This window comes from Lycium barbarum, chromosome 6, assembly GCF_019175385.1.
Source record: "Lycium barbarum isolate Lr01 chromosome 6, ASM1917538v2, whole genome shotgun sequence".
In the NCBI taxonomy this organism is placed as follows: domain Eukaryota; kingdom Viridiplantae; phylum Streptophyta; class Magnoliopsida; order Solanales; family Solanaceae; genus Lycium; species Lycium barbarum.
Window position 1 is genome coordinate 9,385,703 of NC_083342.1, and position 72,089 is coordinate 9,457,791.

A 72,089-nucleotide genomic window follows, 5' to 3' on the forward strand; every position below is an offset into this window, starting at 1 on the left:
TCTTGATAACACACAGTTACTTGATATATTCCGCCAATCACCCTTACCATATTTCTCCAACCCTTGGAGAAACAACCTAATAAAGGAAAGAAGATTAAAAGAAGTTACTAGGCTTGGAATTTAATCTGGGAAGTTAATTGCAAGACAATATCTGCTTAAAACTCACACATTCTCTCAATCAACACACTTTTTATGCATCTATGAAATGGTACTCACAGTCGTTATGATTATATAGATACTCACAGTCGTTATGATTATATAGACATTTTTTACTTCAATCTACATCCAACAAATACATCTAAAAGTTTGAATTACCAACTTTAGTGTTATTTTAGCAAACATTTATCACTAATGACGACCTGCAACCCAGCCAAAACAATAGAATATACACAAGGTACAACTCATTGGATGTTACTTTGAGAAATGTATAGGATCATCCCACTTATCAAGTAAGAAATTTCTATAGAATCTCTTCACTCAGCACACCATTTCCTTGTTACGATAGTCCATCTCCATTCAACCACAGATCCATATTTCTCTTACCTTGAGAAAAAAGGAATAGAAGAACAATTAACCCCGAATATATTTATTTAAAGAAGAAAAAGATATGAAAAATCACACACTTAAATTGAACAATATTTTCTACACAAAAGCAGAGCTCCGCCGAAATCAGTAGGAATGCTTTGTTGAAGCAAAGTAGAGTCTAATGACTTTTTCTCTTTCTTTTAATTATTTATTTATTTGTTTGTTTTTGGGTGATTCAAGCAGATGCTCTACCAAGAAAAGGAGAGATTTAAATATCGTATACTGGAAAAAAACTTCAATACATGAGTATGCTCTAGTCTATTTGACCTAATCATTTATTGCCATCATCTAACTGCCTTTTCGGTCTTCGCATGGGATTCAAAATTCACAAGGTGCTAAAGAGAAGAAACTAGAGGTTTTTAGTTATAAATGAACTAAGCTTGGTGGCGATATACCTATATTGTTCACATCACCATTTGTCAACAACAAATTCACAAGTGTTTCCAGCATGAGTTAGATTAAACCAATGTCTTTATATTTCTGATGTCTATAGTACCTTGTCCGTATATAGTACATCGCTCATCAGTTTGCGAGAAAAACAATTATACTGATGACGCAATCTCTTACGTTACATTACTGTTACCAAGCTGTACTACTCTTGTATGAAAAAAGACAAACTAACACGGGAAAAAAAAGGCACCGCCTTTAATTATTCTTGAGAAAAGAAAAGCAAGAGAAAATTGAAGAAATTGCTAACCAAAGCAGAGTGACTTTCTTCCATATTTTCCGACACCAAATTTTCTGAGCAGCAGGTTCTTATTCAAAAGTTTCACACCAGATCAACTTAGATTCTACTATACATTTACACATACTATACAATTAGAAATGATTTTAGTTACAGATTAAAGAACAACACCGCTTCTGTCAATTTTTTGGACCAAATTGACAGAATTGTTGTCAATCTAAAAATAAGAGGAAAAAGGAATAATTTTGTTGCAAAGAACTTCTTAACGAAACAACTTTTAAATCCTTACTGTAAACATAGAAACACATTAATGCAGAGATTAAATAATCATCAATTTAGTCAGATGTTTCAAAGCAAACTAACATGGTCATTACAAAATATGCAGGAAAAGCTTCACCTGTGTTCTTCTGCAGTCCAAGGAATCCCTTTTCTCCGTTCTACCACTGCTCCCGATGATCTACTTCTACGGCTGGAAGAACTTTGCATTTTCCCATATTGAGGTAGGGGAACTTTACCTGACTCGATATCATTGACATCTTCGACAAGGTCATTATAATGCTGAGTAATTTCTTGAAGAGATTTCTGAGGAACTGCTGCTGCTATCTTCATCAGTAGATCGCTGTCTCCAAAATAGATGGCCAGGGCGGTCTCGAATGCTTTGTCTTCCTCCTTAGTCCAGGCGGAGCTACTGCATGTTCGGTTAGAGCTCATTTTGTTGGATCTGCAGTGAAAGGTTTGACACAAAAGGGTAAGTTTCTGAAGAGTTTCTCAAAGTAGAGAACTTCTATATTTGATTCTTTGTAACCCCTTACACTTGGTTAACAGAAAGAATGGAAGCAAGACTCCTACTTTTATAACTACAGTAGTGATAATTAATAAAGGGAAGGGGCAGGAAGCACAATAAAAAGAACAACCGACCAAAACGAATTTTGTTTGTAGATGTTAAGTTGCACGTCATCATGGAGGCATACAACCAAAAGTCCACAGATATTTAAGACTTCACTTTGGTCACTGTTGTTCCTGTATTTCGACACTTTCTATTTGTTTTGGAAGGTTCTCAACCATTTAAAGCAAAAGTAGATAGTAAATGTCCGATTAATGAACTAGCTCTCGAAGGTAAAAAAGAATGCGGAAAGGGATATTATGATGAGCTAAACAATAAGAATTTGACCAGATATTTTTGTATTAGAAATAAGAAGCTAACATATTATAAATCCTTTTTCAATCTTAAACCAACCACAGATGACAAATTTGAATATGATCAAATGCCAGGAAATTTTCTTAGTTTCCCAGCAATCTTGACCTTCGAAATAAAAAGGGTGATTTACAAGAATGACCTTAGAGGTGGTTGATCGTGAATAGGCAAAACTTCAAGTTCAACAAGTTTTCAATTTTGACTTGAAGGTATGGGCAAACGGGGTCAAAAGTTCCAGACCACCCATTTTGAAGGTCATTGGGTCTAATTTCCTGAAATAAAAAGTGCGAAAAGGATAAATTTAGAGGTCTAGAATAGTCTAGGTCTGACATACAAGTCCTTAGTGGTTAGAATGACTTACCTCAGTTAGAATCTACACTCATCCAGTCAATAATGTTGCGTATGAGCTGGAAGAGCTATTGACCTCGCAGCTGATTGGAGCCACTCAAGTAGGTCCTGTCGTTAACACTGCAAGTTTGCCATTATCAATTGCTGATCATATTGGAGTCCATGGTTGTACATCTTCTAGTAGTGGTGCTAAGAATAGTTTCGAGAGCTCCATAGGAGCTCCCAAGGAAGGTCGTTGTGTCGATTCCTTGCAATTGCCATCAATTCCTGGCTCTAGTGGCGGTGGAACTCATCCCAGCTCAAATCCTACCATGCAATTACCATCTATTCCCGGCCTAGTGGTGGTGGAACTTATCCCAGTTCAAACCCGGGCAGCGAGGAAGACAACATCTTTGATATGGAAGACCTATTTACAGATCACATGTTTGGTTTTGGCAAATGAGAATCTGTTGTTTATAGAGGTAAACCATAACCTCTCTCGGGTTTCACCAGAATGACCACTACTTTGTTACGGATGAGGAAATGCAGCAGGGGCCTTTTACTTCACGAACTCTCATGCCATTACATGTTCCTTGCCCGGTTGGTTCATTTGCAGCATCTTCTAGTGTATTGTTCTGCTGTCGCAACCTTCAAGAATGGCTATATTTGCATACCAAACTTTAGCAGTAGGTTATATACATAGAACTATTTAGAACAGGTGCCTTCCCCCCCCCCCCCCCCCCCCCCCCCACAAAACCTTTAATCACTGTACCAGCAGAGGGCACCTATGGAGCGTGGCGTGGGCCGACACTAGGACATCTCCATCACTTAGCTTGCAACATCTATTGCTGTGCACCGGATCCTAACTTTATGCTTCCTTTAAGGGGGAAAAAAAAAGAACATCTTCATCAGAAAACTGTACATAGATGGAACCAAAGATCTTTCCTTTTTAGTGCGACGGTTCAATTCAAAATTGAGGCCACACGAATATACAAACACAAGTAACTGCATTATTTTATGGATCAAAATATAGGATAATACAAGATTTTAAGGCAACTGGGCAAGACAAATAAATATTATCATTTCTTGATCTGAAAGATCGTCAAGCAACACACAGAGGTCAACATCTTTGGTCTAGTACTCAAAAGCCTCTAAAAAGAGAAAGGGCCAACTTTGGTATTTCATACTAATGAGAAATCAAATAGTTACCAGTTCCATAGATGTCAGCATCACAGCTAATCAAACACCTACCAGTTCCATTGATAATATCCTAGTATATGCTGGTGCATTTGGAGATTACATAGAATTCTTCTCGGAAAATATGTACTCTAGACTATTTTATCTATACTACTAATTTAGGGAGAGGAAATGATCTTTGTAGCATCTCTATGGCACGGCGCTGCACTGTAAACAAACTTTACTCATTTCATAGGTCCCACTTTTTCCTATAAAACGGTAGAATATCAATTACATTAATACGAGGTAGCCATTTAATCCTATCTCCGCTATTCCACTACAAAGTAAATATCATTCTAAGATTGTTCAACTTATAACAGTTGCATCTTCTACCACTAGTATACATATCGAGCTTAAAAGTTGGAGAATAATATCCAACAAAATAGAAAGGAAAAAAATCCTTGCCACTTTGAACAAACGATCGTACGAATGAGTAATTAATTCCTCATTTGAAATTAGAAATGCATCATAGAAGTCCTTACTTTTTCCTTTTTTCAGTTTTCTCTAGACTTTTTTTCGAAACTCTAAAAATACTAGCACACTTAGCAAAAAGGCATTATCATTAACCACAAAGTAGAGTCAATCAAACTTCTTTAGCCTCATTCGATACTCTAATTTAGCTTCTGAATGAATTCACTCCAGTATCAAACCTTCACTTACTGAAAACTTAAAGTAAGTACAGATGCACAGATATATTTGAGAAAACCTAAGAATCCCAAAAACCAAACAAACCTGATAAATAACTAGCATAGAAGTGTCACACTTGGATTTTTCAAAACTGAATTAAACTTGTAAAGTTCCTTTATTTTTTCCATAACTACAATGTGGCCACCTGCCGCGCACCCCGACTAATTCCACGGGATACATGCTACCTCCTGCCAGCACTAATACCAATGTAACTCTTGCTTGGACCAATTAGAAGAAATCACCTACTCCCTCCGTCTCAAATTATCTGTCGTGATGTCTAAAAATAGTTGTCTCAAATTATTTGTCGTTTTATAAGTTCAAAACAAAATTAATTATTCTTTTTCCCCTTTCACCCTTAGTAGTTACTCCCTCCGTCCCATAATAAGTGTCACCTTAGCAAAAAACACACATATTAAGAAACCAATGATGAAGCTTGAAGTTTACCAAATTACCCTTATGTAAAAAAATTACTTTTTCCTCTTGATGATTAGAGCATACACAAGTAGTCCATATTTTGACATTGAGAATCCAACCATCATCATCTAGAGTAGTACTAATTCTTTTGTCCAACGGCAAAGTTCGAAAAAACTAGTCAATATATGCATTTAGTTTCTAAGGTGACAAGTATTATGAGATTAAAAAAAAAAAAAAGGCTAAGATGACACTTATTATGGGACGGAGGGAGTATAAACACCTCAATTATGGGGTCATTTTATGATTATTCAAATACCATAGGGTAAAATAATTAAAAACCTCTCCTAATTAATTTTTCTTAAAGGGCGTGTAAAAGAAAATCACATCACGATAAATAATTTTAGTCAGAGGGAGTATTTTTTTCGCATCCACTAGGATTTGAACCTGAGACCTCAACTAAAGTTTCTATCTTTGCTTCTTTTTTCTTGTAATTAGAACTTCTAGAGGTTTTTTTTTTTCCTTCTATTTTCACCAGGATAGGAAATCTTGAAAACCCAATTCATCAGAACTGAAGAAGATGGGTATTTTCTGTAACTCCCAAAAAAAAAAAAAAATACTGCATGATCCAAATTGTAGTTAATACTCAAAATTCTGAAACAACAGAGAGAGAGAGAGAGAGACAAATCAAGAATGCAAAAATAACCTTCATATCTCATAAGAAATAGGAATCATTTGGAAGGCAATTTCATCTTCCATTTTGGTTTCTCCATCTCTGAATTGCACATTTTTCCTAGTGTTGTATTAGTATGTCGATGTATTCGAAGAAAGAATAAGGTGACATATACGATTACAAGTTTTGTTTTATTTACCAAAAATAAAACACATGATAAAAGAGTGAATAAATCAATCCATTACCCCATGTTTGGATGGTTGTTTGCCTGGTTCATTAATGTATGGTTTTCCAGGAAATCATGTTTATTTACATTGTTCTTAAAATTATGTGGTATGGTGTTATAAATCTGTGGTTCATTCTATGATTATATAACCATGAAAAGTCTCAATTTTTTAAACCACGAATTTGGTGATTTTTCCGTGGTTACGTATTTCATTTCTCCATTATACCCTCCACCCTCCACCATCCACCTCACCCCACCCCACCCCCACACTACCACTCACCCCACCCACCCCCGCCACTCACCCCAACCCCACCCCGCCCTACCACCCACCCCCACCCCCAACTACCCCACTTCTCTGCCACCTACCCCCACCACCCCAACCACCACCCACTACCCCTCACCACCGCCCAACCCCACCCCACAACAACTCACCCCCACCCTCATCCCACACTACCCACCCCTCCACCATCCCTACCCACTACCCCTCACCACCACCTAACCCCAACCCCACAACCACTCACCCCCACCCTACTACCCACTACCCCCACTCTCATATCACAATCACCCACCTCACACCACCCTCGCCTCCCCCACCCACTACGTACTTATTTTTTAAAGTTCCTATTTTATTCTTTACCTGAGTTTTATTAATATATATAAATTATTTCTAATTAAGAGTTAAGGTTATTTTAGTAAACTTACAAGTTATTATACAGTACCATACAGTCAAACCAAACAATACAAATGTTATTAAACCACAACAAACGATACAATCTATCTAAACATTGTATTCATTAATACAGTTCAATACAATACATCACCATACTATACCATATCATACTGTACATTAATGAACCACATGAAACAACCATCCAAACAGAGGGTTAGGGTGTATCCCACCTTTAACTAGGATTGATCTTTAGAAATTCGAGTATAATTGTTAGGAATGAGAAATTTTGATGGGGAAGTTCATCACTTTAATAATTTTACACGACATGAATTTAATTAGTCGGATCAGTAAATTAGCTTGAATTTAAATTAGTCTAGTTGATGTGGAGTGCATTAGGGCAGAAGTACAAATATACTTCTCAACTTTATGATTTAGAGCCCGTTTGGATTGACTTATAAGTTGCTTATAAGCTGTTTTCAGCTTTTTTGAGTGTTTGACTGGCCAGCTTAAAGTCATTTTGTGCTTAAAATAAGCTCAAAAAAAATAATTGGGCCCATTTGACTTAGCTTATTTAAAGCAGCTTATAAGCCCAAAAAAAAAAGTTAGACTACCCCAACTTATTTTTTTAACTTATAACCTGCAAACAGCTTATAGTCATAAGCCCATCCAAACAGGCTCTTAGATTAGATATATCTCTCGTTGATAAATGATGCATATATACCCCGTTACGCAAATGACGCAAATATATCTATTTCACTGACGATTTAAAAAAAAACATTTTGTTTGTTTTTTAATTATGAAAAGACATGTCGCTTTTAAGAAATAAGTCTGCCCATTTTTTTAGTAGGCTTATTTTTTTAAGCCAAGTGACAATTTTTTAGGCTTATTTTTTTAAGCCATGTGACAATTTTTTTTTTCTAGTGGATTGTCCGGTTCATTTAAAAAAATATTTCTGTGAAAATCTGCCCATTTTTTAAACAAACCAGACACGACCCACAGAACAAAAATACCACGTGACTTTATAAAAATAAGTCTACTAAAAAAATGGGTAGATTATTAATTTAATGCAACGTGGAATTTTTTTAATAAAAAATTAATTGACTTTTTTTTAAATCGTAAGCGAAAATAATATATTTATGTCATTTGTGTAAAGGCAGGTTATATATGCACCCTTTTTTAGTCCACTCAAGTATGTGCAATTAGGTTCCTCTTCTTTTACTAGTTCTGATTTAGTCTTGTATGTATGACAAATCTCAGCTCCTCGCTTTATCTTTTTGTGTTTTGTTTTCTTACTTGATGTTCGATACTTACTTTAGAGTCTGATTAATTTGAATTCATGCTGAAAGTAAAGCGCTTGTTATTAAAACCGACTTTATTCATATAGCTCGAATACGAAACCTCTAGTCACCAGAGGCGGATTCAGGATTTGGAGGCTCCGAGTGCCATTTTTTTTAATCCAAATAGAAAAACATTTTGGTCGATTACGTTGGTGTTCGGTTCGGGTTATAATTTTTTTCCATTCATATTAGACAAAACGATAGAACAAAAATACATGATAATTATAACAACTTGGCCTAAAGAGTAGACCTTTGGATTAGAAAATTTATGATAATTTAACTTTTTATATTTAAACAAATAGCAAATAAGAAAGGGAAAAAGTCAAGAATTAATAAATATTAATTACTAAAAGCAAGTCACGAGGAATTAAGAAAATGAAAAAAGGAAAACAAAAAGGAAAGAGGCAACTGATATAAATGGATGGGTTCCTAAATTTGTGGAGTCAATTTGTAGAATTTACTGCGTTTTGATGTGCTGTCTATAATGCAACAAGCCAAAAATGCAACTAAATGTGGTAAACAAGGTTCGAACCCTCGTCACCAGGGGGCAATTATCGCCCTTTGCCACTGGCACCATGAGGCCACTTGTTACTCCGGGTGGCAATCTATTTATTTATACGATTTCATATGTATAAATACATATATACATAGCGTTTTCACCGAAGCTTGCGGGTGGCGTAGCATCCCCTCGGGCCTTAGTAGATCCGCCCCTGCTAGTCACCTCGTCTTTTAAGAATAGGTAGTATTAATCAATTTCCAATGCTAACACTTTTCAATAATGCTTTGACAAGCGACATTACAACAAAAGGATTGCGTCAAATGGATCACTAGACAAATGGATTCAGGTGACATTTCTCTCCAGTCTCTTTTGTATTTGAGATTTCTGATCAACTGAAAATCCGAAGGAAATTATTATCTTTGGCTTCAAGATGTTTTCAACTTAAAATTAATTTGCTCCTCTTTGTCCATTAATGAAATTGAGCTTGAATCATGAGTGTCATGACCTATTTTGCCTAAGTCGTGCGGGCACCTACCTTCCCACCTTGGTAAGCGAACCCTCAACCCAACACAAGAATAAATACACAAGGAATGAAATTAAGCAACGAAATAGAATAAATACGTAAGTCTCACGATATATATGTAGGTAGTAGAAAAGTGCGGAATAATAACAACACCCCAGGGTCTAGTCTGAATAATACAAGAGCATCTAAAGGAAAATAATACAATCTGGAATACTAATACATAAAGTGTCTATGTCTCTGAATAAAATAGGACATAAGATAGGAAAGTCTTTAAGGCGGCGGACGGCCATGCTCACCCTGGAAACTCAAGAATAGAGCTGAAGCGACTATCAGCCACGCGTCACAGAAGTGGATCCAACCTGATACTCTGCATTCATAAAAGAATGCAACAAGTGCAGGTCAGTACAAACAACAGTACTAGTAGGCATCATCAACCGACTAAGCATAGCTAACACAATTTAGATAATAAAGCAGATAAGCAAATAAACCAACAAGTATAAGACAATGTAATCAATTTCAAGTATTTGTCACCGCCTATGTAAAGCATCTAATCCCCAAATATGTCAAGTCTGAATATATCTAATCCGATTCAACATCACAATACAATCTCCAAGCATCTCAATCAAGTCATAATGCAATGCAATAATGGTATGAATGCAGTGGCGGAGCCAGGATTTTACCGAAGGGTGTTCAAATTTCGAAGAGGTAAATATAAAAAAAAAATCGATAATGTGGAGCGAAAATTTAAGTCAAGCTACATAATATTTAGCAAGTCATAAAAGCACTGATTATAGTACTAACAATTGTATATATTAAAACTAAACGTAAAAGACGAAAAAAGAAATTCTTCTGTTGAAAGCATAATCCAAATGTATTATTGAATCCTACTCGAGAAGATCTATATCTTGAAATATTCTTGTATAGACTCATTAAAAATAGTACTAAATAGCTCTTTTTTAAATTAGGCACTACAAAATCACCTAAAATTTCATTATTTATTGTGGATCATTTTAACTATAAGACTTTCTTTTTGGGTACTTAAGATATTTCTCTATCTAAACTTCAAATGTATAAAGAGGTATTTTAATTACAAAAATAATTACAAGACTTAATAATCCAAACAAAAAAAATGCCAAACATAAAAAAGACACTAATGGAATTCTCACCAAAATATTTACGAATAATGAAAAAGGCGTCTACATTTTCTGCCTAGTTTTTTCCTACTAATTAATACTCTCTTTGTTTCAATTTATGTGACACTCTTTGGTTTTTGAGATTCAAGTTGACTAATTTTTAAAGTAAAATTGAATTAAATCAACTCAATACTTTAAAATTAAAATTTAAATATCTAAAAATTATATGAAAATACTTTACATTGTAATTCTTCTCATGTCAATATGATTAAAAAGTACATTTAATTAATGAAAGTTTTCAAAGTTATGAATTTCGAGAAGTAAAAAGCATCATATAAATTGAAAAAGAATTTTCTTTTTTTCTTATGTAGATAGCACTAGAATATTTCTCTTATTGCATTCTTGCAATAACAGCACAAGAAGACGTTGACAAGATGTTTTATAGCACGGAATATGCCCCTAACAAGAATACTTTTATACTAGTGGAAAAGCTCCACTATTTATTCAATTTTGCTTAGGAAAAAATCAAGGACAAAATATTGGAAGCCGCCAAGGTTCGGACCCGCGCGTCTGTGGAGTTCTGACCACTCTTGACCGCTGAGTTGTCACTATTGGATGTGTAAAGGTTGTTCATGATATATTACTTAGCCAATATAAACGATATTTGACCTATATACCCGATAGAATTTTCCGGCGAAGGGTGTTCATCTGAACAACCTTCGAAGGCTATAGCTCTGCCCCTGTATGAATGCAATGCAATGTCATGCAAATGCAGTGTACACATGTACTCCGGACGGAAATATCGACGTCTCGGTAGCACAACCCAGCGTGACTCGTGAAGTCTAAGTGCCACCCGTCCCGGATCTTTGCCCAACAGACAGATGGGACCCCGAATCTTTTCCCACGGGGGGTTCTCACCGACACCACCCTGAGGGACCAGCGGAATCCATGCACTAACAACGATTCCGGAACTAACATCGGATATTGGCCATGCAACAATGATTCCGGAATTGATCATCGGACATCGGCCATTTCACGTTACTCAAGTAAAAGAGTTTTATCAAGTATTAATTCACTCAATCAACAATTTCGGGATGAACATCGGACATTGGCCGTCTCACGTCACTTAACTAAAACTAAGTTTTCATCAAATATCATCAATATCTCAACAGTGTATCATGAAATGAGAGTGCGTGCAATGCATGAATCACATCAATCATCATGCTCTATATCACAAGTACCAACAATGGGTACGCCAACAATATATCCGAAACACAAATACCAACAGTGGGTATGCCAATAATATAACCAAATCACAAGTACCAACAGGGGGTACGCCAACAATATATCCGAATCACAAATACCAACAGTGGGTATGCCAATAATATAACCGAATCACAAGTACCAACAATGGGTACGCCAACAATATATCCAAATACAAATACCAACAATGGGTATGCTAACCATATCATACTCAAGACGATAAAACATAATCCAATATCTACCAACGACTCATGGCATCAAGCCGGCACAATAGAACAATTAAATCACACATAATGGGTTGGCTAGCCCCAACACACAACAGGGCCCAACCTAAGGCAATATTCAACCCGACTACATACCCGAAGGTTCACATCCTGTCTCCGACAATAAAATCTAAATATGTGTTTCGCTATACGAAGTCTCACCAAAGGTAAGTCATAACCTGCCTGGATGGCCGAACCGCAACACTAACAACTCACTCATTTGCCTTGCCTTTCCGTTGAACCTCAGAACCACAGTAATCTAAGCATAATCGAAATCTAGATTAGAAATCATGAAGAATGATACTAATATTGCTACTATTCAATTTAGGTCACTTTTAACCCTAGAAATTGGGGAAACGGGCCCACAAGGGCAAAACAGGAAATTCGGAAGCAAAACATCAAATTAGGCACTAGGTGATCATAACCCAACCACTAATTTCTAATTTAACTCAAAGATTAGCCTAATTTCTGACTTCAAGCAAAACCCCCAATTTGGGTATAAACGCTAATTCTTTGATTCCGAAATTCAACTCTAGAAATGGAAGATATATGATTAATAAGCTTAGATCCATCGAAATCTAACATAAACATCATCAATTTCCTCCTTAATGAGCCTAAGGAAAAATTCATCAAACCCCTCTTTCAACTTCCATCACTAAGGGATAATTAAAGGGAAGGGGGAAATCTAAGATGATTGTGATTAAGGAAGAGTAAAGGAATAGGTAAGATTTAGCTCCAAGAATGTCTCCAAAATATCTCCAAGACTGTTCTCCTAAGCTCTAATTTCGAAATGGGAAATAATAAGGGTCTAAGGGATTATTTAAATCACACTTAATGAAAATACCTGGCCCGTCACCGCCACGACGGTAACGGGGCCGCTACAACGCCCATATGGCTGCCATAGCGGTCTGGCCAACAATACGCATGGCCGCCCCAGCGGCCAACACACCACAATAGTGGTGCCACTGGGACGGCACTGGTGCCGCCATATTGGGCACCAGGTACCAGAATCCCTCTAATTTTTCTAAGTCTCAATCGAAATCCCGAGCCATTCCCGAGGCCATTTGCTCAAAGCCCATATACCCAGACCCACACAAAAATATGCTACGAACGTGCTCGTGGCCTCGGAATTTCCAACGGAGGTCTCGTTGACCGGGTCAAACCCCGACGCGTTAGTTCTACTTTCCAACCCAAGTCCCAAAATGCATCCAAGTGCATTGGGAACCGAATCGAATATACACACAAGTCATAAGCAAGCTTCCGGACCTCTCGGAATCGACAGATTTCCGACAAAAGTCCGTCTACCCAGAAGTCAACTTCGGGTCAAAATGCGCTAGTCAATGCTCAGAAAAGGCGAAAATGTCGAAAAGACTATAACGACCAAACGGGTCGTTACAATGAGATAGGACCATAACTAGAGTCTATAGTATGAATATAGTGCAAGAAGAAATTGAAGTAATCAACAATTAGTTTGCACTTAAATTAGAAAATATTTGCAATTAAACGTCAACATATTATATCTTCAGTGTTAATTTATTGAAAGTTTGAATAAATATAATAATAAAAGAGTTTTAGTAATGTTATCGTATAGTTTTAGTAACGTTATTTTATAGTCCTAAAAGCAGGGGCGGATCTACATGTTGTTGAGGGTGTTCACCCTCGCCAAAAAATTACAGTGTATATATAGGATAAATTTTCTGTGTTTATGTGCATATATTAACTTTTGAACACCCTCGGCAAAAAATTACAGTGTATATTTAACTTCTTTTTTTTCCGAACACCCTGAATGAAAATCCTGAATCCGCCACTGTCTAAAAGTGGTTTTGACGACGCACAATTTGAACATTAGAATCGAAATTTTGGACTAATGGAAGGAGTGTTCTAAGTAAAAGTGATCTGATATTAAAATTAGAGGAACATTTTCTTATTATTAAACCGAAAATTGAATCGTCAAGGACCGATTAATCGAAAATTGATAAAAAGTATCTTATTGATTTGACTATCGACTGAAAAAACCGATTAACTGAATAGGTAACAAAAAATCGGGACGAACTGACCGATAAGCATCCCTACTATTTTTTATACATCATTCAAAGACAGTATTTAAATTTAGAAAACCATAAGGGGTAAAATGCATCTTTCCCCAAGACCCCAACTAATGTTTAAAGCCACAAAGGAACTTCATTGCTTTGAACACGCAAATTTGAGGACCAAAGAGAAAAAGTAATTAACAATAATTATGCAATTAACACTATTGAAGTCAAGTTAGTCCTACACTCCATAAAGATCTTAGAGATAGAGTTGTTGCTATTTTTATTTTATTTTATTTTAATCTTGTTAGATATTGCTTCCTCCACATAAAAAAAAGTGTCCACTTAGCCTTTTTTTTTTTTTGGTTAAAAAAAGTGTCTACTTATCAAATCAAGAAAAAATTAACCTTGTTTTTTCATATTTGCTCCTATTAAGTGTTATATGATCAAATCCTAATGTTTATTTAATTAGGAATAATTTAGTCAAATTACCTATTTTCGTCTACGAATTAATATTTTCTTAAGGAATATGCAAATAGCTAAATGGACTTTTTTTTTTTTTATCCCGAGGGAGTATTACTAGTTGTTTGATTATTCCCCTGAAACTACCGGCAACTTCTATAACTCCCTCATCTCTCATTTTATAGATATGCGATATTTGATTACATACAAACTTCAAAATATTAAATTAACTATATTAGAGTGGACTACTCTAAATGTCGTTATCATATAATTAAGTTAAATTAAAAATGTGCGTCTTGTATTTTAAAATTACAATCAAACCTCTCTATAATTGTCATTCGTTATAACATCATTTCACTATAACTGTCTGATTTTTTCCGCAACCAATTTTTCATGTTATATTTTTTACTTCCCTATAATAGCATTCTACTTATAACAGCAGTGACATTCATTATAGTTGTCACGACCCAACTAGAGGCCGCGACGGGTACTCGATACTTGTACCGAGCACCCCTTATCTCGTATCGTACTTTTACTACTAGGTGGGCCGTATAGACTATATCGTTTTTTTTTTCTGTTGCTTAACGCTAACATTAATGGCATAATTGTAAACATGAACTTATAAACTTTGCTAGCACGTTATACAACGACGAGGACAACAAAAGTACAAAACATCTGACTGTACATATCTGTCTACGAGCCTCTATACAAAGTGCATATATACATAGGAAGGGCCGGGTTCTGTCGTGCCCGATTATATACACAAAAGTAGTACCAATAGGCTGAAGCTCCGGATCAACTGGAGCACTCTCAAGGAACAGCTGGTGAAGCTCCTAGGGATTAAACTCGTCTGTCTGCTGACCTGCGCGGCATGAAACGCAGCGTCCGCAAGAAGGGACGTCAGTACGAATAATGTACCGAGTATGTAAAGCATAGAAACCGGCATAATAAGCAGCATTAAATATAAATAACAGCATCATGGGCTCATAGAACGTGTGAGGAGGTAAGAAAGTAACCTGTACATAGGAATGCCCTTTTTGGCCAGATACCATGCATGCTTGACTTTTCCCCCTCAAAATTTTCTTTTGTTTAAAAAAAACATTTCTTTTTCATAGACATAGAAAATAGAACACATATCCTGTCATGTCGTATCATGTCATATCATATCGTATCATGTCGTGTCATATCATATCATATCATAGCGTATCATATCATATCATGTCATATCATATCATAGCGTATCATATCATATCATGTCATATCATATCATAGCGCCGAACAATGTCGGCTCGCCCACATAGCGCCGAAATACGTCGGCTCGCCCGTATATCCCGCGTCCGGGATGATATAACGCCAGCTGACCAGGTGGAAACGCGTCTATAGCGCAACATATATCCCTTCCCCTCATATCTCCTTCACTCCCCCCATGTACATATACATATCATATACATATTTCATATAAGCATGCCGGAGAGCCCAAGGAAAAATCATGTTCGTCATAATCATCACAAAAATATTCTCATTAGAATAGTTACAATACTTATCGTTCGATAAATGAAACAATTAAGAAAATCCGGGAATAACGGGCCCACCTCGGGTCAAATGAGGTGGCGTACACGATTTATATACGTTACATTTCATGACGTCACTTGTGAGAGTTTTAAGGTAGTCGGGTCCTATTTGTGCAAGTTCTAGATGTTTAGGCAATTTTTCAACATTTCATACAATATTTAATTCAATTCTACTGAATGAAAAAGGAAAAACTTTAGGCACGGATTCCGGAGAATAGAGTTGTCCCCGAGGCTCAAATCTCGACCTAATATATCTAGGACATGCCAAAAGAAAAAAATGGGATAGCTTTACATACCTTTTTCGCCCTTTACGCTAGTCCAAATTCAATTCTCATTTCCTTCAAAATCTACAATTGGTCACAATTACCAAATATCAATCTCAAGCCTTTAAGAATCCAATCTTAATTCATACTTGTCTACGGAAATTTGGGCAGCATCTCCTCTATAAATTCAACATCCCCGAGAATTCAACTCGGCCAAAAATACAACAAAAAACCGAGAATTTAACTCGGCCACAATATCAACAACAACACCAACAATTATTCATAATATTTCCAGCTCCAAAATATTCGATAGAATATCCCACATTTTATTTTCCAAATTTTCCAACCAACCAATTCGCGATATAACTATTTCATAATTTTTATTTCCGTAACGAAGTCGAAATTAATACAAACAACATCAATAGCAACATCCTCCACATTCTACAAGTTAACTACATTTATTTTCATCCATAACAACGTTTACATAACCCACAAAACAATCCAACAAACAGCCCATGAGCCAACAACAACATCAAATACAATTTACGGTAAAATCTTCGTATTTCTCGTCCCACAATTTAGTTATGACTTCAATGAATATAAATATACTTAGAAGAGGATAATCCTTACCATATATACCAAGAAATAATCTTCTTCCACTTTACTTCCCTTCGAAGAAAGCCCAATTTCAACAACACGATAAAACAGGACAACAAGATCGGAGCGGAGAGCAAAACCCGCCTTATTGTTCTTGAGAATAGTTACACGTTGCTGTTTGGTTTGGAAATAAATATTGCTGCCAAGAGAAATTAACTGCACGTTGCTTCTCCTTTCAGTTATGTGCAGTGCAAAGTTTCCATAAAATCAATTCTCCAAGAGTGAGATAAGAGAAGTACAACAATACTCTGTAGCAGCACGTGTAATGGTGTGTATATATATATATCCCTAAACTTCAATTCCAAAATGATATAATATGTATAAATAAATAATCCATTCAACATGATAAAGGATGCATTAAATGCATGTCCCCTCCTTTACACTTGTCATTCTATTTCCACTCCCTTTTAAATTACTCATCACCTTTCTACACCATTATGCACGTACATCTATATAATTTGCTGCCCTTATCTACTAGGTGAATTCTTTTCCAAAGTTAAGAATGGTTGCTGCCCACAAATATATTCACTTTAGTGATATAGGAAATGTTTACATTCTTTTAGTGGACCGTGGGTCCCACTCTTAAGGATAAACTTCCAAAAGAAGACTTCCTAAAAATGACACATAGCAATATATATAATTGTCATCCAAGGTGCTGTCACGTTAGGGGGCTAACACCCAAAACAATTCACCCATTTAATCCGTAATTAAATAATTAACTTCCCACTAAGTTCATCAACTAATCATTTATGCATAATTAATTTTTTTGATCTCAATTTACTTAAATAATGATCATTTTAAGCACACTTCATATACTCGTTATCATAATCATGTGGTATAGCACTAGCCCATATCCTTATTTCCACCACATAAAATATTATTTTCAACTATCGTCGTCATACTCTCCCATCTTAAATCATTTCGGGACTTCATTCTTGTATACACCGAGTTTTTGATTTTCATGCTTCAATGTGACTAAATATTCCAACTTCGAGTAAATTTTCTCATATTGGAAGGTCCAATTTCCTAATCCAAAAATACGGGGTATTATAACTTGGACCGTATTTTATTCAAATAAATTTCGAACCTTGACAAAATTTATTTTCTTCGATTTGCTTAACTTCAAATATTTGTAACACATCTGTACCATTACTACAACCACCCACAAGCTTGGAACGATAACCTCATTTTCGTTACTAATATTTAACTCGCACGCTTTCCAACGCATGAAAACGCGGGATGTAACAATAGTGGTACTTTCTTTGTAAAGTTACCTCTCTAAAATAGTCATACTCAAATATTGTGTAATAATATTTCGTAAAAAATATATTATATATAAAAGTAAAAAACTATTGTTAAGAGTTAATTGTTACTTGAAGTGAGATAGAAGAGTCAACTGTTAAGCTTTTAGACAACCTTCAAGAAAAATCAATTAAATTCTCTTTTGCTGAAAGTTTGAACAAAATTTTCATAATTCAAGCATTGTATTATCACTAAGAGATTGTAATTTACGAAACAACCTACAATTATAGAATTATTATGTTAAACTTGAAATATTTAAATTCTAAAATACTGTAAATGCATATTTCCTTAGATTTTAATTCTTTATCGGTATGGTACAACTAGTTATGTATTTATTAGTAATTCATTAGTCTTTTCAATTTTAAATTAATGAGATATGAAAAATAATTGAGATTTTAAAATTAACAAGTATACGGTTTTCGTTTATATTTAACATGAAAAACACAATAACTGTTTGTGTACTTTTATTTATAACAACTAAATGAGATTTAAATATGAAATGTCAGTACATATACATAACAACACTTCAGTATATCAACCATGAAATTTTCGAACAAACGCTGCCATTATAAAGAGGTTTGATTGTATAATACTTAAGCCGCAATACAATGAAATTCCAACACAAACAATATTGATTACCCCTGCATTACAATATCTAAAAACCTCTATACATTGAAAATTTCTAGAGATAGTATCAAACTAAACAAACTGAAATAGAATGATTGGAAAAATCTAAATGCAAATACGAAAAAAAATCATCCATCATATCTTTACAGTGTTGCCACTTTGATTCACTAGAATAAGCCCTACGCGGCGCGAATCCGGAATAGTCGGGGTCCAATGCAGGTACCAGACACTGGATGGAAAAAGAAAAAAAAGAAAAAAAAACTGGTCCTCTGAAATGAGCTTTAAAATTTTCTGGAAAAAAATAATCTATCACATCATTCACATGAAAGTCTAATCCTACATATTTGAATTGTATGCAGTTATTCACCACAATCCCCTCTAGTCTACTTCACTGATTAACTTGGAAAAGAAAAAAAATAGGGAACAAAGAAAATTTTCAAAGCAAGTAGAAAATAAGATTCGAAACTACTAAAGCATGCTTTTATTTGTAAACATAGAGTTTAAAGATATTCTTGCACAGCAAAAGACAGAGAGAGGTATACCTGTTCTAAATAATTCTATATATTTAACCTGCTGACAAAGTTTGCTATTACATACATCATATACAATAAAAGCCAGCACTGGATATGCAAGTAGAGTCATATCTAGAAGGATGCGACAACAGAACAATACACCGGCCAGAAGATGCTGCAAACGAACCAACCAGGCAAGGAACACGTAATGGCATGAGAGTTCGTGAAGTAATAGGCGCCTGCTGCATTGGCTCATCCATGACAAAGCAGTGGCCATTCTAGTGAAACCCGAGAGAGGTTATGGTTTACCACTATAAACAACAGATTCTTATTTGGAAAAACCAAATATGGGATCTGAGAATAGGTCTTCCAAATCAAAGATGTCGTCTTCCTCGCTGCTCGGATTTGAACCATGATAATTAGTTCCACCACCACTAGTGCCGGGAATAGATGGTAAGTGCATGGTAGGATTTGTACAGGGATGAATTCCACCGCCATTAGTTCCAGGAATTGATGGCAATTGCAAGGAATCGACACGAAAACCTCCCTCGGGAGCTCCCATGGTGCTCTCAAAACTATTCTTAACACCACTGCCTGAAGCTATACAATCATGGACTCCCATCTGATCAACAATTGCTAATGGCAAACTTGTAGTGTTAGCCATAGGATCTACTTGAGTGGATCCAACCAACTGATTGGTCATTAGCTCTTCTAAGGACCCAACTTTAACGACCGGATGAGTGTACATTCCGGTGCCACCAGCAACTGCTCCAGAGGTTCCGTCTGCCGGTTCAGTGATTAGGTCGTCTATACTTTGCAGGAACTCATCCATGTCCGGAAATGAATTATTCAACTCACTACCAACAGCAGCACCAAGCGGGAATTTCTCGGGGTTCACAGCAGATGGTCCTTCAATAGCGCAGTTGGTAGCTAGCCCTGGTAAAGATATCATTCCTGCGTCAAAAGCTTCAGTTACGTAGTCAAGCAATGCCCAAAAGTCCCATGCCTTTCTTGGTCGGACCAACCCAACCGGCGATTTCCGACAAGTCTTTCTGAATTGGAAGAGCAAGAAGCGGAACTAGAAGAAAACTTTCAGTGATTGGATCTTGTGAGGATTCAGTAGTATCAGCAGCATTCACGCTAGTGATATCATGAATGCTGCTTCTCCTCTTCGACTTGTCATTGTTATTTAATCGAATGAAGAACTTTTGGGCATGGCTTGCCACCTGTGTTGGTGTTCTAGATCTCACACAGTTCCTCGATATACCCCGCCAATCACCTTTACCATATTTCTCCAACCCTTGGAGAAACGACCTAATAAAGGAAAGAAGATTAAAAGAAGTTACTAGGCTTGGAATTTAATCTGAGAAGTAAATTGTAAGACAATATCTGCAGAAAACTAATACATTCTCTCAATCAGCACAATTCTTATGCATCTTTGAAATGCTACTCAGGGTTGTTATGATTACATAGACATTTTTTTACTTCCATCTACATTGAACAAATACATCTAAAAAGTTTGAATTACCAATTTTAGTGTTATTTTAGCAAACATTTTTCACTAACACGACCTGCAACCTAGCCAAAACAATAGAATATACGCAAGTAAGTTACAACTCATTGGATGTTAATTTGAGAAATGTATAGAATCTCCTCACTCAGCACATCATTATTCCTTGTTGTAATAGTCCCTCTCAGTTTTGTTTTTTGTTTTGAAATGGTACAATAGTCCCATTTCCATTCAACCACAGATCCATATTTCTATTATTTGTTTTTGGGCGATTCAAGCCGATTCTCTACCAAGAAAAGGAAAGGAGATATAACTATCGTATACTGGAAAAAAACTTCAATACATGAATATGCTCTAGTCTATTTGACCTAATCATTTATTACCATCATCTAACTGCCTTTTCGGTCTTCGCATGGGATTCAAAATTGACAAGGTGCTAAAAAGAAGAAACTAGAGGTTTTTTAGTTATAAATGTAACACCTCGTAGCTTCGGGCTAAGATTTGTATCATAAGATGGGGGTATAATAAACCCAATTTGAGTAGTGTATAAATGATGTTTGAAACCCAATCAATACATGAGAAGAGTCTTTGGGCAAAGCAAAGTTGAAAACCACTCTACGGGACATGTTTGCAAGTGAGTTTATAGAAGGTCTTACTTCCAACGACCATAGCCCCATTATTAATTTGGAATTTGGGAAAACTTCCTTGATGAAAGTTGTATCCCTTTGAAATAGCTTTCCAACGGTATATTATGAGGGTCAAACGGACATCCGTGCAAAGAGTTATGCCCATTTTACTGAAGACTGTTCGCTGGAAATTCTGTCAGCGTAACGTGACGTTACGGACCGTAACACGTGTTACGGGCCGTAACAGTGGACCGTAACGCATCGAAAATTTCCAGAACCTCACTGGAAATTTTCACCAAGTTACGGTACCAAGTTACGGTCCGTCCCTTGTGTTACGGGACCGTAACAGTGACCGTATCTTGGTCCGTATGTACGTTTCGGGTCACCTGACTTCGGGAGGCCATAACCCTATCGTAAGTTGCGAATTTGGGAAAACCCAAAGAATGAAAGTTGTAGATAATTGAAATAACTTTCCAACCATAGGTTGTGGGTTCACAGGAGACGTCGGGATAGGGAGATATGGACGTTTTAAGACAGATAGGTCCCAACCCGTTTTCAAGTTGGGTCAACCCATTTCCCACTTAGTACTTAAGGGAAATGAAAACCCTAGCAGCCTCCATTTCCCTCAAATTTCAGATTTTTAGAGAGAGGAAGTGAGAGAGAGGAGATATAGAGAGAGAAAGTATAAAATCAACCAAGTTTAAGGCCCCAAATCCCGAAGCTCGTGAAGGATAAAGTGTAGTACAAGTTGTTGCCGTCATTTTAAGCTAAAAATCGGACTTGGGGGTGTTGATTTCGTGGTGACTACCCAAAAAGGTAATGTTTCTACTCCCTAATCATTTATAGTTGTGAATTGATGAATTCTTGGGAGAATAATAATTGGGTTTGTGGAAGAGAATTATATGAACTATGCTAGAATTGTTGGATTGTTGAAATGAGATTGTTGTATTCATATGGATGATGAAGAATGATGTTAATTACATCTAATTGAGATTGTAGTATTAGCTAGAAGTAAAAGAATGGGGATTTGGTGAAGAAAACACCATTTATGAGGGTTATAGAGCTTCATGCCCACTAAGTGTTTGATAAAATGCTTAGATGAACAAAACATGGATATTGTTGCTAATATAGAATCCCTATGACTTGTATTACTATAGATTGAAGTTGAAGGGATTGAAGGACATTGTGATACGCCCAAAAGCGGGAAGTTAAGGTATGTAGAACTTCCATCCACATGTGGGAACCTCTACGTTCTTCCCCATGATCTGTTTCGTAAAAACTATGAAGTTCAAATCCTAGGGCATTAAACCCAACGTATTGGTAGCCCGTAATTATGTATGTATGTACATGAATTCCGTATATATGTTCGTCATTGTGTTCCTAACTTTCCATTACGGACATTAGGAATCCTAGCTTAATCCATGAATCATGAATTCTTCCTCATGTGTTCTCATTATGTTCATATGAAACTGCATGAGTTATTTTACAAGTTATAAATATGTTTTCAAGTCAACTACAAATATATGATTATGAACTATTATATTACTCCTAAATCAAGAACATGTTTACAAGATATTTCATGAAACCATGTTTACAAGTTATTTCGTGAAATCATGATTCCAAGACAAGTACAAGTAAATTTACGAAAGTCAGGGGCTTCTTAGCCAACTATATTATATTCATGTTTTTGGGAGTTGCATGAATTACCGAGAAGGCTCAGATAGCCTGAAACTATGTAGCCACCATAGGACAAGGATCGCTCCGCCCAGTTAGGACGATACCTTAATTTCACACTGAATGATTCCATCAGGTACGTTATTACCTTATACCCTGGCAAGGTATAGGGGCTCTGCTGGTCCGGCGAGGTACCAGACTCCACGTATCCACGTGGTGATATCATGTTGTCGGTTTATGAAATGCTCTCCCTACTTATCATGTTTTACTCATGTTATGTATACGTATATGTACTCATGCTCATGCTCATGTTCATGTCCAAGTTTTCAGTTTCAGTTCTTATCATGTTATTCCATGTCTCATGTTGTTTCTTCCGGTTGCTTTACATACCAGTACATTCAATGTGCTGACGTCCCCTTTTATTGCCCGGGGGCCTGTATTTCACGATGCAGGTACGGAGTTACAGGACAACGCTTCTGATCATTAGGATTTACTCGTACCAGCTTATCGGTGAGCCCCATCTCATTCGGGGTTTAAACATTGTATTTCTCTGTTTAGTTTTGCATGTAAAGGTATGCTGGGGGCCTTGTCCCAGTAATTGTGTTTTCCAGTCAGACTCATGATAGAGGTTTCATAGACTAGACCAGTCAGTTATGTTATGGCAGACATTTGGAGTCGTATAGCCATTTTGGCTCACTCATGTTTTAAACAAGTACTTTATTAAGTATTATGAATTATTACGTTTTACAAAGGCTCATCATGCATTCACGTTATATTCCGCTTATGTTATGCATCATGATGATTCATCAAGTCATGTGGTTCGCTCGGTCACATGTAGTCAGGCACCGAGTGCCGTGTTACGTCCAGACCATGGTTCGGGGCGTGACAATAAATGAACTAAGCTTGGTGGTGATATACCTCTATTCTTCACATCACAGTTTGTCAGCAATAAATTCACAAGTGTTTCCAACACGAGTTAGATTGAAGCCTTTAAAAAGTCTGATGTATATAGTACCTTGTCCATATATAATACGTCACTCATCAGTTGGCTAGAAAAACAATTATACTGATGACGCAATCTCTTACGTTACATTACTGTTACCAAGTTGTATTGCTCTTCTATGAAAAAAGGCAAACTAACACAGAAAACAAAAAAGCACCGCCTTTAATTATTCTTGAGAAAAGAAAAGCTAAGAAGAAATTGCTAACCAAAGTAGAGGGGCTTTCTTCCATATTTTCCGACACCAAATTTTCTGAGCAGCAGGTTCTTATTCAAAAGTTTCACACCAGATCAACTTAGATTCTACTATACATTTACACATACTATACAATCAAAAATGATTTTGGTTACAGATTAAAGAATATCACCGCTTCTGTCAAAGAAGAATTTTGTTGCAAAGAACTTGTTAAAGAAGCAACTTTTAAATCCTTACTGTAAACATATAAACACATCATTGTAGAGATTAAATAATCATCAATTTAGTCAGATGTTATAAAGCCTCACCTGTGTTCTTCTGCAGTCCAAGGAATCCCTTTTCGCCGTTCTACCACTGCTCCCGATGATCTACTTCTACGGCTGGAATAACTTTGCATTTTCCCATATTTGGGTAGGGGGACTTTTCCCGATTCAATGTCGTTGACATCTTCAACAAGGTCATTATAATGCTGAGTAATTTCTTGAAGAGATTTCTGAGGAACTGCTGCTGCAATCTTTATCAGTAGATCGCTATCTCCAGAGTAGATAGCCAGGGCGTTCTCAAATGCTTTGTCTTCCTCCTTAGTCCAGGAGGAGCTACTGCATGTTTTGTCGGAGCTCATTTTGTTGGATCAACAGTGAAAGGTTTGCCAGAAAAGGGAAAGTTTCTTAAAAGTTTTCTCAAAGTGGAGAACTTCTATTTATGATTCTTTGTAACCCCTTACACTTGGTTAACGGAAGAAATGGAGGAAAGACTCCTACTTTTATAGCTACAGAAGTGAGATATTAGTAAGGGGATGGGGCAGGTGGCACAATAAGGGGAATGACCAACCCAAAAGACTATTGTTTCTAGGTGCTAAGTTGCACATACATCGAGGAAAACAACCAAATTGTCCACAGAAATATAATACTTCAATGAGACCACTGGCTAACTATGCAAGATTAATACAGTAACAAATGACTTTGTGGGAAAAAAGACTTCACTTTGGTGACTGTTGTTCTTGTATTTAGACACGTTTTATTTGTTTTGGAAGGTTCTCAACCATTTAAAGCAAAAGTAAATAGTAAATATCCGATTAATGAACTAGCTCCTGAAGGCAAAAAAGAATGAGGAAAGGGATATTATGATGAGCTAAACAATAAGAATTTGACCAAATATTTCTGTATTAGAAATAAGAAGCTAACATATTATAAATCCTTTTTCAATCTTAAACCAATCACGGATGACAAATTTGAATATGATCAAATGCCAGGAAATTTTCTTCGTTTCCCAGCAATCTTGACCTTCGAAATAAAAAGGGTGATTTACAAGAATGACCTCAGAGGTGGCTGGCCGTGAACTTTTGAACTCACTTGCCCTATAGGCAAAACTTCAAGTTCAACAAGTTTTCACTTTTGACTTGAAGATATGGGCAAACGGAGGTCAAAAGTTCTAGACCGCCCATTTCCAAACTCATTGGGTCTAATTTCCTGAAATAAAAAGTGCGAAAAGGATAAATGTAGAGGTCTAGAATAGTCTAGGTCTGACATACAAGTCCTTAGTGGTTAGAATGACTTACCTCAGTTAGAATGTACACTCATCCAGTCAATAATGTTGCGTATGAGCTGGAAGAGCTATTGACCAAGCAGTTGATTGGAGCCACTCAAGTATGTCATGTCGTTAACACTGCAAGTTTGCCATTATCAATTGCTGATCATATTGGAGTCCATGGTTGTACATCTTCTAGTAGTGGTGCTAAGAATAGTTTTGAGAGCACCATGGGAGCACCCGAGGGAGGTTGTTGTGTGGATTCCTTGCAATTGCCATCAATTCCTGGCACTAGTGGCGGTGGAACTCATCCCATCTCAAATCCTACCATGCAATTACCATCTATTCCCGGCCTAGTGGTGGTGGAACTTATCCCGGTTCAAACCCGAGCAGTGAGGAAGAAAACATCTTTAATTTGGAATACCTATTCACATATCACATATTTGGTTTTGGCAAATGAGAATCTGTTGTTTATAGTGGTAAACCATAACCTCTCTCGGGTTTCACTAGGATGAGCCAATGCTGCAGGGGCCTTTTACTTCACGAACTCTCATGCCATTACATGTTCCTTGCCCGGTTGGTTCATTTGCAGCATCCTCTAGTGTATTGTTGTGCTGTCGCAACCTTCTAGAATGGCTATATTTGCATACCAAACTTTAGCAGTAGGTTATATACATAGAACTATTTAGAACAGGTGCCTTTCCTCCCAACAGCCCCCCCCCCCCCCCCCCCCCCCTTCTTTTAATCACTGGACCAGCAGAGGGCACCTCTGGAGCGTGGCGTGGGCCGACACTAGGACATCTCCATTACTTAGCTTTCAACATCTATTGCTGTGCACCAGATCTTACTTTGTGCTTCCTTTAAGGAAAATAAAAAAAGATCATCTTCATCAGAAAACTGTACATAGATGGAACCAAAGATCTTTCCTTTTTAGTGCGACCATTCAATTCAAAATTGAGGCCACATAAATATACAAACACAAGTAACTGCATTATTTTATGGATCAAAATATAGGCTAATATGAGATTTTAAGGAAACTGGGCAAGACAAACAAATATTATCATTTCTTGATCTGAAAGATCAGGCAACACACACAGGTCAACATCTTTGTTCTAGTACTCAAAAGCCTCTAAAAAGAGAAAGTGCCACCTTTGGTATTTCATACCAATGAGAAATCAAATACCATGACTTGGGCTGATCCTAAAAATAGCTACCAGTTCCATAGATGTCAGCATCACACCTTATCAAACACCTACCAGTTCCATTGATAATATCCTAGTATATGCTGGTCATTTGGAGATTACACAGAATTCTTCTCGGGAAATATGTACTCTAGAATATTTTATCTATACTACTAATTTAGGGAGAGGAAATGATCTTTGTAGCACCTTTTTGGCACAGCGCCGCGCTGTAAACAAATTTTCTCATTTCATAGGTCCCACTTTTTCCTATAAAAGGGTAGAATATCAATTACATTAATATGAGGTAGCCATTTAATCCTATCTCTGCTATTCCACTACAAAGTAAATATCGTTCTAAGATTGTTCAAGTTATAACAGTTGCATCTTCTACCACTAGGATACATCTCGAGCTTAAAATTTTGAGAACAATATCCAACAAAATAGAAAAGAAAAAAATCCTTGCCACTTTGAACAAACGATCGTACGAATGAGTAATTAATTCCTCATTTGAAATCAGAAATGCATCATAGAAGTTCTTTCTTTTTCCTTTTTTCAGTTTTCTCTAGACATTTTTTCGAGACTCTAAAAATACTAGCACACTTAGCAAAAAGGCATTATCATTAACCACAAAGCAGAGTCAATCAAACTTCTTTAGCCTCATTCGATACTCTAATCTAGCTTCTGAATGAATTCATTCCAGTATCAAACCTTCACTTACTGAAAACTTAAAGTAAGTACAGATGCACATATATATTTGAGAAAACTTAAGAATCCCAAAAACCAAACAAACCTGATAAATAACTAGCATAGAAATGTCACACTTGGATTTTTCAAACCTGAATTAAACTTGTAAAGTTTCTTTATTTTTTCCATAACTACAATGTGACCATCTGGCACGCACCTCGACTAATTTCACGGAATACATGTTACTTCCACGGAATACATGTTACCTCCTGCCGGCACAGCACAGATACTGGGGTAACTCTTGCTTGGACAAATTAGAAGAAATCACCTACTCCCTCCGTTTTAATTTTATCTATCGTAATGTCTAAAAATAGATATCTCAAATTATTTGTCGTTATTTGTCGTTTTAGAAGAGTCTAAGACAAAATCAATTTTTTTTTTCCATTTCACCCTTATTAGTTACTGTTCTTGAAGGCTACAAAGACCTCAATTATGGGGTTATTTTATGATTATTCAAATACTATTGAAGGATAAAATAATTAAAAACTTCTCCTAATTAATGTTTCTTAAGAGACGTGTAAAAGAAAATCATGAGACGGAGGGAGTAGTTTTTTCGTATCCACTGAAATTTGAACCTGAGACCTCAACTAAAAGGTCTCAGGTAATTAGAACTTCTAGGAAATCTTGACACCCTAATTTATCAGAAATGAAAAGGATGGGTATTTTCTGTAACTCCCTAAAAAAAAAATGCATGACAAAAATTGTAGTTAATACTCAAAATTCTGAAACAACAGAGACAGACAAATCAAGAATGCAAAAACAGAGTTATGACCTACATAGCTCATATTATTCTGTAAGAAATAAGAAATAATTTCATCTTCCATTTTGGTTTGCGACTTGTGGCCATTGCTTTTGAAGTTGTTGATCAAAGTACAGATTGGCGATGTGTTCGAAGAAAGAATAAGGTGACACAGAGGATTAAAACTTACATGTATAGTTTTGTAGATATATATGTGTGTGTAGTGTCTAACCAAAAATAACAAACGACATAAATGGTCCCTTTTAAACGTGAGAGTAGGTTTAAAATAGTCCCTTAACTATGCACTTAACAGTTTTGATTCTCGAAGTTTGCCACAAGTTAACAAAAGTGGTTCCTTAACTATGAGGGTTGGTTAAAAATAGTCTCTTACATATGCACTTAACAATTTTGATCCTTTAAGTTCGCCAAAAGTTTAACACTCCGATAAAATATTCATCGAACTTTGTTTGTTAGATTTGATTAGAACTATGGAAAAAAAGAAAATAATTAGCGAGAATTCATATTTAGAGGTACACATTACTAAAGAAAAGACTAAATACCCCAGGACAAAACTGACCGACATTAGTCTGTTATAGGAAAAACCAACAGACTTGATACTGTCAGAAAATAGTGTCTGGGAACACAAAGATCGGTGGACTCTGTCGATTAAAATAGAGGGAGTCCATTGCCTAGGCAAAATATACACCGGACTTTAGAAATAAATTAGAAATAGCAGAAACTACAAAAGTTGTCATTACTAAAAACAAGTGAAATGGAAACCGATGGATAAAATTGAGGGACACCATTTTTTTAATATTTTTTTGTTATTTTTATGAAAATCAACAGACATCTGTCAGTTATTTTCAAGGAAAAATGCGTGGAAACTATTTTTTTTTTTAAAGAATCACTACAATGGAAGTATTTATTTTTATAATGGATTTTCGATAAAAACGAGTCTAGTGTATTTACTTAGCCGACGGACTCCCTCGTTTTTAATCGACATAGTCCGTAGGTCTTTGTGTTTCGAGACACTATTTTCTGACATTATCAAGTTTGTAGGTCTTTCCCTATAACCAACTGACGTCCATCGATTTTGTCCCGAGGTATTTGTCCGTTTCTTAATAATGTGTACCTCTGATATGAGTTCTCACTAAAAAAAAAAATCATAGTTTTCATCAAATCTAACAAACGGAATTCAACAAATATTTTATCGGAGGCTAAAGGTGTTAACTTTTGGCGAACTTAAAGGACCAAACTGTTAAGTGCATAATGAAGGGACTATTTTAACCAACCCTCCTAGTTAAGGGATAATTTTTATTAACTTGTGACAAACTTAAAGTCCCAAAGCTGTTAAGTGCGTAGTTAAGAGATTATTTTGAACCTACTCTTATAATTAAGGCAACATTTCTATCATTTTCCCAATAAAATAGTAAGCAAACCAGTCCACGAGTGTGTGTCCACTTTAAGCAGTATTATGGCTATGTGTTCGAAGAAAGAATAACAGGGTGATATAGAGGATTACAAGTTTAATTTGTCGATATCTCTATATATGTAGTGTCTTACCAAAAATAACACTGGTAATAAAAGAGTGAACAAATCAGTCCACGGGGGTGTATCCACTTTAGCGAGAGATCTCAGGTTTGATCTTTAGAAATAAAGAAATTTGACTATAAATTTTAGGAATGAGAAATTTAATAGGAAAGTTCATCACTTTAATTACTTTATGCAAGATGAATCTAGATTAGTCGGATCAATAAATCCACGTGTATCTTTGTTCAAAGTAATAAATTAATGTGAATTTGAATTAGTTAGATTAGTGAATTGGGGTGAATCAAAATTAGACGGACGAATGAATCCATATATAAATTTGAATTAATGGGATTCAGTGAATTTCAAATCCAAGGTGATTATATTTACAAGAAAACCAATCAATCCCTTAGTAGGGATTGTTTGTTCCGGGATTATAAATTTGGGATTATATATAATTGTTGGACTAATTTATTCGATCTGGTAGGTGGGACAAAATAATTTCGAGTTTAATGCAATAAGGTGGGATATTCAGGATCAACGTTGACATAAATTTATATTGTGTTTGATTGACGATATAAATTTATTCATGGGATAAATTTATAATGTCAACCAAACACAATTTAAATGTAATCCAAACTTAATCTTGAGATATCCCACCTTATCCAACATATGAAAAATAAATTTCTGATAAAAGAATGAATCAGTCCACGAGGGTGTGTCCACCTTAACGAGAGATCTCGTATTTGATCTTCAGAAATAATCAAATTCGAGTATAATTTCTAGGAATGAGAACTTTCGATAAGAAAGTTTATCACTTTAACAGTTTTACGCGTCGTGAATCTAGATTAATCAGACTAGTAAATCGACGTGATTTTGCATTATTCAAATCAATAAATTAGCGTGAATTTGAATGGTCACGTCAATAGCGGCAAGTGGATCATTGATGGCGATGTGTTCGAAGAAAGAATAAGATGACATTGAGGATTGCAAGTTTAGTTTGTACATATATATCTAGTGTTTTACCAAAAATTAACACTCTGATAAAAGAGTGAACAAATCAATCCATGAGGGTGTGATGAGAGATTTCGATCCTGTTTGATATTTAAAAAGAAGAAAATTTGAGTATAATTTTTAGGAATTAGAAATTTTGAAAGGAAAATTTATCACTTTAATGATTTTACGCGACGTGAATCTAGATTAATTAGATCAGTAAATCGACATGTATCTGAATTATTCAAACTAATAAATTAGCGCGAATTTGAATTAGTCTAGTCAATGAAATCACCAGCGGGGTTGTTCTACATTTTCTTTGTGTTGAAGTGGAGTGCTTTAGGGAGGACATTTATGTCACGCCCCGAACCATGGCCTGGACGTAACACGGCACTCGGTGCCTGACTGCATGTGACCGAGCGAACCACATGGCTTGCTGAATCATCATGATACATAACATAAGCGGAATATAACGTGAATGCATGATGAGCCTTTATAAAACGCAGTAAGTCATAATACTTAATAAAAATACTTGTTTAAACATGAGTGCGGAAATAATCATGAATAAGCCAAAATGGCTATACGACTCCGAATGTCTAACATGACATAACTGACTTGTCTAGTCTATGAAACCTCTACCGTGAGTCTGACTGGGAAACTGTCACGCCCCGAACCATGGCCTGGACGTAACACGACACTCGGTGCCTGACTGCATGTGACCGAGCGAACCACATGGCTTGCTGAATTATCATGATACATGACATAAGCGGAATATAACGTGAATGCATGATGAGCCTTTATAAAATATGATAAGTCATAATACTTAATAGAATACTTGTTTAAACATGAGTGAGCCAAAATGGCTATACGACTCCAAATGTCTGACATGACATAACTGACTTGTCTAGTCTATGAAACCTCTATCATGAGTCTGACTGGAAAACATACTTACTGGGACAAGGCCCCCAGCATACCTTTAGATGCCAAACTAAATAAAGAAATACAATGTCTAAACCCCGAATGAGATGGGGCTCACCAATAAGCTGGTACGTGCAAATCCTAATGAGCAGAAGCGTCGTCCTGTAAATCCGTACCTGCATCGTGAAATGCAGGCCCCCGGGCAATAAAAGGGGACGTCAGCACATTGAATGTACTGGTATGTAAAGTAACCGAAAGAAACAACATGGGACATGGAATAACATGATAAGAACTGAAACTGAAAATTTGGACATGAACATGAGCATGAGCATGAGTACATATATATATATATATATATATATATATATATATAACATGAGTAAAACATGATAAGTAGGGAGAGCATTTCATAAACCGACACATGATATCACCACGTGGATACGTGGAGTCTGGTACCTCGCCGGACCAGCAGAGCCCTCATACCTTGCCAGGGTATAAGGTGGTAACGTGCCTGATGGATCCATTCAGTGTAAAATTAAGGTATCGTCCTAACTGGGCGGAGCGATCCTTGTCCTATGGTGGCTACATAGTTTCAGGCTATCTGAGCCTTCTCGGTAATTCGTGCAACTCCCAAAAACATGAACATGACATAGTTGGCTAAGAAGCCCATGACTTTCGTGAATTTACTTGTACTTGTCTTGTAATCATGATTTCACAAAATAACTTGTAAACATGGTTTCATGAAATAGCTTGTAAACATGGTTTCATGAAATAGCTTGTATACATATTCTTGATTCATGAGTAATAACAATAGTTCATAATCATATATATGTAATTGACTTGAAAACATGCTTGTAACTTGCAAAATAAAATCATTAAGTTTCATATGAACATAATGAGAACACATGAGGAAGAATTCATGATTCATGGATTAAGCTAGGGTTCCTAATAACCGTAATGGAAGATTAGGAATACAACAACGAATATAGATACAAAATTCATGTACATAAATACATAAATACGGGCTACCAATATGTTGGGTTTAATGCCCTAAGATTTGAACTTCATGAATATCAAGGAAACGAAGCATGGGGAAGAACATAGAGATTCCCACATGTGGATGGAAGTTCTACATACCTTAATTGCTCCAAAACTTGAATTAAAGACTTGAATTTTGGAGAAGGTTTCCTAAATCGTGATTCTTGAATCTTGAGATGGGTTTTCTTGAAAACCCTAGATTAGGAATGATGATTTCTTGTTTAGATTACAAGGATATATGTTAGAATTGAGTTGGAATAATTAGAATGGACTTACCTTGGTGTTCTTGATGTTAGAAGAGAGTAGGAGGTCGTTCTAGGGTTTGAAGGAATGAAAAATAATGAGTTGAACTGGTATGGATGAATATATACTGTCCTGTGAAATTGCAATTTACGACCTGAACAGTGCTGGTCGTATTTTCAGTTTACGGGTCGTAAACTGCAATACGGGTCGTATTTTGCAATACGGACTGCACTGCGTCTCTTCAGTAAAATGGCCATACTCTTTGCAAAGATGTCCGTTTGACCCCCATAATATACCGTTGGAAAGGTATTTCAAAGCTCTACAACTTTCATCAAGGAAGTTTTCCCAAATTCCAAATACGTTTTGAAATACGGGCCGTAAAGTGATATACGGTCCGTATTTTACCATATGACCTCAAAATGTCAAATTCCAGAATGTTCAGAAATTCTTGGTTTCAGTTTACGGGCACTGTTCATGGTCGTAAATTGAAATACGACCACTGTTCATGGGCGTAAACCACCATATCACAACTGAACAGAAAAATTTCAATTCCCACATTCTTTATCTGATTTTCTAAGTCTAGGATCGTGGTCAAAACTTTCGTTAAAGGTACGGGGTGTTACAGAAACATACTTACTGGGACAAGGCCCCCAGCATACCTTTCGATGCAAAACTAAATAAAGCAGGACAATGTCTAAACCCCGAATGAGATGGGGCTCACCAATAAGCTGGTATGTGCAAATCCTAATGAGCAGAAGCGTCGTCCTGTAAATCCGTACCTGCATCGTGAAATGCAGGCCCCCGGGCAATAAAAAGGGGACGTCAGCACATTGAACGTACTGGTATGTAAAGAAACCGAAAGAAACAACATGGAACATGGAATAACATGATAAGAACTGAAACTAAAAACCTGGACATGAACAGGAGCATGAGTACATATATATATATATATATATATATTGCATAAACCGACATGTGATATCACCACGTGGATACGTGGAGTCTGGTACCTCGCCAGACCAGCAGAGCCCTTATACCTTGCCAGGGTATAAGGTGATAACGTGCCTGATGGATCCATTCAGTGTAAAATTAAGGTATCGTCCTAACTGGGCGGAGCGATCCTTGTCCTATGGTGGCTACATAGTTTCAGGCTATCTGAGCCTTCTCGGTAATTCGTGCAACTCCCAAAAACATGAGCATAATATAGTTGGCTAAGAAGCCCATGACTTTCGTGAAATAATCTTGTACTTGTCTTGTAATCATGTTTCACGAAATAACTTGTAAACATGGTTTCATGAAATAGCTTGTAAACATATTCTTGATTCATGAGTAATAACAATAGTTCATAATCATATATATGTAGTTGACTTGAAAACATGCTTGTAACTTGCAAAATAAAATCATAAAGTTTCATATGAACATAATGAGAACATATGAGGAAGAACTCATGATTCATGGATTAAGCTAGGGTTCCTACTAACCGTAATGGAAGATTAGGAATACAACAACGAATATAGATACAAAATTCCTGTACATAAATACATAACTACGGGCTACCAATATGTTGGGTTTAATGCCCTAGGATTTGAACTTCATGAATATCAAGAAACGGAGCATGGGGAAGAACGTAAAGATTCCCACATGTGGATAGCGCCTACATACCTTAACTTCCTGCTTTTTTAGCGTATCACAATGTCCTTCAATCCCTTCAACTTTAATCTATAGCAATACAGGTCATAGGGACTCTATATTAGCAACAATAACCATGCTTTGTTCATCTAAGCATTTTATCAAACACTTGGTGGGCATGAAGCTCCACAACCTTCATTAATGGTGTTTTCTTCACCCAATCCCCACTCTATTACTTCTAGCTGATTCTACAATCTCAATTAGGTGTAATTAACATCATTCTTCATCACCCACATGAATACAACAATCCCAAGTCAACAATCCAAAACTCAAGCATAGTTCATATAATTCTCTTATCAAACCCATTTACTATTCTCCCAAGAATTCATCAATTCACAACTATAAATGATTAGGGAGTAGAAACATTACCTTTTTGAAGTCCAATCCTCTTGAATTCGGGTTCTAGGGTTTTCACATCCAACAAAAATGTTCCAATCCTAACTCTATGGATTAGAAGAGTTTACTCAAGTTAGAAAGAGATTAGGGACTTAAATTCAACCTAGAATCATGATAAAAACTTACCTTGGAAGATCTTGAGGTTTGGGACTTGTTCTCTATGAGTTTAGAGAGAATTTTCGTGAATGGGGTGTTGGGGAAATAAACCCCAACCCCAAATATAACAAAAAAACGCGTAAACCCGACTTTTGACCCGAAATCAACCTGTTTCGCGATGGTTCTGCGATGCGAGTGCATCGCGCAACATTCTGCAGCTAAAAACTCAAAGTTGCGCGATCAGTCCGCAAAGCGGGACCAACGCGCGCTCTCTCACGCGCCCTTACGCGCCCCGAGAAGCGACGGGTGTCGGTTCTGCACAACGTTCGGTAAAATAGGCATAACCTCTTGTACACAGCTCTGTTCAAGACCCATAATATACCGTTGGAAAGCTATTTCAAAGGGATACAACTTTCATCAGGGAAGTTTTCCCAAATTACAAAGTTATAATGGCGTGTTGGCCCCTCCAAGTCAGATCATCCGAAAATGTTTCCTTAAATCGTCCTTTTGGATGGCTTATGCCCATATTTGACTTATGGGTCATTCTTGAAACTTACTTAACACTTCATTACCAATATAAGGGACATTATAACTATTCTCCAAAATGTCATTAAGCCATCATTAATTCGATACTCGTAATTCTTGCCCGACACACAACATATACCTTGCTTTCCTTAACAACTTTCGTCTCCTACCTCAAATGTCTTTGAAATCTCATTTAGAATCATTAAATATTACTTCTTACTCGTCAACATGTCGTATACGTCATACCCTTCGTGGGTCTATTCGCGGTACGCTAACGGGGAAATTTCCAAGGTGTAACAATTTATGAGATTTTTCTTTTTGGATGAACCATCTTTTTCTCACTCCAAAAATGTGCAATTGGGTTCCGCTTCTTTTACTAGTTCTAATTTAGTCCCTCTTGTATGTATGGCAAATCTCATCTCATCGCCTTACTTTTTTTTCTTTTTCGTACGCGATGTTCAATACTTATTTTGAAGTCCGGTTAATTTAAATTCACAAGTAAATAACTTGTTATTAAAAGCGACTTTATTCATATAGTTCAAATAAGAAACCTCTAGTCACCCCTCACCTTATATATGAGAATAGGTAGTATGATTCAATTTTCTATGCTAACAACAATAAAAATATATCCAGTATAATCTCACCAGGTGAAATTTGAGGAGGGTAGTGTACTCAACCTTCCCTTACCTTGTGAAGGTAGGGAGCCTGTTACGATAGACCCTCGGCTCAAGAAGATGCAAAGACATTTTTATGCTAACACTCTTCAATAATTCTTTGATGCGCGTTCACTACAGTAAAAAAAAGATTATGTTAAAGCTTATATTATTGTATGTTTTGTATATTATTGAGTTATAGCTATCCCTTATGCATCCACCATCCATGATCCATGTACTTTGGACTAGACTATATAATAATTCCGCTCTAATCATGGGATCCATCATAAATTATTTTTTTATGTTAATTGTCAACACAGCTATTCATCTCCTTAAACTGAATTAAGACTAACAATGTGAGCAAACTCGCACAACCTGAGTTACCCATATATCTGATGAAGGAACATAAATAAAATGCAACTTTCAAGTTAAAAGCTACCATTCTATTTATACATCATCCAAAGACAATATGTAAATAAGAACCATAGGATACAACATGTACATTTTCTCCAATTAATGCATAAACCACAAAGGATCTCCATTGCTTTGAACACGCAAATTTGAGGGCCAAAGAGGAAACGTAATTAACATCAGTTAGGCAATTAACATTATCGAAGTCAAGTAAGTTAATCTTGTGTCGTCTTAAATACTCATTTATTTGTTCTACAACAACAAAAAACTCGTCCCACAATCAACAAAAGACCTTTGAGATACAGTTATTGCCCTTTTTTTTAATCTTGCTAGATATTATTGTTAATTATCTGATTATTCACCTGAAAATGTTGGCAACTTTTATAACTCCCTCATCTCTAATTTGATATGACAATATTTGATTAGATACGGAGTTTAAGATGTACCTATGATATTATTTCTTTTATTTTATAATCAAACACTTGAACAATTCTCACCAAGGGAGCGAAAGGTGGGAGCTCCCGAGGAGGGGTGAAAAAAACTAGTAAAAGAGATTGTAAATTTTCAAACTAATATAATCAAATTCCAACACAACTATGATGCTGTGTTACAATATCAAAACACTAAAACCTCTATACATTGTAAATTCCTGCAAATATTAAGTGCTTGATTTTGAAATATAAAGGTTTGACTTGTATCCAACTAAACAGAGACTAAAATAGATTCGTTGGACTAATCAAAAAACAAATCGCAAAAAATTCATCTATCATGTCATTTTCAAGAACGTTTAATCCTAGATTTTTGAATTAGCTGCAGTTATTTCACCACAATCTCATCCAGTCTCACTTCACTAGTTTACTTGCATAAGGAAAAAAATAGGGAAGGGAGACTGCACAAACAAAGAAAAATTACAAAGCAAGCAGAAAATAAGATTCAAACCTACTAAATCATGCTTTTATTTATGAACATGGAGTTCAAATAGTTCTACATATTTAACCTACTGATACAGTTTGCTACTCTATACACCGTATACAATAGAAGCCAGCACTGGATCTGCAAATGGAGTCATATCTAGGACACGACGACAGAGCAATACACTACAAGATGCTGCAAATGAACCAACCAGGCAAGGAACACGTAATGGCATGAGAGTTCGTGAAGTAATAGGTGCCTGCTGCATTGGCTCATCAGCGACAAAGCAGAGGTCATTCTAGTGAAACCCGAGAGAGGTTGAGGTTTACCACTATATACAACAGATTCTTATTTGCCAAAACCAAATATGTGATCTGTGAATAGGTCTTCCAAATCAAAGATGTCGTCTTCCTCGCTGCTCGGATTCGAACCTTGAAAAGTTCCACCACCACTAGTGCCGGGAATAAATGGCAATTGCATAGTAGGATTTGAACAGGGATGAATTCCACCGCCACTAGTTCCAGGAATTGATGGCAATTGCAAGGAATCGACACGAAAACCTCCCTCGGGAGCTCCCATGGTGCTCTCAAAACTATTCTTAGCACCACTGCCAGAAGCTATACAATCATGGATTCCCATCTGATCAACAATTGCTAATGGCAAACTTGCAGTGTTAGCCGTAGGACCTCCTTGTGTGGATCCAACCAACTGATTGGTCATTAGCTCTTCTAAGGACCCAACTTTAATGACCGGATGAGTGTACATTCTGGTGCCACCAGCAACTGCTCCTGAGGTGTCCTCTGCCGGTTCAGTGATTAGGTCATCTATACTTTGCAGGAATGGTCCTTCAATAGCGCAGTTGGTAGCTAGCCCTGGTAAAGATATCATTCCTGCATCAAAAGCTTCAGTTACATACTCAGTGATTGGACCTTGTGAAGATTCAGTAGTATCAGCAGCATTCACGCTAGTGATATCATGAATGCTGCTTCTCCTCTTCGACCTGTCATTGTCATTTAACCGATTGAAGAACTTTTGGGCATGGCTTGCCACCTGTGTTGGTGTTCTAGATCTCACACAGTTCCTCGATATACCCCGCCAATCACCTTTACCATATTTCTCCAACCCTTGGAGAAACGACCTAATAAAGGAAAGAAGATTAAAAGAAGTTACTAGGCTTGGAATTTAATCTGAGAAGCAAATTGTAAGACAATATCTGCAGAAAACTAATACATTCTCTCAATCAGCACAATTCTTATGCATCTTTGAAATGCTACTCACGGTTGGTATGATTATATAGACATTTTTTACTTCCATCTACATCGAACAAATACATCTAAAAAGTTTGAATTACCAATTTTTGTGTTATTTTAGCAAACATTTATCACTAACCCGACCTGCAACCTAGCCAAAACCATAGAATATACGCAAGTAAGGTACAACTCATTGGATGTTAATTTGACAAATGTATAGAATCTCCTCACTCAGCACATCATTATTCCTTGTTGTAATAGCCCCTCTCTGTTTTGTTTTTCTTTTGAAATGGTACAATAGTCCCATTTCCATTCAACCACAGATCCATATTTCTATTATTTGTTTTTGGGCGATTCAAGCCGATGCTCAACCAAGAAAAGGAAAGGAGATATAAATATCGTATACTGGAAAAAAACTTCAATACATGAATATGCTCTAGTCTATTTGACCTGATCATTTATTACCATCATCTAACTGCCTTTTCGGTCTTCGCATGGGATTCAAAATTCACAAGGTGCTAAAAAGAAGAAACTAGAGGTTTTTAGTTATAAATGAACTAAGCTTGGAGGCGATAAACCGATATTGTTCACATCACCGTTTGTCAGCAACAAATTCACAAGTGTTTCCAACACGAGTTAGATTGAAGCCTTTAAAAGTCTGATGTATATAGTACCTTGTCCATATATAATACGTCACTCATCAGTTGGCTAGAAAAACAATTATACTGATGACGCAATCTCTTACGTTACATTACTGTTACCAAGTTGTATTGCTCTTCTATGAAAAAAGGCAAACTAACACAGAAAACAAAAAAGCACCGCCTTTAATTATTCTTGAGAAAAGAAAAGCTAAGAAGAAATTGCCAACCAAAGCAGAGGGGCTTTCTTCCATATTTTCCGACGCCAAATTTTCTGAGCAGCAGGTTCTTATTCAAAAGTTTCACACCAGATCAACTTAGATTCTACTATACATTTACACATACTATACAATCAGAAATGATTTTGGTTACAGATTAAAGAATAACACCGCTTCTGTCAAAGAAGAATTTTGTTGCAAAGAACTTGTTAAAGAAGCAACTTTTAAATCCTTACTGTAAACATAGAAACACATTATTGTAGAGATTAAATAATCATCAATTTAGTCAGATGTTATAAAGCCTCACCTGTGTTCTTCTGCAGTCCAAGGAATCCCTTTTCGCCGTTCTACCACTGCTCCCGATGATCTACTTCTACGGCTGGAATAAATTTGCATTTTCCCATATTTGGGTAGGGGGACTTTTCCCAATTCAATGTCGTTGACATCTTCAACAAGGTCATTATAATGCTGAGTAATTTCTTGAAGAGATTTCTGAGGAACTTCTGCTGCAATCTTCATCAGTAGATTGCTATCTCCAGAATAGATAGCCAGGGCGTTCTCAAATGCTTTGTCTTCCTCCTTAGTCCAGGAGGAGCTACTGCATGTTTGGTCGGAGCTCATTTTGTTGGATCTGCAGTGAAAGGTTTGTCAGAAAAGTGAGAACTTCTATATATGATTGTTTGTAACACCTTACACTTGGTTAATGGGAAACATGGAGGAAAGACTCCTACTTTTATAGCTACAATAGTGAGATATTAGTAAGGGGAAGGGGCAGGTGGCACAACAAGGGGAATGACCGACCCAAATGACTTTTGTTTCTAGGTGTTAAGTTGCACATACATCGAGGAAAACAACCAAATTGTCCACAGAAATATAAAACTTCAATGAGACCACTGGCTAACTACTCAAGATTAATACAGTAACAAATGAATTTGTGGGAAAAAAAGACTTTACTTTGGTGACTGTTGTTCCTGTATTTAGACACTTTTTATTTGTTTTGGAAGGTTCTCAACCATTTAAAGCAAAAGTAAATAGTAAATGTCCGATTAATGAACTATCTCTCAAAGGTAAAAGAGAATGCGGAAAGGGATATTATGAAAAGCTAAACAATAAGAATTTGACCTGATATTTCTGTATTAGAAATAAGAAGCTAACATATTATAAATCCTTTTTCAATCTTAAACCAACGACAGATGACAAATTTGAATATGATCAAATGCCAGGAAATTTTCTTAGTTTCCCAGCAATCTTGACCTTCGAAATAAAAAGGGTGATTTACAAGAATGACCTTAGAGGTGGCTGGTCGTGAACTTTTGACCTCACTTGCCCGGTAGGCAAAACTTCAAGTTCAACAAGTTTTCACTTTTGACTTGAAGGTATGGGCAAACGGGGGTCAAATGTTCCAGACCACCCATTTCCAAGGTCATTGGGTCAATTTCCTGAAAGAAAAAGTGCGAAAAGGATAAATTTAGAGGTCTAGAATAGTCTAGGTCTGGCATACAAGTCCTTAGTGGTTAGAATGACTTACCTCAGTTAGAATGTACACTCATCCAGTCAATAATGTTGCGTATGAGCTGGAAGAGCTATTGACCAAACAGTTGATTGGAGCCAGTCAAGTATGTCCTGTCGTTAACACTGCAAGTTTGCCATTATCAATTGCTGATCATATTGGAGTCCATGGTTGTACATCTTCTAGTAGCCGTGCTAAGAATAGTTTTGAGAGCACCATGGAAGCTCCCGAGGGAGGTTGTTGTGTGGATTCCTTGCAATTGCCATCAATTCCTGGCACTAGTGGCGGTGGAACTCATCCCATCTCAAATCCTACCATGCAATTACCATCTATTCCCGGCCTAGTGGTGGTGGAACTTATCCCGGTACAAACCCGAGCAGTGAGGAAGACAACATCTTTGATTTGGAATACCTATTCACATATCACATATTTGGTTTTGGCAAATGAGAATCTGTTGTTTATAGTGGTAAACCATAACCTCTCTCGGGTTTCACTAGGATGAGCCAATGCTGCAGGGGCCTTTTACTTCACGAACTCTCATGCCATTACGTGCTCCTTGGCCGGTTGGTTCATTTGCAGCATCTTCTAGTGTATTGTTCTGCTGTGGCAACCTTCTAGAATGGCTATATTTTGCATACCAAACTTTAGCAGTGGGTTATATACATCGAACTATTTAGAACAGGTGCCTTTCCTCCCAACAGCCCCCCCCCCCCCCCCCCCTTTAATCACTGTACCAGCAGAGGGCACCTCTGGAGCGTGGCGTGGGCCGACACTAGGACATCTCCATCACTTAGCTTTAACATCTATTGCTGTGCACCGGATCTAACTTTATGCTTCCTTCAAGGAAAAAGAAAAAAAAAAAGAACATCTTCATCAGAAAACTGTACATAGATGGAACCAAAGATCTTTCCTTTTTAGTGCGACCGTTCAATTCAAAATTGATGCCACACAAATATACAAACACAAGTAACTGCATTATTTTATGCATCAAAATATAGGATAATACGAGATTTTAAGGCAACTGGGCAAGACAAACAAATATTATCATTTCTTGATCTGAAAGATCAAGCAACACACACAGGTCAACATCTTTGTTCTATTTCTCAAAAGCCTCTAGAAATAGAAAGGGCCACCTTTGGTATTTCATACTAATGAGAAATCAAATACCATGACTTGGGCTGATTCTAAAAATAGCTACCAGGTCCATAGATGTCAGCATCACACCTAATCAAAGACCTACCAGTTCCATTGATAATATCCTAGTATATGCTGGTGCATTTGGAGGTTACATAGAATTCTTCTCGGAAAATATGTACTCTAGACTATTTTATCTATACTACTAATTTAGGGAGAGGAAAGGATATTTGTAGCACCTTTTTGGCACAGCGCCGCGCTGTAAACAAATTTTACTCATTTCATAGGTCCCACTTTTTCCTATAAAAGGATAGAATATCAATTACATTAATACGAGGTAGCCATTTAATCCTATCTCTGCTATTCCACTACAAAGTAAATATCATTCTAAGATTGTTCAACTTATAACAGTTGCATCTTCTACCACTAGGATACATCTCGAGCTTAAAATTTTGAGAACAATATCCAACAAAATAGAAAGGAAAAAAATCCTTGCCACTTTGAACAAACGATCGTACGAATGAGTAATTAATTCCTCATTTGAAATCAGAAATGCATCATAGAAGTTCTTTCTTTTTCCTTTTTTCAGTTTTCTCTAGACATTTTTTCGAGACTCTAAAAATACTAGCACACTTAGCAAAAAGGCATTATCATTAACCACAAAGTAGAGTCAATCAACTTCTTTAGCCTCATTCGATACTCTAATTTAGCTTCTGAATGAATTCATTCCAGTATCAAACCTTTACTTACTGAATACTTAAAGTAAGTACAGATGCACAGATATATTTGAGAAAACTTAAGAATCCCAAAAACCAAACAAACCTAATAAATAACTAGCATAGAAATGTCACACTTGGATTTTTCAAAACTAAATTAAACTTGTAAAGTTCCTTTATTTTTTCCATAACTACAATGTGGCCATCTAACACACACCTCGACTAATTCCACGGAATACATGCTACCTCCTACCGGCACAGATACCGGGATAACTCTTGCTTGGACAAATTAGAAGAAATCACCTACTCCCTCCGGCTCAAATTATCTGTCGTGATGCCTAAAAATATATAGTTGTCTCAAATTATTTGTCATTTTAGAAGTTCAAGATAAAATTAATTATTCTTTTTCCCCTTTCACCCTTAGTAGTTACTATATACTATTCTTGAAGACTACAAACACCTCAATTATGGGGTCATTTTATGATTGTTCAAATACCATTGAAGGGTAAAATAATTAAAAACCTCTCCTAATTAATGTTTCTTAAGGGACGTGTAAAAGAAAATCACGAGATGGAGGGAGTAGTTTTTTCGTATCGACTAGAATTTGAACCTGAGGCCTCGACTAAAGTTTCTATCCTTGCTTCCCTTTTCTTGTAATTAGAACTTGTAGAGTTAGTTGTTATTTTTCTTTTTTCACTAGCATAGGAAATTTTTTAAAACCCAATTTATCAAAACTGGAAAAGATGGGTATGTTTCTGTAACTCCCTAAAAAAAAAAAATGCATGACAAAAATTGTAGTTAATACTCAAAATTCTGAAACAACAGAGAGAGACAAATCAAGAATGCAAAAACAGAGTTATAACCTTCATATCTGATATTATTCTAATGATTTGGAAGGAAATTTCATCTTCCATTTTGGTTTCCGACTTGAGGCCATTGGTTGTGAAGTTGTTGATCAAAGTATAGATTGGCGACTTGTTCGAAGAAAGAATAAGGGGAGACATACATACAGATATATATACGTGTGTAGAATGTTTTACCAAAAATAACAAACGACATAAATGGTCCCCTAGGTTCAAAATAGTCCGTTAACTATACACTTAATAGTTTTGGTTCTTTAAGTTTGTCATAAATTAACAAAAATGGTTCTTAACTATGAGGGTTGGTTAAAAATAGTCCCTTAAGTATGCACTTAACAGTTTTGATCCTTTAAGTTCGCCAAAAGTTTAACACTCAGACAAAATATTCATCGAACTCTGTTTGTTAAATTTGATGAGAACTATGGAAAAAAAAATTAGCGAGAATTCATATTTAGAGGTACACATTACTAAAGAAAAGACTAAATACCTCGAGACAAAACTGACCGACATTAGTCCGTTATAGGAAAAACCAACAGACTTGATAATGTCAGAAAATAGTGTCTCGGAACACAAAGATCGGTGGACTCCCTCGTTTTTAATGGACATAGTCCGTAGGTCTTTGTGTTTTGAGACATTATTTTCTGACATTTTCAAGTTTGTAGGTTTTTCCTATAACCAACTGACGTCCGTCGATTTGTCTCGAGGTATTTGTCCGTTTCTTAATAATGTGTACCTCTAATATGAGTTCTCGCTAAAAAAAATTATAGTTCTCGTCAAATCTAACAAATAAAGTTCGATGAATATTTTGTCAAAGACTAAAGGTGTTAACTTTTGGTGAACTTAAAGGACCCAAACTGTTAAGTGCATACTGAAGGGACTATTTTAACCAACCGTCATAGTTAAGGGATCATTTTTGTTAACTTATGGCAAACTCAAAGTACCAAAGCCCGTTAAGTGCATAGTTAAGGGATTATTTTGAACTTACTCTTATAGTTAAGGGACCATTTATATCCCTTTCTCGATAACATAGTGAGCAAACCAGTCCACGAGTGTGTGTCCACTTTAAGTAGTACTAGTAAAATTGATCGCGCTTCGCGTGGTATATTAGAAAATTAACTATGATTAAGAAAAATAAAGTTATAAGTGTAATAAGAAATAATCTCTAAATATTCTATTAGAGGAAAAAAATCTTTTCCTTCTTGACGTACCTTGAAAATAATCAAATAAAACAAACAGAAAAGAGAGCAACACAACTTAGGTTATAGTCCTGAGATTGCTCATTGTCACGCCCCGAACCATGGCCTGGACGTAACACGGCACTCGGTGCCTGACTGCATGTGACCGAGCGAACCACATGGCTTGCTGAATCATCATGATACATAACATATGCGGAATATAACGTGAATGCATGATGAGCCTTTATAAAACATGTTAAGTCATAATACTTAATAAAATACTTGTTTAAACATGAGTGAGCCAAAATGGCTATACGACTCCAAATGTCTGACATGACATAACTGACTTGTCTAGTCTATGAAACCTCTATCATGAGTCTGACTGGAAAACATACTTACTGGGACAAGGCCCCCAGCATACCTTTAGATGCATAATTAATCATAAAATAAACGTTGACTAAACCCCGAATGAGATGGGGCTCACCAATAAGCTGATACGAATGTTGTCCTACTGAGCAGATGTGTCGTCCTGTATATCAGTACCTGCATCGTGAAATGCAGGCCCCCGGGCAATAAAAGGGGACGTCAGCACATTGAATGTACTGGTATGTAAAGCAACCGAAAGAAACAACATGGGACATGGAATAACATGATAAGAACTGAAACTGAAAACCTGGAGATGAACATGAGCATGAGTACATATGCATATATATATAACATCAGTAAAAACATGATAAGTAGGGAGAGCAATAACTTATAACCGATCCATGGTCTGGTGCTTGCGTCCCGCCAGCAGAACACTCAGTCCTTGCCAGGGAACATGAGATTTGATAAAATATGAAAGGATCCAATCATTATGAGAGATCGTCCGGAACATGGGTGGAGCGATCCTCATCCTACAGTGGCTACGTAGTTTTAGGCTATCTGAAGCCCTCCTCGGTAATTAATGCAACTCCCAAAACATGAACATGAAAAATAGTGACACTTGCTGCCCATGGTATATCATGAATCATAACTTGCTTGTACATAGTGTTCATGAATCATAACTTGCTTGTACATGGTTTTCATGAATCATAACTTGCTTGTACATGGTTTTCATGAATCATAACTTGCTTGTACATGGTTTTCATGAATCATAACTTGCTTGTATAGTTTCATAAGATAACTTGTCATAGTCTTGCAAAACATGTTTTTCGTTCATGAGTAATAACAATAGTTCGAAATCATATATATATACTTGTCTTGAAAACATGCTTGTAACTTGCTGGATGAAATCATAAAGTTTCATATAAACATAATGAGAACACATGAGGAAGAATTCATGATTCATGGATTAAGCTAGGATTTCCTAATAACCGTAATGGAAGATTAGGAATGCAATAACGAATATAGATACAAAATTCATGCACATAAATACATAATTACGGGCTACCAATATGTTGGGTTTAATGCCCTAGGATTTGAACTTCATGGATTTTACGAAACGGATCATGGGGAAGAACATAGAGATTCCCACATGTGGATGGAAGTTATACATACCTTAACTTCCTGCTTTTGAGTGTATCACAATGTCCTTCAATCCCTTCAACTTTAATCTATAGCAATACAAGTCATAGGGACTCTATATTAGCAACAATATCCATGTTTTGTTCATCTAAGCATTTTATCAAACACTTGGTGGGCATGAAGCTCCACGACCTTCATTAATGGTGTTTTCTTCCCCCAATCCCCATTCTATTACTTCTAGCTGATTCTACAATCTCAATTAGATGTAATTGACATCATTCTTCATCACCCATATGAATACAACAATCCCAAGTCAACAATCCAAAAAAACCTAGCATAGTTCATATAATTCTCTTTATCAAACTCATTTACTATTCTCCCAAGAACTTATCAACACTTTAATCATCATGAGACATCATAAAACTTACCTTGGTTATTGTAGGAATAAGCCTTGAGTTGAAATGCTTCACTTGAACAAAACCCTAGTTCCACCTTCTATGGAATTTCTTGACTTGAATGGATTTGATGTGTTTCTCACACTTAGTTTTGGTGGATTGATGAAGTGGATCTTTTGTTTCACTTGGATTCTTGCATATGAAGTGTTTGGATGGCTCTAGAGAACCCTTGAGTCGTGTAGGAGAAATGGGAATGAAAAAAAATGGGTTTGGGTCTCTTATTAACATCTTAAAATCTGACCCATCGGGCAATTCTACGCCCATTTTTACGTTCCGTATAATGGTTTTACGGACCGTATAACTCACCGTAAAACCATTCCAGTGATTTGGACATTCTGTGCTCATTTTACGGTGGTCTGAGTCAATTTTACGGACCGTATAATTGTTTTACGGACCGTAAAATGGAACCGTAAAACTGACCAACGAAATATCATTCTCTGTGACCATTTGACGGACCGTATAAATATTTTACGGACCGTCAAAATGTTTTACGGACCGTCAAATGGTCCGTCAAAATTCTTCTGCTCGGACAGTCTGTCGTATAATGGGCATAACTCTTTGCACAGATGTCCGTTTGAGGCCCATAATATACCGTTGGAAAGATATTTCAAAGGGCTAAAACTTTCATCAAGAAAGTTTTCCCAAATTCCAAATTAATAATGGGGTTATGGTCGTTGGAAGTAAGGTCATCTATAAACTCACTTGCAAACATGCCCCGTAGAGTGGTTCTCAACTTTGTTTTGCCCAAAGACTCTTCTCAAGTCTTGATTGGGTTTCAAACACCATTTATACACTACTAAAATTGGGTTCATTATACCCCCATCTTATAATACAAATCGTAACCCGAATGCACGAGGTGTTACACTCATGCAACAAAATTGCCTAACATACATTACAATAATGCATCAATGAATTAACAAATTCATCCGTCATCCATTGTATTTATAAGATAAAGTAAGTGAAACATGCGAATAATGAGATTTCATTTCCTATAAAGATTATTTAAGTTATACATAACGGGAATTGACCCTTCGTCTATACTAATATTGGAAATTATAGAATAAAAAAGACAATAAATTTTTGTTTTCTATATTTTCAAGCTTCAATGACCACAAATATGACACCATCACTTTCATTTAACTTAAGTGATCAAGCAGTTTAACATTATCAAGAAAAATATCGTAATGGACCACGATCTTAGCTTCTCTATTTAACTTAATTGGATAACAAACAAACAAAAAATATAGCAAATAAAAGAAAGTACATATAAATTATCTCAATAACTTTAAGAATTAATTGATATGATAACTCAAACATAACACCCTAATGGATTAAAGAAAAATAAATTAATTTTAAATGCCAAAAAAAGAAAAATTGGAGATCGATGTTGAGAGAGGGTGCAAAAGAGAAGTTCTTCTTCTTCTTCTTCTTAATAGAAGAGACATTTATAGTAGTACAAATATAAATAACAAAAGGAATTTAATTAACTGTAGCTTACATTGTCCCCTTTAGATTGGATGCCAGATATGAATCTCATGCCTTCATATAGGAATTTTGAAGAACCAGAATATTATAATAGCATAAGGTATATTAAAATGATATTATGAACTCTTACAGATAAATAGCAAATTTCCATTCGAAATTGATCTTTTCATGAGTAATAACATCTTTGATAGTTGATCTTTAGTTGCAGGGGATTAGGAAACATTATCACTGGGAAATTCTTTCTTTGAAAGAATCGAGATAATTAATTATCATTTTCAATACAACTAAGACAATAAACCATGAAAAAAGAAACTCCCGTTTGTGTAACTATTCATTTTCCTTTACAATTTTTCATTGTCCCATTTTCCTTTACAATTTTTCATTGTCTTCCTTTGTTACAACAATAAATCAAAGAAATGATAGGAAAAAAGCGCAAAAAAAAAAAAAAAAAAGACATGTTTCTTGGCCAAAGATAGCTGCCACATTACCTAACTTATGCATACTCAGATTAAAATATATCAGAATATTACTATTAAATTGAGAATGTAAAATCTTCATACATACACATTACACATAGAACCGAATATCTACACTTTGCTATTTGCTTATCAGAAAATCTCCATACACTCCACCTTGATACCTTGCTACTTGCTTATCAGATCTATCTTCTCAGCCAAATTTTTCTGAATTTTCATATCATGTCATAGTTTCAAAATCCTTTTTGAATAATTATGAACTTCTGAAATTTAAAATAACATAAATTAAAAATCAAGAGTTTGAATTGTCTGAAAAAAGAAAAGAAATTATAGGATAGAATCATAACTGTACCTTAATATAGATCCTTCCACAATTCAGCTCCATATATTTTAATGTAGAAATGGTCCTAACCATTATAAGAAAAATAATGTGAGAAGCCACTCCATAATTTTGATAAAGTTTATTTCAACTTTGTTCCTCTTGCATATGTACATATTCCCTTAAGAGAAGTTTCATATCTTCAAAATGGAACTCCTCGGACGTGAGGACTGTTAGGTGTGGAATTGGCCAAACAAGTCAATTCTTTTGTTCACATAGTCGTGATGTAAGCGCTTACCTCATCATAGGAAATTCATTCCTATAAATAGGTAGCTTATGGTTCATTTGTAAGATATCATCAAGATCATTTGCTAAACACATCCCAAAGAGAGAAAAAAAAAATCTAAGAGAAATACTCTTAGTGAAAGGCCTAAGTAAGAGAAGGTCTTTGAGAGAATTTTCTGTGGTAAAATTCTTGAGTGTAATTGGGATTGGGGTTGTGAGGTTGAGTGTTGTAAACACTTGTAATATTTCTTCTTTAATAAGATCTGCAGCAGCAACGTGGACGTAGCTCTCACATTGAGGGTGAACCACTATAAATCTGTGTGTGCTATTTATTCTTCGCTTACATCACGGCGTAAGTAGGTTCTGTCTAAGGAGGTTGGTATTTAAGTGGTCCAGCTGTGACCCTCCAATCTTTCCTGGGAACCTGCTTACAAAGGTCGGATTTGGGATTCAAATCCTAACAACTGGTATCAGAGCAACAGGTTGTGTTGTGATTTAGAAACGATGGGAGGCGAAGATGGTACGACGCACGGCATCGGTAAATTCGATGGTACAGATTTTGCGTTCTGGAGAATGCAAATTGAAGATTATTTATATGGCAGAAAGCTTCATGAACCTCTGAGTCCGAAACCAGAGGAGATGAAGCAAGCAGATTGGGATCTCCTCGACAGACAAGTTCTGGGAGTCATTCGACTGACGTTGTCGAAGAACGTTGCTCACAACGTGGCAAAGGAGAAGACCACCGCAGATATGATGAAGGTATTGTCTGACATGTATGAGAAACCTTCGGCAAATAATAAGGTATTTCTCATGAAGAAACTATTTCATCTAAAGATGATGGAAAATGCTCATGTTGCTGCACACATAAATGAATTCAATACCATTGTAAATCAATTGTCATCGGTAAAAATTAATTTCGATGATGAAGTACAAGCTCTAATTTTGTTGGCATCCCTACCAAATAGTTGGGAGCCAATGAGAGCAGCGGTTAGTAATTCTGTCGGCAGTGACAAACTAAAGTTCAACGATGTTAGGGATCGTATCCTTGCTGAGGAGGTGCGTAGGATAGATTCGGGAGAGGCATCGATGAGTTCTGCTTTTAATGTTGAAAACAGAAGCAGAAATTATGACAGAAACTACAACCGAAATAGGGGCAGATCGAAGTCAAGGAATGGCAGGGGTCAATCCAGACCAGGACGAACACATGAGTGTTGGAACTGTGGAAAACCAGGTCACTTCAAGAAGAACTGCAGGGCGCCAAAGAAGGAGGACAACAAGGGGGCTGGAATCAACGCTGCTACGGAAGACATTGGCGATGCGTTGTTGCTATCGGTTGACAGCCCGATAGACTCTTGGGTGCTTGACTCAGGAGCGTCCTTTCATACCACCCCACATCATGATATAATGACAAACTACGTGGCTGGGAATCTCGGCAAAGTTTATTTAGCCGATGGAGAGCCGCTAGACGTTGTTGGCACGGGAGACATTAATTTGAAGATGTCAAATGGATCCTCGTGGAAGATTACAAAAGTTAGACATGTTCCAAAGCTGATGCGAAACCTGATTTCAGTAGGTCAGCTTGATGATGAGGGATATGATCTCAACTTTGGTAATGGGTCTTGGAAGGTGGCGAAAGGTGCTATGGTAGTTGGCCGAGGAAAGAAGATTGGCACTCTCTACATGACGGATAGCTGTCGTGATATTGTTGTTGTGGTTGACAACACAAAGAAGACAGATTTGTGGCATTGTCGGCTTGGGCATATCAGCCAAAAGGAGATGAAGCTGTTGGTGACAAATGGCTTAATTCCGAAGCTGAAGGCGGTGGACCTTCATACGTGTGAGAGCTGCATTCTCGGAAAACAAAAGCGAGTAAGCTTCTCAAGTGCAGGCAGAGAGTTGAAGGTCGAAAAGCTGGAATTGGTGCACACAGACGTGTGGGGACCTACCACTGTACCCTCCCTTGGAGGATCACACTACTACGTGACCTTCATTGATGATTCAACCAGGAAGGTATGGGTTTATTTTATGAAAAATAAATCCGATGTGTTTAGTGTATTCAAAAGATGGAAAGCCATGGTCGAGAATGAAACAAACCTCAAGTTGAAGTGTTTGAGGTCCGACAACGGCGGAGAATACACTGATGGTGATTTCAAACGGTACTGTGCCGATAATGGGATCAAGATGATGAAGACTATTCCTGGAACGCCGCAACAGAATGGAGTAGCCGAAAGAATGAACCGAACGTTGAACGAGCGTGCTCGGAGTATGAGAATACACTCTGGACTGCCCAAGACATTCTGGGCAGATGCAGTCAATACCGCGGCCTTCTTAATTAACCGAGGACCGTCAGTTCCCTTGGATTTCAGAATTCCAGAAGAAGTCTGGAGTGGCAAGAAGGTAAATCTTTCATTTCTGAAAGTGTTCGGTTGCTTATCATATGTTCATAATGATGATACGGCTAGAAGCAAACTTGATCCAAAATCAAAGAAGTGTTACTTTATTGGCTATGGTGACACCGAACTTGGGTACCGATTTTGGGATGAACAAAATCGGAAGATCATCCGAAGCAGGAATGTTGTCTTTAACGAAGAGGTACTGTACAAAGACAAGATGCAAAAGAATTTAGAATGTCAAGACAAGGAATCGGAAATAGTCGATTTGAGGGACTTTCCGGCACCTGAGCCGCAGCCAGGTACAACCGAGGCAGAGGAACAAACAATCCGAGAAGGTGCTGATGAAAGTGCTGATTCTGAAACAAATGAACAGACGCCAATCACAGAGCTGCGTAGATCATCCAGGATCAGGAAGCCGCTTTACAGGTACTCTCCATCCCTCAACTACATTCTACTCACTGATAGAGGGGAGCCGGAATGTTATAAAGAAGCAATGCAAGTCGATGAATCGACTAAGTGGGAGCTGGCAATGAAGGATGAAATGGATTCACTATCGGCAAATCATACATGGGAATTATCCGAGTTGCCAAAGGATAAAAAGGCATTGCAAAACAAATGGGTTTATCGGATAAAGGAAGAACCCAATGGAAGCAAGCGTTATAAAGCAAGGCTGGTTGCAAAGGGATTTCAACAGAAAGAAGGCATTGACTATACGGAGATCTTCTCTCCCGTAGTCAAGATGGTGACTATCAGAACTGTTCTTAGGCTGGTAGCAAAGGAAAATCTACATCTGCAACAGATGGACGTGAAAACTGCATTTCTTCACGGTGATCTAGACGAGGAAATCTACATGCGACAGCCGGAGGGATTCAAAATCAAAGGAAAGGAGAATCTGGTGTGCAAACTTCAAAAGAGTCTGTACGGACTAAAACAGGCTCCAAGACAGTGGTATTTAAAGTTTGACAGCTTTATGAAAAAAGCTGATTTTTTCAAGGTGCGAGGCAGATCACTGCTGTTACTTCAAAAAATTTGAAGACTCGTACATGATACTGCTACTCTATGTCGACGACATGCTAATCGTAGGAGCAAACCTACAGGAGATTGATCGGTTGAAAAAAGGGTTATCGGAAGAGTTTGCAATGAAGGATTTGAGAGCTGCAAAGCAAATCCTTGGGATGAGAATCGACCGAAGCAAGGAGGGCATCAAACTCTCACAAGAAGAATATGTGAGGAAAGTTATCAAAAGGTTTAACATGCATGATGCCAAGCCAGTCAGCACTCCCTTGGCTGGACACTTTCGGTTGTCAAAGGATCAGTCGCCGACAACCGAGGATGAGAAGAAGCAGATGGACAAGATACCTTATGCATCTGCAATCGGTAGTCTTATGTATGCAATGATATGTACAAGGCCAGACATTGCACATGCAGTGGGAGTTGTCAGCCGATTTATGAGCAATCCGGGAAAGCAACACTGGGAGGCTGTGAAGTGGATATTCAAATATCTGAAAGGCAGCTCGAGTTCAGCTCTGTATTTCCGAAAATCAAAAACAGGATTGCAAGGGTATGTTGATGCTGACAACGGTGGTGATATTGATAGCAGAAAGAGCACATCCGGGTATGTTTACACCTTCGGAGGTACTGCAATCTCTTGGGTTTCCAAGTTGCAAACGATAGTAGCTCTCTCTAGTTGTGAGGCTGAGTACGTTGTTGTGACGGAGGCCACAAAGGAAATGATGTGGCTACAATCTTTTCTGCGGGAATTGGATCAGGACCACGAGGGAAGTGTGCTATATTGTGATAGCCAAAGCGCCATTCATTTGGCAAAGAACCCGTTTTACCATGCTCGAACGAAGTACATACAACTCCGGTACCATTTCATTAGATCAGCTTTGGAAGATGGAGCGCTGGTGCTTGAGAAGATCGCAGGGAGTCAGAATCCAGCAGACATGCTGACAAAGGCAGTGACGATAGACAAACTGAAGCTATGCTCAACTTCAGTTGGCCTGCACGAAGTATGAAAGTAGGAAAGAGCTGCTGCATCGATCAAAGTGTGAAGACAAATTAAAATTAGTCTTCAAGTGGGAGATTTGTTAGGTGTGGAATTGGCCAAACAAGTCAATTCTTTTGTTCACATAGTCGTGATGTAAGCGCTTACCTCATCATAGGAAATTCATTCCTATAAATAGGTAGCTTATGGTTCATTTGTAAGATATCATCAAGATCATTTGCTAAACACATCCCAAAGAGAGAAAAAAAATCTAAGAGAAATACTCTTAGTGAAAGGCCTAAGTAAGAGAAGGTCTTTGAGAGAATTTTCTGTGGTAAAATTCTTGAGTGTAATTGGGATTGGGGTTGTGAGGTTGAGTGTTGTAAACACTTGTAATATTTCTTCTTTAATAAGATCTGCAGCAGCAACGTGGACGTAGCTCTCACATTGAGGGTGAACCACTATAAATCTGTGTGTGCTATTTATTCTTCGCTTACATCACGGCGTTAGTAGGTTCTGTCTAAGGAGGTTGGTATTTAAGTGGTCCAGCTGTGACCCTCCAATCTTTCCTGGGAACCTGCTTACAAAGGTCGGATTTGGGATTCAAATCCTAACAAGGACATGGGAAGGCCTTTAGTAATGAGTTTAATACACATTTATCACATTAACATAATTAAGAGAGTTAATGAAATGACTCTTAATCTTTTTAAGCATTATCAAATAAATGAGGAAAAAAAAAGAAAAAATGTTTTAAAAAAATGAGAAAAATATAATTGTGTTTCTTGATCAAAGAGAGGTGTCATATCACTTTGTCTATGTCTAAATTTATGTTATATGTAGATATAGATGTGTTGTTGAATATTATATATATATATATCACTTGCAATAAGCAAAATTTAAGTAATTCATCAATAGTAGTTTAATTGCCATTAAGGGCATGTTCTATTGCTCCTACGTGGGTTTTAATGCTCTTACGTGAGCTGATTTAGACAAACGGTAATTGGGTTTAATTGCACGGATTTATGACTGCCTTGGTTTCTGCTACGTGGGTATGATTCAATATTTATTTTATGAAGAATTTATTAGTCCATTTACTTAGTAAATTATGTACAAAAATTAACCAAAAAAATGTCACATCACCTTGTATATGCCTAGCTTTATATTATATATAGATTATGGCTATGTGTTCGAAGAAAGAATAACAAGGTGATATATGAAAGTGAGTTCCACAAGGAGTAGGAATTGTCCTATGCTCTAAGGATGGCACTGTATGAATAGGAGTTCATATATTGTAGTCACATATAATAGGAATAGGAGTCTTATGCATTGTAGGAGTCCTATGCATTGTATGAGCTCTCTTGCCTATAAAAGTGGCTATGATATCCGTGTATATGCAAGATCAATAATACAATATTCAGCCTTCTTTCTAAGCCTAAGTTTGCTAAACTTCTTCATGGTATCAGAGTTTTGGTTTTAGTCCACATTTAATCTGTATCCTGAACCCTACATCACGCACAATGGCAAGTTCATCATCCTCCAGCCCCTCTCTCTCTCTCTCTCTCACCCGCCTCTCTACATCAACTCATAGCCATATGTCCTATAAAATTAAAACCCTCGAACTACCTAGTTTGGAAAACTCAAATTACACAATTGATGCAGACTTTGAAAGTTAGCGAGATTATTGTAAAGGATCCACCATCCTCAGTTATAGCAAACGAAAAAGACGAAGAGGTACTGAACCCTAAGTTCCTTGAATGGGAAGAAAGGGATGTCTTGGTTCGAAGTTGGCTCACTAGAACCATGACCGAGGAGTCAATGTTCCTTATCATTAGATGCACTTCAGCCAAACAAATATGGCAAAGTCTTGAGGACAATTACCTACAAGCTAGCAAAGACAAAGAGTTTCAACTAAAACAACAGATTCAGAGTATCAAGATGTGTTCAAAAACCGTGGATGAGTATGTTAAAGAATTCAAGGGAATTTGTGATAGCCTCGCTGCTATACACAAACCCTTAGATAAAGATAGCAAAGTTATAAACTTTGCTAGGGTCTTGGAAATAAATACAGGACCTTGAGGACAGTCATGTTGGGTAAGCCTCCATACCCAACTTTTACTCAGTTTGTTAATGCACTGAGAGGGTTCGACATGAGAGAAGAAGATAGTGAAAAAGATAATGTTGATCAGGCCATGGATTTTCAACTCCAGAAAACTCAAGGAAGTTTTGGTAAAGGCAGAGGAAACTCATTCAGAGGACGGGGACAAGGTCGAGAAAGAGGTCAGTTTGGACCTAAGTCCACTAATTACATGACTGGGAGGCAATCTGGTTTCACTGCAAATAACTAGAAGAGTGCTCCACCGCAAACAAATGCATGCCAAATTTGTGGACGAAACATCACACCGCTGTCACTTGCTTCTATAGGTGGGACTACTCTTCCAATCCCAACAAGAAACACCACAAGGCTTTTCGGCCTTGACTATCAATGAGCCATCCAATTACAATCTCTATATGGATTCTGCAGCAACTCACCATTGGTACACACAAAATGTTACGACCCAACCGGAGGGCCATGACAAGCACCCGGAGCTAACCTACTGAGCACCTCTTAACATGCTTCTCATTATCGTTCTAGGTGGACCATGAAAGATAACTTACGAATAATATAATCTATAAGGGCATGAATCCACAAAATAATAGCTCATCTATATGATCATCACCAACTATGCCCATATATATATATATATATACAAGCCGACAAGGCTTGCCAAAAATGATATACAAATGTATAAACCAGTAAGGTTATGGAGCATCTACTATACACATATGTCTACGAGCCTCTATAAGGAGTGCATAACATCATAAAGACGGGACAGGACCCCACCGTGCCTAGGTATGTACACAAAATAATAGTACCACTAGACTGCAGCTCTGAAGCAAATGGAGCGCTCCTGAGAAGTCGCTGATGAAGCACCTAAGGATCTGATCCGTCTTCTTGCCTACCTGCGGGCATGAACGCAGCATCCACAAATAAAAGGATGTCAGTACGAATAATGTACTGAGTATGTAAGGCATGAATAAAAACATAATAAAAATATGGAAAGTAGCATGAGATAAAAGAGATAACTTGTACATCTGATTGCCTCTTGAGGCGGATATCGTGCATGCTTAGCTTTTTACAAAAAAATATTTTTCACACACACACAGATATATATATATATATATATATATATATATATATATTGTTGCGGATCGTGCAGCCCGATCCATATATCATCCCGCATCCGGGGCATCCCGTATCCGGGGCATCCCGCGTCCGGGGTAATATCATAACTTGCCCACTGTAGTGGTGTGCACATCTATGTGTCTTCCCGGCCGACTATAGCTCGGCGCGGTGTGAGAAAATACATACATAGATATAAAGCATGCATGAGATCCCAAATAAAACGTTACTACTCTATCGGAGTGACGTAAAGTCGGTAATGTCACGCCCCGAACCATGTCCTGGGCGAAACACGGAACTCGGTGCCTTACTGCATGTGACCTAGCGAACCACATGGCTTGCTGAATCATCATGAGACATAACATGAGCGGAATATAACGTGAATGCATGTGAGCCTTTATAAAACGAAATAAGTCATAATACTTAATAAAAATACTTGTTTAAACATGAGTGCGGAAATAACATGAATGAGCCAAAAATGGCTATACGACTCTGAATGTCTGACATAACATAACTGACTTGTCTAGTCTATGAAACCTCTATCATGAGTCTGACTGGAAAACATACTTGCTGGGACAAGGCCCCCAGCATACCTTAGATGCATAACTAATCATAAAACAAAAGTTGACTAAACCCCGAATGAGATGGGGCTCACCAATAAGCTGATACGAATGTTGTCTTACTGAGCAGATGTGTCGTCCTGTATATCAATACCTGCATCGTGAAATGCAGGCCCCCGGGCAATAAAAGGGGACGTCAGCACATTGAATGTACTGGTATATAAAGCAACTGAAAGAAATAACATGGGATAAGGAATAACATGATAAGAACTGAAACTGAAAACCTGGACATGAACATGAGCATGAAACGTGAGTAAAGTCTGAAAACAGTAAATCAATAGAAATACATATATGTAAAAACTGCTTGTAACGTGGGGAACGCTATAGTATAACCGACAACATGATTCTGGTACTTGCGTCCTACCAGCAGAACACTCACACCTTGCCAGGGGTATGAGATTTAAGTAATAATAAGCATGTAAGGATCCAAACTGCATAATGAAGGTGTTGCCTCCTTGCTGACAACCCTTATCCTACGGTGGCAATGTAGTTTCAGGCTATCTGAGCCTTCTCGGTTAACTAAGCAATTCCCAAAAACATGAACTTGATATAGTTGGCTAAAAAGCCCATGATTTTCGTGAAATAACTTGTAATAACTTGTAATCATGAGTTCACGAAATAACTTGTAACATGGTTCCATGAAATATCTTGTAAACATGGTTTCATGAAATAACTTGTAAACATGGTTTCATGAAATAGCTTGTAAAGATGGTTTCATGAAATAAATTGTCAAAGTCTTGCAACCATGTTCTTGATTCATGAGTAATAACAATAGTTCATAATTATGTATATAATTGACTTAAAAACATGTTTGTAACTTGCTATATAAAATCATAAAGTTTCATATAAACATAATGAGAACACATGAGGAAGAATTCATGATTCATGGATTAAGCTAGGGTTCCTAATAACCGTAATGGAAGATTAGGAATACAACAACGAATATAGATACAAAATTCATGTACATAAATACATAAATACGGGCTACCAATATGTTGGGTTTAATGCCCTAGGATTTGAACTTCATGGATATTAAGAAACAGAGCATGGGGAAGAACTTAGAGATTCCCACATGTGAATGGAAGTTCTACATACCTTAATTGCTCCAAAACTTGAATTAAAGACTTGAATTTTGGAGAAGATTTCCTAAATCTTGATTCTTGAATCTTGAGATGGGTTTTCTTGAAAACCCTAGATTAGGAATGATGATTTCTTGTTTAAATTACAAGGATATATGATTGAATTGAGTTGGGATAATTAGAGTGGGCTTACCTTGGTGTTCTTGATGATAAAAGAGAGTAGGAGGTCGTTCTAGGGTTTGAAGGAATGAAAAATAATGAGTTGAACTGATATGGAGGAATATATACTGCCCTGTGAAATTGCAGTGTACGTCCTGAACAGTGCTGGCCGTATTTTGATTTACGGTCCGTATTTTGATTTACAGACTGCACTGCCTCTCTTCAGTAAAATGGTCATAACCCTTTGTACAGATGTCCGTTTGACCCCCACAATATACCATTGGAAAGGTATTTCAAAGATCTACAACTTTCATCAAGGAAGTTTTCCCAAATTCCGAATAAATTGTGAAATACAGGCCGTAAACTGAAATACGGTCCGTATTTAACCATGTGACATCAAAATGCCAAATTCCAGAATGTTCAGAAATTCTTGGTTCCAGTTTACGATCACTGTTCATGGGCGTAAACTGAAATACGGTCACTGTTTATGGGTGTAAACCACCATCTTACAACTGAACATGAAAATTCTAACTCTCACATTCTTTATCTGATTTTCTAAGCCTAGGATCATGATCAAAGTTTAAGTTAAAGGTACGGGGTGTTACAGGTAAACCTCCGATTTCTATTGTGGAACCATCATCATCGCTACATCTCACCTTGAAAGAACAATTATCATAAGATGAGATCAACAACAATGAATAAAATCAATAATCATGGAACAAGCTCAATAATATCACGAGAACATCAAGAACTATAAGCTTTGGTATCTTTGGTATCTTTAGAAATGGAATCATCATCATCATCATGATTATTATTATCATCATCATAGGGAACTTCTATCAACAATACCATAGGAACCTTGAGAATTATGAGTTTCTAGAAATTCTAGGAAATAGGACATTATGGATATCATGTATGGGTTCACAATAAGGGAATCATGCCTTTAGAAAGAAAGGGTTAGCCTTAACATACCTTATCATCCAAGCAATCCAACAATCGAGCTAATTGCAACTAGCACCCCAATCCTATAATAAGGAATACATATGCAAGCTTAGATGGCGCTAGTATATCACGTATATCCACAATAACTTGATTCTAAAATAAATCGGGCAGCATTTCCCCTTTCTCTCCAATCACCTCAACATGTACAACAGTCCCATGATAACAACAGCAAGCTTACAAAAGTCCTTAAATACTCATTTCACTGACCATCTAAAGATACACTCCAAACAGCCCAAAGTATACCAATATATAATAACAATATACATACCAATGTACAATAACAATATACACTTCCTTTCTTCCCAACCAAGGAGTATAATCTCATCAACACATCAACAACATTAGATACTACTCATATTCATAGAAATTAACTTAACAATACAGCCACAAGATGCTCAAAACAGTCCTTGAACTCAACATAGTTCCTAACTCATGTTTGGACTTCTCTTCACCTTTTCTTTCTTCAATCAAGTTGCATAATTATCAAAAAAACATCAATAATATCATACCCAAGAAATTACATTCAAACTAGACTCAAATCCCTCAAAAACTTCTTTTCAAATTCAATTCATAGCCAACAACTACAACACAACACTTTATGACTTTTCCCCATAACTCTTTCCACTTTTAAGACTTGCTAAACCTTCAAATCAACTTAACATAAGAGATAAGATGAAGAACATACCTTGTATTTGAAGAATTTCAACTCACACAACTTGCTTCAAGACTTAATCCCCACAACTCCAAGTAAAAACAAGAACATCAAACTTCCATAAATTAACTTAGGTTTTCAAGGTTAATCTTCTCTTGATTTTGATTTGGAATGATTTGGAGTGTTTATGGATGTTAAGGGAAGCTTAGAGAGACATTAGGGATTTATTTTGGGGAGAAAATGAGGCCCAAGTCGTGGAAACATCTATTTATAGGCTTAGGAAAAAAAATTCCACCGACTTCTAATTTCTGGAAATTACGGGCAAAGTACGGGTTACTGTTCATCCCATACTTCAAAGTACGGGTTACTATTTATCCGTACTTGGAGGTAAAAAAAAATTCAACTTTCTGGAAATTTCAGGTAAGGTGCGTCCAAAATGTACAGGACATACATTTTTGTACGGGCCGTACTTTATCCTGTACTTCTCAGAAGTGCGATATGTTAGTTGTATTGGAAAGAAGACTCGCAGAAGTTCAATTTACATAGTTTATGGATTCTGTAACTTCTCATATTCTAGGAGATATGCCTCTCTCAAGTTAGACCAAAATTTCTTGTTGGAATTCTGCCAAGTTTTCCCAAATTTTCAACAAACTTAATTTCTTCGATTCGCTTGATCCCGAAACCTTTAAACACTTGCTTATCACTTATTAAAATTATTCCTTATCCTTATAAGGGTTTCATGAACTCTCCGGGCTTACGTTTGTTTACTTACGACGCAAATGACGTGATAATTTCCGAGGTGTAACACAAAAGGTAATTTATATAATCCCACTTTATTCAAAGGCACAGATTCAGTTATGGTAGGTGATGGAAAAAGACTTAAAATTACTCGTGTTGGGAATAAGAATATAGGTACAGGTTTACAATTGAATGATGTTCTAGTCGTACCTAAATTAAAGAAAAAAAATTTGTCAGTAAGTAAACTTGCAAGTGACAATGAATGTGTTTTGCAATTTTCTGACGTTGAGTTCGTTGTTAAGGACAAGAAAACAAGGACACACTGGCAAAGGGGAGTAGGAAAGGAGAACTATATGCTTTGGATCCCAATGATGCAGATGGAGGAGTACATCAAGCTCTAGAGTCTATACGTTCTAATAAAGCATCCGATGAAGTCTGGCACCAAAGATTGGGACACCCAAATTTTAGGACTATGCAGTTTTTACATTCCAATAGATTTGTTAGAATTAGTAGTTGGAATAAAAACTTTTCTATTTGCACTGCGTGTCAAATGGGAAAAGGTTGTACGCAAACTTTTAAGCATTCAAATAAAGTTGAGGTTGAACCTCCTGTCAAAATTCATTGTGATTTATGGGGTCCTTCACCTGTCACTTCTCCTTAAGGTATCAAATATTACGTTATTTTTGCGGATGATCATACGAAACACGCCTGATTTTACCCATTGAAAAGAAAGTCTGATTTTTTCGCCACCTTTGTTAACTTCCAGAGATTGGTCGAAAATCAATTTGATAGGAAAGTCAAAAAATTTCAAAGTGATGGTGGTGGAGAGTTTAGTAGTCGGAATTTTATTTATCTTCTTACTCAATGTGGAATTCAAAGACAAGTATCATGTCCACACACACCTGAGCAAAATGGAGTTGCCGAAAGAAAACACAGACACTTAGTTGAGACGGGTTTAACTCTATTGTTCAATTCTAATGTCCCTTTGCACTTATGGGTTGAAGCGTTTATGACAGCAGTATATCTTATAAATAGACTCCCCACGCCGGTCTTGAAGATGCAATCTCCTATTCAAAAGTTATACAAAAAGAAACCAGATTATGCTGGTTTGAAATTTTTTTGTTGTGGGTGTTTTCCACATCTAAAGGGATACAACAAAAATAAGTTTCAACCAGAGACTTTTCCCTGTGCGTTTATTGGATATAGTTCTTTACATAAGGGCTTTAGATGTTATAATCCGCAAACGAAAAGAGTTTATATATCAAGATATGTAATATTTGATGAACAATGTCTACCCTTTTCTTGTAATTCCACACAGGATATTGCCATCAAATATTACACTTTGTGTACTTACAAAGACTTTATTGAACCAAAGAATGCTCTAGGAGACGAGGAAGGACATAAAATACAAGTTGTTTGTACTCAAGAAGCTACTGTTGATGAGAACTCTAATAACATAATGGAGCTTCTCTCGTCTGCTGAACTTGATGCCACCACTGCTGACATTTCCCAGCCGAGGTCTCTGTCAACGAGCTCAAATATTGGAACCCAACAGTCTCCAACAATCAATTCTTCACCTGCAATTTCAGAAATCAGTCCGGAAATCTCATCATCTGGAGGTCCGTCTCTTGGTGAGTCTGAAGGTATTAACTTATGTGTTGATTTCAGTGGCTACCAGTGTCCTCCAACTACATCACCACCCTCTCCGGATAACACTCATCACATGGTGACAAGGACAAAATCAAAAGCCATGTTACAGCCACCAAACTTCCTAGCTCTTTTGGCTACTACTATTTCTTCTCCTGCCAGTGAACCCAAGAACCTAAAGAAAGCTTTATCCCAACCTCATTGGCTGTAAGATATGAGAGAATACATGTTGGCCCTACATCACAATAACACCTGGAGACTTGTACAACGGGAACCTCAAATGAATTTAGTTGGATCAAGGTGGGTGTTCAAGACAAAATTGAAGGTGGATGGGACGCTCGAGAGATATAAAGCTCGCTTGGTAGCGAAGGGATATAATCAAATTGAAGGTATAGATTTTGAAGACACGTTTAGTCCAGTGGTGAAGGCTACAACAATCTGCACAGTTTTAACTATAGCCACGGTACGAAAATGGCCTCTTCGCCAACTTGACGTGAAAAATGCCTTCCTTCATAGACGACTCAAAGAGACTATCTATATGCAGCATCCTCCGGGTTTTGAAGACTCTAATGCACCAAATCATGTTTGTCTACTCCAAAAGGCCATCTACGGGCTAAAGCAAGCACTAAAGGCATGGTTTCAAAGGTTTAGTGAAGCTCTTCTTCACTTAGGCTTCCTTGGAAGCCATGCCGATTCACCTTTGTTTGTTCGTCGGCATAAAAGTCATATTGTGATTTTGCTGCTATATGTCGATGATTGTCACGCCCCGAACCATGTCCTGGACGTAACACGGCACTCGGTGCCTGACTGCATGTGACCGAGCGAACCACATGGCTTGCTGAATTATCATGAGGCATACATGAGCGGAAATATAACGTGAATGCATGATGAGCCTTTATAAAACGTGATAAGTCATAATACTTAATAAAAATACTTGTTTAAACATGAGTGCAGAAATAACATGAATGAGCCAAAAATGGCTATACGACTCTGAATGTCTGACATAACATAACTGACTTGTCTAGTCTATGAAACCTCTATCATGATCTGACTGGAAAACATACTTACTGGGACAAGGCCTCCAGCATACCTTTAATGCATAACTAATCATAAAACAAAAGTTTACTAAACCCCGAATGAAATGGGGCTCACCAATAAGCTGATACGAATGTTGTCCTACTGGGCAGATGGGTCGTCCTGTATATCAGTACCTGCATCGTGAAATGCAGTCCCCCGGGCAATAAAAGGGGACGTCAGCACATTGAATGTACTGGTATGTAAAACAACTGAATGAAATAACATGGGACATGAAATAACATGATAAGAACTGAAACTGAAAACCTGGACATGAACATGAGCATGAGTACATAAACATGAAATTGAAACTGAAACTGAGTACTAGAACTGAACATGAACATGAGTACTGTAAGCATGAGATAATCTATAATAATCTGTAATAATCTGTAATACCGACATGAACCACCACGGGGAGAAACGTGGAGTCTGATCTCTGCCCGATCAGCTAAGCTATCTCGTACCTTGCCGGGGCACGAGACATAAATCTGACATGAATGGATCCAAATCCCTCAATGGGGAAAATATGAAGGAATCGTCCTAACTGGGCGGAGCGATCCTTATCCTACGTTGGCATACGTAGTTTCAGGCTATCTGAGCCTTCTCGGTATTAATACAACTCCCAAACATGAAAATAATATAGTTGGCTAAGAAGCCCATGACTTTCGTGAATTAACTTGTACTTGTCTTATAATCATGATTTCACGAAATAACTTGTAAACATGGTTTCATGAAATAGCTTGTAAATATGGTTTCATGAAATAGCTTGTAAACATGGTTTCATGAAATAGCTTGTAAACATATTCTTGATTTATGAATAATACAATAGTTCATAATCATATATTTGTAATGGACTTGAAAACATGCTTGTAACTTGCAAACTAAAATCATTAAGTTACATATGAACATAATGAGAACCCATGAGGAAGAATTCATGATTCATGGATTAAGCTAGGGTTCCTAATAACCGTAATGGAAGATTAGGAATACAACAACGAATATAGATACAAAATTCATGTACATAAATACTTAATTACGGGCTACCAATATGTTGGGTTTAATGCCCTAAGATTTGAACTTCATGGATATCAATGAAATGAAGCATGGGGAAGAACATAGAGATTCCCTCTTGTGGATGGAAGTTCTACATACCTTAGTTGTTCCAAAACTTGAATTAAAGACTTGGATTTTGAAGAAGATTTCCTAAATCTTGATTCTTGAATCTTGAGATGGGTTTTCTTGAAAACCCTAGATTAGGAATGATTATTTCTTGTTTAGATTACAAGGATATATGTTAGAATTGAGTTGGAATAATTGGAATGGACTTACCTTGGTGTTCTTGATGTTGGAGGAGAGTAGGAGGTCGTTTTAGGGTTTGAGGGAATGAAAAATAATGACTTGAACTGATATAAACGAACATATAATGTTCTGGAAAATGCAGTTTACGTCCAGCACTGTGCTGGCCGTATTTTAAGTTTACGGGCCGTAAACTGCAATACGGTCCGTATTCTGCCATATGGACTGCACTGCATCGCTTCAGTAAAATGGCCATAAATCTTTGCACAGATGTCCGTTTGACCCCCGTAAGATACCGTTGGAAAGATATTTCAATACTCTACAACTTTCATCAAGGAAGTTTTCCAAAATTCCAAACACGTTTTGAAATACGGGCCGTAAAGTACAATACGGTCAGTATTTAACCATATGACCTCAAAATGTCAAATTCCAGAATGTTCAGAAATTCTTGGTTTCAGTTATGGGCACTGTTCATGGTCGTAAATTACAATACGACCACTGTTCATGGGCGTAAACCACCATATCACAACTTAACGGAAAATTTTCAATTCCCACATTCTTTATCTGATGTTCTAAGTCTAGGATCGTGGTCAAAACTTTCATTAAAGGTACGGGGTGTTACAATGATATAGTGATAACTGGGAACAATCTCATGCTTTTGCACACCCTCATTTCCCAGTTACTCACTTCGCTATAAAAGATATGGGCAGTCTCCACTTTTTCTTGGGCATTGAAGTTGTTCTATATACAGATGGAATCTATCTTAGTCAAGTGAAGTATGCAAAGGACATTCTCAAACGGACCATGATGCACTGAGCTAGAGCAATCCATACGCCATTGTCGCAGAAAAATGATTTTCATATCGCAACTGGATTTCCTGTTGATGCCTTTGATTATCAAAGTATAGTTGGAGGGCTTCAGTATCTTACACTGACACGTCCTGATCTTACTCATGCTGTCAATCAAGTGTGTCAATTTATGCAAGCTCCTACAACTACACACTGGCAAGGAGTGAAACGTATTCTTCAGTACCTCACAGGGACTATAAACTTTGGACTTTACATCACTTCCCAATCCTCCTTACAAGTTGTTGGATTCTCAGATGTCGATTAGGCAGGTTATGCTATCACTCGTCGATCAACAATAGGACTTTGTGTGTTCTTAGGAGCTAATTGAATCTCCTGGTCATCTAAGAAACAACATACCGTGTCAAAATCCAGTGTTGAAGCTGAGTATCGTGCCCTAGCTTCACTTGCAGCGGAAATCACATGGATCCTTCATTTGTTGCAACACCTTGGCGTATCTCTTGCATCTCCTCAGGTCCTTTATTCCGACAATAACAGTGCTTTGCACCTCACAATTAATCCTATTCTCCATACTCACAAAAAGCATGTTGAATTAGACTTTTTGTAAGGGAAAAAGTTACAGTTGGTGCGATGATCACTAAATATGTTCCATCTGCAACTCAAGCGGCTGACATTTTCACGAAGGCCTTGACGAAGCAGCAATTTCAATTTTTACGCAGCAAGCTTGGAGTTGTCTCCCTACCAACGTCCAGCTTGAGGGGTGATGAAAGTGAGTTCCACAAGGAGTAAGAGTTGTCCTATGCTGTAAGGATAGCACTCTATGAATAGGTGTCCATATAGTGTAGTCACATATAATAGGAATAGGAGTCTTATGCATTGTAGGCGTCCTATGCATTGTATGAGCTCTCTTGTCTATAAAAGAGGCCATGATAGCCGTGTATATGTGATGTGCCGGGAAATTATGGCACATCTAATGTTTTTTAACTCTAAGTTTTACTTGTTTTCGAGCAAGTTTGTGTTAGTTTGATGTGTTTTGTGTGTTGTGCAGGTATTTCGAAGTTAGAATGCTCGGAAAGCAAAAAAACGAGAAAAGTAAGCAATATGTTCTGATAAGCATAAGGATGGACCGTCAACATGCTCGACGGTCTATCGAGTTGCCTCGTCGATAAGTTCCTGCAAAGTGACAAATCATCAGATCGTCGACATGATCGACTGTCCGTCAAAGTGCTTTGACAGTGGAGTTCCTGCAGAATGGAAAAGAGTATTCAGATCGTCGATATGGTCGTCGAACATGTCGACGACCGTCGAAGTGCAACGACGACCCATCAAAGTGCAATTCAAACTTGAACAGGACTGGGATTGATTATTCCGAGTTTAACTTGTATAAATACCTGTTTAGGTTTTATTTTTCAGACATCTGGGGTTTTAGACTATTTGGATAGGAGTCCAAACCATGGTTTTCCAGATCAGATTTTGAAGGAGAAATTCTATAGAGGGTTGGATCCTGTGACCCAAGCGATAGCCAATAATGCTGCCAGCGGGTGTTTCATGAATAAGTCATATGCTACTATTACTGATATACTTGATCGATTGACTACACACAGCCAAGCATGGCATTCAAGTAATTCTAATGGGCTATCACTTAGAACGCCGTTGATTCAAAACATTGTGAAAGATAGCTAGAAAACGCAGCAGACATTGGCACAATTGGCCACTAGTCTCTCATTACTGACAAAGAGGCTTGATGAGAGAGAAGCGAAGAAGGTAAACGTTTGTGAATGTTTAGTATGCAGATTACATAGCGAAAGGGAATATTCCTAGGCCAATTCAGAGATATTAGAGACCCCAACAAGGGCAGGGGTCATACAATCAAGGGAACTACAACAACAACAACAACCAAGGGAGATACAACAACAACAACGATAATTTTGGGAACAGAAGTTCCAACCCTTATATTTGTCACAGCCCAACCGGAGGACTATGACGGACACCCATAAGCTGACCTCCTACATGCCACTAAACGTACATGAAATATCTGCTCATGCTCATTCTAGGCCACCTGAGGGCACTCACAACATGATCTGCTGACTGATAGATGTCATAAACTGGAGGGTCACAGCCCTCAAAAGATATATATATATATATATATATATATATACATGTATCACTAAACTGAACCGGGGTACAAGCCGACAAGGCTACCCGATAAAACTATGTAACCACACATGTGCTGAGCGGGCCACACTGTCTGACTGAATATAAGTGTCTATGAGCCTCTACTGACATAGTGGACATGCTGCGGAAGGGACAGGGCCTCCGCCCTACCCATAACATCACAACACATACCCGATCTAGACGGCAACCCTGAAGAAGCAGCCTAAGGATGCGATCTGTCTTCCTGGCTATCTGAACCTGCGGGCATGAACGCAGCCCCCCCCCCCCCCGACACACACACACAATAGGGGAGTCAGTACGGATAATGTAGTGAGTATGTAAGGCAGAAGAGTAACATACACATAGGAGTCATGAAGAAAATCTGAGCATCATAAACTAAACTGACTGACTGAATACATCTGTATGAATGCATCTTTATGTCTGACTATCTAAACATGTATGTATGAATGCATATGTATGTCTTACTATCTGAACATATTTGTATATCTATGCTTACTAGAAATGCCTCTGAGGGCGTATGATATGCAATGCATAGGTCATAGTGCCGAGGAACTTCGGCTCGATCCCTATCCCATATAGGCCCCTTCAGGCATCATAATCATCATATAAGCCCCTTCGGGCATCATAATCATCATCACTGTGCACCAGCTGATCAGGTGGCAATGCGTATATAACGCCTCGCCCTTTTCCCATACCCCATATATATATATATATATATATATATATATATATAACGCCTTCTGGTCACGGGTCAATATGCATGTATGCAAATGAATGTAGTGCATAAACATAAACTGACCTTATCATGATACAATATTTAGGACCCATGAACAGAAGGAATAATCATAATATAGGGGTACAGGATCATCAATAACTGAGATGCTCCTAATACTTCTAAGATTATAGTAATATGGAGACTCGATTACTCGTTGTTCGTTCGCATCATAGGATCATGCCAAAAAGAAAGAAAAGGAAAGCCTTAACATACCTTTTTGGTCGCCTTAACTTTAACTATTCAACGCTTGGCCTCCCAGGCTCGTAAATCTATATTCAAGAAAATTTATACTATTGTTAGACTTATCTTCATAGACCTGTCTTAAGCCCTCAAACTAACTCTTTCTAGAATCTGCTGAAATTTCGGTAGCATCTCCCCTGTTTATATGCCTAGCCCGAAATTATAATCCAGCAACCAACAACAATAATAACAATACCAACATCAACCAAAATATTATCAACACCAATAGGTTCCATAAAACATCCCACACGATGTTTTCCAAATTTCTCAACTGACCATAACCATATCCACAATACCATAATCAAGGAATAATATTTAATTTAATCTCAAATTAGTACAAAATCTCCTTTCAAATTCACCTCATGCCCATCAACTTCAATTCAACCCTTTATGATTTTTCTCCTATGATTCTCTCCTCTCCAAGAATTGCTAAACCTTTACATCATCTCAATCATGTAAATAATAGGAAGAACATACCTTATAGTAGAAGAACTTCACTTTATTCACCCCTTTCCAAGACCAAGTTCATCACCACCTTGAAGAGAAACAAGAACAATTACCTTCCATGGATTTGGTAGAAAGAGTTTTGGAGAAGTGTTGAGAGAATTTTAGGGCGAGAAGGTGGTAGAAAATGAGAGAGAAAAATCAGATTTTTGTTTTTAAAATTTTCTTGTTTTTACTGTTCACACAAACTACTGTAGCACGCGTTTCTACTCTGTCAGCCTGACTTGTAACGTCCATAATTCTCTACTCCGATGTCTTATCGATAAGAGGTTTCTTGCGTTGGAAACTAGACTCGACGAACTTCATTTTAGGATTTTGAAACACCTTAAAAACCCCAATATACTAGGAGATATACCTCTCCAAATCTGACCCAAAATTCTGTCAACTTTTTTCCAAATTTTTCACAAACTTATTTTCTTCGATTTGCTTGATTACGAAACCTTTGGACGCTTTCTTAACAGTTGGTAAGAGTATTCATTAACCTTATAAGGTTCCATGACCTCTTCGAGCTTGCGTTATTTTACTCACAACGCACATGACGCAGAATTTTTTTTCGAGGTGTAACAATATTCCACTAAAAAGGCAGTCCAATGGTCAAGATAGTTCGAGGTTGGAGTCAATGCTCGAAAAAGTGTTGGCAAGTCAGACAAACACTAGAAAGACATTATCTGGGCTATCAGAGACGTGGTTTCTCATTCAGCAGCTATTCAGAATCTTGAACAGCAGATGCGTGTTCTTTCTAGAGAACAGCATCCTGCTAGAAAAGGAGGGCTTCCTAGTGATACTATTCCAAACTCGAAGAATGGTGGGGGCGTGGAACGTACTTTTGCTATTAGCACGAGGAGTAGTAAAATACTTCAAGGTGCTGACAAGAAGGTGGTTGATCTAGATCCGATTATTGAGGAAGAGGAGGTGCATTCTGATGTGCCTATTATTGATGCAGAAGTCCGTGGTGAAGAAAAAGCTACTGATATTCTAGAAGTTGTTGGGATACAGGGAAACACACGATAAAAGGGGCTCTTCACCCTTTGACTCAGATGTACAAAGCAAAGCCTCCCTTTCTTCAGAGGTTGGCAAAGAAGAATGATGATGCTAAGTGTCAGAAGTTCTATGATCAGTTGAAGCAGTTAACAATGAATTTTCCATTCTTAGATGTTGTCAAAGTGATGCCCGGATTTGCTAAGTTTGTGAAAGACCTGTTTTCGAAGAAAAGGTATGTTCAACATGAGACAGTGAATTAACTCATCGTGTGAGTTCAATTATTGCTTCCACCACAGTTCAAAAGAAGGGAGATCCAGGGGAGTTTACCATTCCGTGCAGTATTGGGCTTCATACATTCGCCCGTGCTCTGTGTGATAATGGGGCGAGTATCAACTTAATACCCCCTTGCTATTTTCAAACAATCCGAATTGGGGACTCCTAGACCGACTTCTATGCGATTACAGATGGCAGACAGATCTATCAAGAAGCCAGTTGGGGTTATAGATGATGTGTTGGTGCAAGTGGGTAAGTTCATGTTGGCTGCTGATTTTGTGATTCTGGATTTTCCAGTGGATAGAGATATTCCCATCATCTTAGGAAGACCGTTCCTTGCTACGGGCAGAGCACTTATGGACTCTGAAAAGAATGAAATTAAGTTCCGAGTGAATGATAAAAAAGTGACTTTCCAAGCAAGCAAGGGGATGAAGTTTCCTAGTACTTATGAAAGTATCTCGGTTATTGATTCGTTTGATGGAATTGGTGATGCTGTCGAACATAAAATAGAAGGAGAAAGTCTAGGAGAAGCTCTTATTGCGGTTCTGATGAACTTTGATGCTTGTGACATGGAGGGTTACGTGGAAACTATAAATGCGCTTAAGGGCCTAGGTTCCTACACTTACCACCCAAGAAATCTTGATCTTGATCTTGCAAATAGAACTACTCCACCAGCTAAGCCTCCTATTGTTGAGCCACCAAAGCT

The 72,089-nt window shown here is 37.2% G+C and overlaps 3 protein-coding genes and 1 long non-coding RNA gene across 6 annotated transcripts in view; all 4 read right to left on the reverse strand.

Moving 5' to 3' along the window:
- Positions 1 to 6,054, reverse strand: part of LOC132600720 (transcription factor MYBS1-like) — a 7,196-nt gene extending 1,142 nt beyond the window's left edge. The window contains exons 1-4 of one of the 3 annotated variants that reach the window (XM_060314055.1): positions 2,827 to 2,960; positions 2,608 to 2,737; positions 1,668 to 1,991; positions 1 to 76 (exon numbers count right to left, since the gene is read on the reverse strand). The exon at positions 1 to 76 is cut by the window's left edge and continues 1,142 nt beyond it. In XM_060314055.1, coding sequence (XP_060170038.1) covers positions 1 to 76; positions 1,668 to 1,981 — 390 coding nt within the window. In that variant the 5' untranslated portion in view covers positions 1,982 to 1,991; positions 2,608 to 2,737; positions 2,827 to 2,960. Of the gene's footprint in view, positions 77 to 1,667; positions 1,992 to 2,607; positions 2,738 to 2,826; positions 2,966 to 5,832 lie in introns of those variants that run through there. The other 2 variants (XM_060314056.1, XM_060314054.1) reach the window with 2 other exon arrangements.
- An 8,764-nt stretch (positions 6,055 to 14,818) lies between these two features.
- On the reverse strand, positions 14,819 to 17,139 carry LOC132599530 (uncharacterized). The gene is made up of 3 exons (XR_009566860.1): positions 16,670 to 17,139; positions 16,073 to 16,123; positions 14,819 to 15,067 (listed from the first exon to the last, which is right to left on the reverse strand). It is a non-coding gene; the product is annotated as an uncharacterized LOC132599530 (long non-coding RNA).
- Positions 17,140 to 19,170: 2,031 nt separating this feature from the next.
- LOC132600723 (transcription factor SRM1-like) lies at positions 19,171 to 25,690 on the reverse strand. Its single transcript, XM_060314059.1, has 2 exons — positions 24,452 to 25,690; positions 19,171 to 20,451 (listed from the first exon to the last, which is right to left on the reverse strand). Exons 1-2 carry the CDS (start codon positions 24,763 to 24,765, stop codon positions 20,118 to 20,120), a joined length of 648 nt encoding a protein of 215 aa, XP_060170042.1. The 5' UTR covers positions 24,766 to 25,690; the 3' UTR covers positions 19,171 to 20,117.
- Positions 25,691 to 37,750: 12,060 nt separating this feature from the next.
- Positions 37,751 to 41,508, reverse strand: LOC132600724 (uncharacterized). Its single transcript, XM_060314060.1, has 3 exons — positions 41,370 to 41,508; positions 40,149 to 40,472; positions 37,751 to 38,873 (listed from the first exon to the last, which is right to left on the reverse strand). Exons 2-3 carry the CDS (start codon positions 40,460 to 40,462, stop codon positions 38,084 to 38,086), a joined length of 1,104 nt encoding a protein of 367 aa, XP_060170043.1. The 5' UTR covers positions 40,463 to 40,472; positions 41,370 to 41,508; the 3' UTR covers positions 37,751 to 38,083.
- Positions 41,509 to 72,089: the final 30,581 nt, after the last annotated feature.

What these genes read in the sequence shown, in the direction of transcription:
- LOC132600723 (XM_060314059.1), bottom strand. Translation starts at nt 24,765, where the DNA reads ATGAGCTCCGACAAAACATGCAGTAGCTCCTCCTGGACTAAGGAGGAA. An exon ending in TGGACTGCAGAAGAACACAG is followed by an intron (nt 20,452 to 24,451) that starts GTGAGGCTTTAT and finishes TTCCTTTATTAG; the next exon opens with GTCGTTTCTCCAAGGGTTGG.
- LOC132600724 (XM_060314060.1), bottom strand. Translation starts at nt 40,462, where the DNA reads ATGAGCTCCGACCAAACATGCAGTAGCTCCTCCTGGACTAAGGAGGAA. An exon ending in TGGACTGCAGAAGAACACAG is followed by an intron (nt 38,874 to 40,148) that starts GTGAGGCTTTAT and finishes TTCCTTTATTAG; the next exon opens with GTCGTTTCTCCAAGGGTTGG.